Source organism: Talpa europaea (genome assembly GCF_964194135.1).
Source record: "Talpa europaea genome assembly, chromosome: 12".
Lineage (NCBI taxonomy): Eukaryota > Metazoa > Chordata > Mammalia > Eulipotyphla > Talpidae > Talpa > Talpa europaea.
In genome coordinates this window covers 54,553,588-54,614,992 of record NC_140079.1, presented here as the reverse complement: position 1 = coordinate 54,614,992, position 61,405 = coordinate 54,553,588, and the positions used below count along the sequence as shown (strand labels likewise).

General features: G+C 44.2%; 1 protein-coding gene across 1 annotated transcript; it reads right to left on the bottom strand.

Moving 5' to 3' along the window:
- Nucleotides 1–12,440: 12,440 nt before the first annotated feature.
- On the bottom strand, nucleotides 12,441–50,926 carry STX6 (syntaxin 6; the record flags this gene model as incomplete). Its single annotated transcript, XM_084248871.1, has 8 exons — nucleotides 50,653–50,926; nucleotides 34,310–34,491; nucleotides 31,943–32,031; nucleotides 24,647–24,709; nucleotides 21,450–21,575; nucleotides 20,201–20,307; nucleotides 16,341–16,435; nucleotides 12,441–12,517 (listed from the first exon to the last, which is right to left on the bottom strand). Exons 1-8 carry the CDS (start codon nucleotides 50,685–50,687, stop codon nucleotides 12,441–12,443), a joined length of 774 nt encoding a protein of 257 aa, XP_084104997.1. The 5' UTR covers nucleotides 50,688–50,926.
- Nucleotides 50,927–61,405: the final 10,479 nt, after the last annotated feature.

Below are 61,405 nucleotides of genomic sequence, written 5' to 3'. Positions count from 1 at the left end.
GTGGAGGATAGAAGAGGAATGGGGAGGCTCTATCTGGTGGGCAGAAGGGCCAGTGAAACAAGTGCTTGGGCTGCAGGGAGTGAACATGGTATCCCCAGGGCCCCCAAAACATAGGAATGGCCCCATAGCAGGAAATGGTGGTGGCTCCTGTACCCCACTTCCTAACCTTTAGGTCAGGAAACTGGAGAAACTTCATGTTGAAAAGAGCTTCTATTTGTAGAAGCCGCCCTCCCTTCTCCCCCAACCCCTGCCACATACATTTTGTCTGTAGGTGAGGGCAGCCTGCCTTTTCCTCCCTTACTGGGATGAAGGACAGTGGGAATACTTGGCTGGGACAGGCCAAGGAAAGGTCTCTAAGGAGTTGAGCATTTGTGTCTGCCACCCAGGTAACACATCCTTACTCTTTAAACAGTCCTGCACGTATGTCAGCGGATCAGGGCGTACAGACCTGGGGCCTGCTGCAGCCGCTGCCCCCATGGAAGGAGGTTGCTGGGAGATGCTGTGTGAAGCAGACTAGCCTTGCTTTCTTTCCAAGGCCCCCCAAGGTGCCCCTTCGCAGAACACAGTGATGGTGGAGCCCTGGCTTATATGGTTGGGAAGGGATTTAGGATCCTCCAGTCTCCTGTCTGCTCTTCCTAACTACTCCCTCCAGGGAGCTGCTGACAGGGGAGCCAGGTCTAGCCCTGCTACATCCAAACCCTCTAGTTATGAGCCGGAGTCAGGCCATGTGCCAGGTGGGAGCTCAGAGATGTAGAAAGGACAACTCCATCTTGGGCAGAGTCTAGGGGAGACACTGACATCAGCCGTCTAGTCTGGGCCAGTCTGTGCAGCAGAGAAGTGGGTACCTACAATGTGTAGGGAGCAGAGAGTGACCAGTGCTGAGTTGAGGGGGTCTTACAGCTGTAGGAAGGGCAGGAGGGAGCCTGTTCAGGCACAGAAAATCCACAGCACACAGGGAGGCGTAACTTTCTCTGTATCAAACCCTAAGTGTACCTTCCGGGGCAGGTGAGTGAGCTTCCCTGCGTCCAGATCCCGCCTCACAGAAGGGCCTGGCACTGGGGCTGCACGGACAGGAAAATGACACCAACTGTGGCCACGGAGAACTCAACGCCTGAGGGTGACCGGCGGGGTGGGGTGGGGCATGGTCGGGACAGCAGCAAAAGCCGCGGGCGGGCGCTCGCCCAGGGTCTGCGGGGCGCGGCTGTGCGCACCCTCGGGGGCCCGCGAGGCCGCCTCCCGCCGAGCCAGGGTTGCTTCCTTTCCTTCCTGGCGGCGTCGAGGTCAGGGGAGGCGAGAGCGGGTCGGGTCGCCGGGGAGGAGGGATCTGATCCGTCCGGGCTCAGCCCCCGGGGGCGGCGGCCCGCGCCCACCCCGCCCTGGCTCCGGCCGCGAGCCCTGCGCGGAGGCGGGTTTGCTCCGACGCGGTGTCGCTGCACGTCGGGCCCGGGCGGGGCGCCCTGCGGGTCTGGACAGGCGGCGGGCGGCGCCGTCCCCGGAGGTGTCAGCCGCCCTGGCAGGTGGCGGGGACCCGGGGTGAGTTCTCCTTCCAGCTCTGGTCGGCGCCGCCCCTTCCCGCCCCCGCGGGCAGCAGCTGGGGACCGGCGCGCGGGGCCGCAGACCTCAAAGCCCAGGAACTATTTTTGAGGTGCAGGCACAACCCGCTCATGGGGCACAAAATCTATGTTGTGGGTCGAGAGCAGCATTTAAAAAATACCAAATATCAGTGCCTCGCGCAAGGCAAAGGTAGGTTGTGTGTGGGAAACTTTTCTTGGGGGTGGGGGGCGGTGGTGTGGGATTGGGCAGAGTTTAGCTTCCAGCGTTAGAAGGAGGGACGAGGAGCTCCGCGCCAAGGGCTCAAGCCCAGGAGGCTCCGCTTTCCATTCCCCCAGGGCTTCTCGCCTATCTTCATTACCCCCTGTCCCGCCTCCACCTGGCCTGGGCTTAGAAGCTGCTGAAATCCTCCTGCTCCTGGTGGCTGGAAGTGTGCCTGGCCCCTGGGAGGAGGAGCTGTTGCTAAGATGTTGCTTGGGCCCCAAGACATGACTGGAGGTCCTCGTTTTTGCAAATTGGCCTCCCTGGGGGCAATGGGACTTCCTAATGGGTATTTATTGGTAGGACCTTCCCTGTTGGTGCCTGTAGTGCCAGCAAGGCACAGAGCAGGTTTTCTGTGATCTGGGCAGACAGGTAAAGGAGTCCTGGATGGGCCTCCCCGGTGGCGCAGCGGTTGAGCGCTGGGTTGCGAAGCTGCCCGCAGCCTCTGCAGCGCTGGTTCGATCCCCGGCTGCTCCCCGGCCACCAGAGGAGGGTCCCACATGGCGCGCAGACCTCTCCTGCCGCCCGCTGCTCCCCTCAGCAGTGTACTTCGGTCCTTCTGCCTGCTCTGCTCCCCGCTCTGGCTCTGGTGAATTCTCTCACCCTCCCGCGCTTCTGACTGTACCCAGTGCATGTATAAACAAAACAAACGAACAAACAAACAAATAAATAAATAAATAAAACATGCCTCTATAAAAAAAAAATAAATTAAAAAAAAAAATAAAAAAATAAAGGAGTCCTGGAGCCCTCAGTGGCTTTTTCAGGTTTTTAATGATCTTTCTACACCATTTGTAGTGAGACAACCAAGGGCAGGCCAGGCAGGAGGCCTGGGGCTCCCAGACCCTGGGGAATCTTCAACACTTTCCGAGCTCTCTGGTGTTCGTGTTCTCTCCTGGTCCCTCCCCTGGTCTCTACTGCAATCCACCTCTCAGGCCTCTGCTGCCCTTATATGCTCCGTCTCTGGCTCAGGTGTGTCCACTTACACACACACACCATGCTCCAGATGCTGCCATCAGGCACGTGTGTAAGACCACAAGTCAATTACTGATGCTAATGGCGGGAGGGTGGAAAAAACCTGGTATCTCTTCCATTTACCCTACAGTGCCCTGATAGGACCTCCCCTCAACACTGCACATTCACGCACCCACCTATTTGTTTAGTTGGTTTGTGAGTGTCTTTGGGGAATGCTCCTCTCCTTGTCTACCTACAGAGCACCTGGCAGCCTTCAAAAGTATCAGAGGGGCCTGCTCTGGGAAGCATTCCATGTCACCTGCATGCTCACCTTGGCCTCTTCCCCTGAACCAAGGGCTCTTTGTTGTGGCTCTTTTCACACAGAACTGCTGATTTATCCAATGTACTGGCAACAACTGGACTTCCCTAGTCCATCTGCCCAAGCTATTTTACACCCCCAATCCCCATGCTGGTTCTGGAAAGATTCAAAAGGTCCTGCTGTCACTCCATCTCCTCCCCTCCCTCCCTCCTTCCTTGCCATCCTCTGTAAAGTTTCCCTCTTTCTTACAGAGCCAGCGCACCTGCTTAGAAATGGCAATAGCCTTCCTTGGCAGGAGGGTCTGCCCAGCTCTCTCAGGCTGTGAACTTGGCCAGGGTGGAGTGCTGGGCCCCGAGCAAGGGGCTGCTGGGATTAGCCCATGGAGCCAGGCCTTCACAGCTGCCCTGCCAGGCCGGAGTGTATCTGGGCTCCCCTGTGGACTTGGAACTGCCTGCTGAGTCTGCCTTTGTCTTGTCCTTCTGAAATCTGGGCTCAGACCCCGACTCAGTGTGGAGTGGCACATAGGGGTCTGGCCAGGTGCCGGCACTGGGGAGTGGCCTGCCCTGCCTTAAGATACCCTTATCCCCAGGGTGGAGACAGTTACAGCTGTGAAAGAAAAGACAACCCAGTGTGCCAAGGGCTACAATGGAAGCCCCAGGCGGGAGGCCACTTGTGAGCAGAAAGGCCTCCCTGTAGAGCCAGAAACGGGCTCATCAGCCTCCATCCTGCTCTGTGTAAACCCAGCAACAGGAACGTGGGCAGGCCCAGGAGCTCACTGCTCTGCCCAGATGCCACAATGCTGCTTCTCATGCTGGGCTCAAGATCAAGTCTTGAGGCTATTCTGGGTTTGACTCTGCACATTTGGAGTCAAATAAACAAAAACTTCAAATATTTTACCAGCGAGGCTGGCCTAGGGTCCTTGGTCAGTAGATTTCTTGAACTCTCAGAACTCAGATAGGGCTGGGGACATGGTCAAGGCCAAGGCAGCGGTTGCCCAGGCTTTCTCTATCTTTGGCACACAGGAGTTCAGTGCTTCAACCCACTGCTAACTTGTGCCAAGGCTCTTTGACTTCTCTTCTCCCCAGCTTTCCCCTGCCATTTCTGTTAAAAAGACTGCGGACGGCATCTTTTTCAAGGAAGGCTGCACAATGGTCCAGTCGGACCTCGGTTCTAATCCTGCCTCTATCACTTACTAATCGTAGCCTTGGGCTGACCTCTTACCTGCTCCATGCCTGTTTTCAGGTATAAAATTGTGCAAAAATGAAAAATGACGTAAAAAATATATAAAATAAAAAGAACCAAAAAAAAAAAAATGGATCTCCACGGTATTTCCTTCATGGAGTGGTGAGAAATAAATAAAAGGAATGTTTTTTGCCCTCCATCATGACCCCAATGACTTAGTTAAAAGACCTGCCCTCCACATCAGATGCTCATCAAATGTTGGCCAGAAATGTAGCTACTAATTAAGAGTCAAAATTTGAGAAAGTTGCTCCTGGAAGAGGTGATGAGCCTTTTCCAAAGGTTATTGTTTTGCAACATCCCAGGCTGAGTAGATTCATCTTCATTCAGTTCTCCAAGATGAAAAGATCATCTTCAGCGAAGAGCTTTCAGTGGATTTGTACAGGCCTTTTATGCTGAGTCAGGGGACAGACCTGCTTTCGCTCTCAGTATTTCTCTGGCTCTCCCTGTTTAGCCATCATACTGCCTCAGAGAGACGCCACCCTCGCCACCCTCACCTCCCCTCGCCCCTCGGCCAAGGTGTCCCTGTTTACATATGCGCATGCCCTGTGCTCTCTGGACCGAGGTGTCCATAATTACAGGTGTGCGTGCAAGACTCCAGGTGCTGGACATAGATGCTAATGGCAGGAGGACATAAAAAGCCCTATAACTTCATTTACCCTACAGTCAGCCAATCTTAACAAGAACACTTGTGAACAGAGACAGAAGGTGCCTGATGTGTGCTTAAGGGAGGGAGGAAACACCACGGCAGAGTCAGAGAGGTTGGATATGGGGGTCCAGGTTCAAGTCCAAGTAGCTTCTGGAGCCCATCACCCCCTGATAGAGGGGTATTAGTTGGGGATGTCTGTGCTAAACTGCCTGCACCTGTATCAAACAAGAGCCTCCACTAACATTTGGAGTCAGCACCCTGGTAGGAGGATCCCTGTTCCCCAATCACCGCCACCCAGGAGGGGCCAAGATCAAGGTTTACTGATTTGAGTGTATCTCGGATGATGGCAACGTGGAAGAGACTTCCCTTGCTGAGTCTCATTTTAGTGTAAGATCTGCAGTCAGTGGGGACCTTTAGAATGACAGCAAGTTGCTTTTGCTGCAGAGCAGAGCCCCAAGTGGAGTTAAGGTGCTGGTAGAGGCTCAGCATGTACCCTGAGTCCCACTATCCACATTCCCCCAGGGGTGCCAGATCGGGGGACATAGAACCATTTCCTCCTAATCTCTTCATCCTCAAACATTACACATAGCTCTCAAGAGGCACAGCTCCTCCAGTGAGGCTGGATGGCACGCCTACTTGCCTTTACCCCTTCTCAAGGACTCAAAACACTGATGTGCCACCTTCTGGGCTAGCCACTGGGGGCATGTTAAGTGGCTCTGCCTCTCGCTAGTCGTTTGACCTTGAGAGGTTACTTCTACAGATTTAAAGGTACTACATGAGTGTAAGGTGAATGGAAGTTACAGGGTTTTTTCTGCCCTCCTGCTATCAGCATTAATAATCAACACCATGGCCTTACACGTGCACCTGCAGCATGGCATGGACATGCGTGAGAGGGCACACCTGAGCCGGGAGGCTGAGCATGTGAGGGCGGCAGCAGAGGCTGGGAAGTGGCTGAGGACTGAGCAGTGGAGTGCGGTAGAGACCAGCAAAAAGACCAGGAAAGAGTCTGGAGAGCTCAGAGAGCATAAAGATTTGCTACGGGCTAGAAGGTTTGCCAGCCTTCCAGCCCCCAGGCCTCCCTGCCTGGCCTGCTCCTGGTCGCCGCACTACAAATGGTGTAGAAATATCATTAAAAGCCTGAAAAAGCCACTGAGGGCTCCAGGACTCTCCTTTACCCATCTGCCTGGACCCATAGAAAACCTGCTCTGTGCCTTCCTGGCACTACAATGGGGAAACATCACATTTCATGCAGCCATTGTAGTATATGATTTAATAAGTATTTGAACAGTGCCCAGAACACAGAAGTTGCTCAGTTAATATTGAGATGATAATGTAGGCAAATGAATGATGAAGATCCTTGCCCTCCAGGAGCTTGTGTGGTCCCTCCACCTTACCCACAGCCTTGAAAGCCCCCAGTCTTTCAACTATAGATCTGATTCAATGTTTGCCACCACTTTCTGGAGGGAAGATGGGTAAGGACTCAACTCCTTCTGTGTTCCAGTCTCTGCTCCCCCAGATTCCTTGTCCCAGCATAAACTCTGTGCTGTAAAATATTCTGAGTACATGTTATTTGGGGCTTAAGAATTCATATGACTTGCAGTCAGGGAAAGCACAATTTAGAATTGGGATCTTCCAGCAGTCACAGAGTTTTGCTACCTAGGCACATGCATGTTGTTTATTAGTGGGGGTGGAAGCAGGGGAGGGAGCCAAACAAAACAACCAAACAAAAACAAAACAACTCAGGACAAAGTTCATGGTCTCTCCATTTCTCTTTAATACTGAACAGTATTCTTTATACAGCTGTAACATGATTTCAAGAGCAGAAGTAAGAAACATTATTACTGATAGACTTCAGGGTGTAAAAATATCACTTTTAAGGGTGGCTTTTTTTTTTTTTTTACACAGGTATTTTTAAAAAGTTTTCAAGTGTATAGTGTCATCGAAGTTTGTTTAATGTCAAGATTACAGTCATAGCTAGGGAAGGTTGGAATGCACAGGGATGGTTTACTGTGGTCTAAACTTTGTGATGCTGTAGCAATGGTTCTCAAACTGCAGTGGGCATCAGAATCCCCTGGGAGTGTGGTAAACAGGCTCTGGCCTCACTTTCAGGGACTGTTTCAGCTGACGGGGAGGCTGGACAATCTGCATTCCTACAAAGTTCCCAGGAGAAGCTGCTGCTGCAGGTCCCACACACCTGGAGACCCAGCCAGTGGAGGAAGCAAGAGTCTAACTATTTATTACCTGTGCGGAGGCTGTAAACTTCTGGCACCAGGTGCTGGTGCGCTTCTCATTATGAGGGGGTAAGAGGTGGGGGGGGGCAGCACCATCAGGAAAGCATTCAGGCGTCTGATTCTAACCCTCCACTTCACTTTAGTTTGTACCTTCTAGTTATTTAAAGATAAAACACTGGAAGGTCATTTATCATTGGGAGAAAAATGCAATGGCCTAGTCCTGCTGAGTTCTGCCACAATACAGTCTCTTCATGACGCTCATTTCTGATTACCAATCGCCAGGGGAAGCCTATTTCCACTCATAGGGAATCCCTATGATTTACAGCTGCTTTCTTTGGTCCTTCCCGGAGTGGTTTCCAGGCCTGGGTCAGTGAGGATGCAATCACAAGGTGCCTACAAGCAGTTCCAGCTTCTTAGGGGACCCCTGGCTGGCCTCTCCTTACTTTGCACAGACATGACATGGATACTCTAATTTCCCGAGGATTAGGTCATCTGTTTATCTCAAACAGACCTTAACTGTAGGCTCACAATCCTCACTCCTTTAAAACCTACTTTCTGCGGTGCAGGAAAAAACAATGTTAAACTTGGTCCCGCCCCAGGGCTGAGAGCTTGGAGTGGAGTGCTGGGTGCCTCCAGGGCCAGGAGCCAGGGCCTGAGCGCTCTGGTCAGCAAACAGCAAAGCTAGGTGATCTTATTTCTAGCACCTTCCTGGATAACCAAGTAGGTTTCTGAGTTCTCATAACCTTAAAAAATGAAAGAAGACACTTTTCCCCAAGGTTCTGGCTGCAGCTGGCAAAGTGAGTTCATGAGATGTCCACATGAAACCTAAGCAGTCGGACAGGTAAATGGGAGACGCGCTGTCTCAGCAGCTTCCACCTGCACAGCCATGGGCCACATCAGAAGGCTGACAGCACACCATGTTAGCCGATGCCAGAGGGAAAACAACTTTTTCTGTCTTTCTCTCCCCTCCAAGTTATGTTTTTAAAGAGACTAAATATAATAAAGAACCCCAAAATATGTAGATCACAGTAACAGGACCAAGGCACACTAACTGTAGTTTCTGTGTTTGTCCAAAACCAGACTCATCAAATGGCTGAGGTGGGGGACAAGCAGGACAAGTTCCCATCAGCCTACCTTAAGCCATGTCACTGAGGCAGCTTTAAATGCTGTAAGCTCGTCCCACGGACTATGTGGATTCCAAGGGCCTGTCCAGAATGCAAAGCGCTAAATGATCCCTATTCTGTTTCAACTCCGAAACAAGATGTGATCCCAAGTCCTACTGAGTTGACTTAGGGGGGTGCTACCCCAGAAGTACACACTAGTTTGGAGGTGTGGCCCCACCTGGGAGACCAGACTTCATGCTTTAGTCTAGGAGGACCCCAGTAGGGCTGTTCTGTCCTACTCAGAAGTCTCCGGGTGTACGGGACTCGACACCAGACAGCAGATTTGCAGTGGGCACTATCAAGTAAACACGGTGAGAATGGTCTCCACGTAGGTACAACAGACCGAAGCAGGCATTGCAAAAACACCGCCTTATTTTAAGCATAAGCATATTTTGAGGAGGCTGGGAGCTGGGGGAAGGCAGGCAGACATGCCAGTCAGGTGACTAAACTGCCCTCACCCAACAGCAGAGGCCCCGGGGCAGCAAGCGCTGACAGCCTTCCATTGGGGCCCCAGCTTTGCCAGCTGACTGGTCAGAGGAGGTGCAGCAGGGCTGCGGGGCTTTAAGTGTATGGACCTTTTTGGTTTCACCTTCTCTCTGCTCTTGATGAACAAAGAACATTATCTTTAAAAGAAAAAAAAAAAGTATTCCTAAAATACCTGGGAGACATAAGAAATGCCAGTGAGGAAGACAAAAGGAAGAACTGGAGGTGGGGGATTCTGTGCTCTAGAACTTTCGCTTTCCAGACATCCCCAATTGTGTTTACAAATTCATCCATACAAGGCAAAACCCACTACTCCAAAGTCCACAGAGTTAAAAGGCAACTCCTATTTATCATCAGTTTTCAGATCTTCAAATGCTAGGAATTCTCTAGAAAGGTAGCGGGGAATAGTTGTCCCCCTGGTCTGACTGTATAGCCAGGGAAATTACCAGAAGAAAAATCTTGGCTCTGCCACCTTCACTTACAGAAGGTAAAACACTTAACAGAGACAGATTTCTGTTGGAGTTAGACTAGATTTCTCTTCACAGCCCTTAATCTCACGAGGTGAGAAGGCGTGGAAGTTGCCAAGTTGTTGGCTACCAGACCCATCAGTCTGTTTAACTCTGGCTAAAAGCTGAGAATAATGGGCAAGTTCCCAAGCTTCTCCCCCTGTGGCTCTGGCGTGAAGATCCTCGCGTCACACGCATGCTGTGGCTTCCCACCGCCCTGTACCCTGTGTCGGGCCACGGGGCGCACTGTGATCTTCAGTCCACTCAAAGACGAGATCAAAAAGCAGGACTGAAAACTAATGGGATTTTGGTTTTCCACTTGGATTCATCCTCTGGCAAACTCCCTCAATGGTTCATACCCTTGATTACTCCCCAAGTCAGCTGACTTAGTAAAATGTTCTTCCTATAAACATTAATTGCATCGTTATCCATCACTTTCTGCCAGTTCCTTAGAAATGATTAAGATGGGATGAGGCACAGAAGCTGAAGGAAGAAAGAGCCCAACAGCTACAGCATGTGCTTGGAAGCAGCGTGGAGGCTTCACTGCTGCTGCTTCCTGTCCCTCATCCTCCCACACAGGGCCAAGGACCCCCAGATGCCCTCTGGAGCCTAGTAACACAGGATCACACATGAGGGAATATCTGTCCTTCAACTTACAACACTGGCTTGTTCTCTATGCACCCATTTGGTGTCTGAGTGGAAAGCCTTCAAAGGAATACTCATCTTTAAGGACTGCCCAGCTGGGACAAAAGGGCCAGACCTGGGATGAAGCTGGGCTGGGTCTACGCAGGGCAGATGAGGAAGGCTGTCAAAGAACCACTCCTGTGAGGTGAGGCAAGTGCAGAGATCAGAGGGGAAGAATATCACACAGAGCTTGTATTTTGAGTCAATGTCTCCCTAAACATTTCCCTACTCAACTCCATCCTGAGTCTGGGTTCCCAGAGCCACTGTTCAGCAAACACCTTAAATCAGGGAGGTCAAATGCTATATGCAAATAGTTGGTAATTAAGCCTAGGGGCACAAAACTCCTGAAGTGAAGGGAGTATCTCATTCATGACCAGGCGTGTTCCCAACAGGCCCCACTGACTGACACAGGCCGGTTTTGTGGTGTGCAGTAAATACGTAACAGTAGGACACAGCATGCTTTTTACCGGGGGCAATCATGCAGGTCCTTAAGATGCCAGCTGCTTCTTGTGATGTTGAGAGTGTGGCTTACAGTACAGTGACAAGGGCCACATGTAACAAGGCAGATATTTTAATGCAAGTCTAAAGACCATCCCTGTTCTAAGCTTAGAAAAGACTATTTGATCAAGTCTTAAAGCTTTGTAAAGCAAATAATCTAGTACCCTAAATCTGAAGCCCTTTGTAATCACTTTCCCCCCTAATTTGAAAAGAAATAACTTATCTAGTATATCTCAAATAGAGCTGAATGTAAACATGGATGTCAACCACCCTTTTAGTTTTATAAATCTGCTTTTCACTTTCATTGACAGGCAGATTGCATTCTCTACCATGATCCTAAACATGAGAAAAATACCCTTCTTTAAAAAATTGTTACAAATATTTATTAAAAAGTGCAATTCAAAAGTTAGCTGGGCCAGTATATCATTGCAAATGACAAAAAAAAAAAAAAAAAAAAAAAAAAAGGTGGGGGGGAGTCCAGAGCAAAACAAATAAAAGCAAACCAAGAAAAGGGCGGGGAAAGAAGGTTAGTGTGCTGAGGAACGGATCCCAAAAGATGAAGTGAAAGCTAGAACTCGATCCAGATGTTGCTGTTCTTTCCAAGTGCAAAAGGGAGTTGGAGCGGAGAGACTGGCAACTCCCGCAGCCAATCGCAGGCTCTGGCTTCAACCACTACTTAATATTAGGTGATTCATCAGGGAAGTTATAAAAATATCCTATGTACATATATATGCACGCTAGAGGCATTGAAAGTCACCAGAAATTTGAAGTTTAGTGTCTCAGCATTTTCAAGCTACTAAAACTCAATTTAAAGCATCTGTCGTTTCAATTTGGATTGGCTCAGTTATTTGAATAGATGATAAAATCGAGTTGTCTTGGGGGGGGGAACCTCACTCACCTTCCCTTCCGTGCCAATACTCACAGGGTGAGAAAAGTTTGGGTAGGAACCAGCCTTTGTTGCCATTACAGTTTCCAGAGTAAATGTAATTAACGCCCCCAACCGCACCCCCTCCCCCACACCCCACCATGCCACAGGAATAAATGCACTGTCTGGGCTAGCCTGCGATTCGAATCCATTCAAGTGCCTTGGAGCAGCAGCCCTTCAAGGGTCATCCTCAGAGTCCAAGTGGCACCTCCTGGAAGGTGGCGCGGAACAAGCATGGGTTTGGCCAGACTTGGGCTCTGCCCTCTGACCATCCTGCCACCCCATCTCTTAGCTGTGATAACTCAGCACCCCTCAGCCCTTTCTTTCCTCCCCACTTCCATTCAAGCCAGGAACGGTTAGCCACCCCCAAGCCCGGTGCTTTTCATTATTTCCCATGAATTATCCCAAGCATTAAAAAAGTATCTGGAAAAGCAATTTTATCCCAGTGCTTATCCCTGAAAAATAATCACTGCATTTTCTGTCACAAACTGCTTTGGGCCTCTGTCCCCACGAATAACCAACTCGACGGCCGAGGAAAGCCACGGTGAAGCATGAATGGGCCCCGCGTCCGCATCCCCACTAGCTTCTTTCCACGGAGCGGCGGTGCCAGCTGAGCAGGGGAAGGGTCTGAGCAGGAGGAAAGAGCTGCTGAAGATGGATGGGCTGAGCAACAGCAAACACGAGCCGAGTCTGAGTTTCTCTGGACTCCTCGGTGGCCATCCACGGGGCCAGGCCCGCAGGCAAAGCAGTGACGAGCTGTCTGCAGGGCAGGCATCGAGCCAGGAGTGTGCGGTCGGTGACTTCCTCTTCCCACTCGCCGATCCGACTTTGGGACAGAGGCGCCATCTCACTTGTGGGTCACAGAGAGAAAAGTCAGTGCAGGCTGTGTTTCCAGGAGAGGGAGGCAAGGAGCGGGCGCCATTGCACATGCCACTTCTCCTCCCTGGGTTCGCGTGCAGGAGGCACCAGAGTGGCCGGCGTCACAGCACTAAAAAGAGGACTAGCACGACCAGCAGGACCGCAAAGAGGATGGCGATGGCACACCACTGGCGCCGATCTGGAAGGCACGGCAGAGGTTAGGCTCTTAGCAACGTGACAGCCCCCGGGATACATGTACATGAAATTGAAGGCAACACCTTGAAGCCAAAATGGGACAGGACATGCAGATGATGGTGGCAGAGGATCTTGAGCCTGCCCAGGTGCCTAGTAGCCCTAATGCTACTCTGGCCTGCAGTACGCTGCACCCCACCAGTCCCCCAAAAGTGTGCCTTGTAATAAGTATGTACTTTGTGCCTCACATCTTTAATTAAAATCAGCGGCTTAGCTTTCTGCTGGCGGTTAGCGTATCTCTGGAAAAGGTGTGGGCACTGTTTTCACAGATCAAAGCCCGACTGCTTTAATCTCCCACCAAAGTCAAATTGTTTAGTTCAACAATAATTCAGTAAGAGTCATGTGATTTCCTCAATGAGCACTGTGGGAGGATAGAAAAGAGATGAAAACTACTGCAGGTCACTTCAGGAAAGAAATGCAGAGCTGAACAAACAGGCTCTCGTGAGCATGTGCATCGCTAATTTTATACCACACCCAGTCAGGTAAGACTGCTTAATCAGTAACTGTGATAAATCACTAATGCAGCTTATCTGCAAGCGAAAGTGGAATGTCTCTTCTGAAACTTGCTGTCCTACCAGCAATTTCCAACAGGTACAGAGGGTAAAGTGGTTCAAGTGCATCTAAACAGCTGAGCGCAAAGAGTCTTGGAGGGGTAGGAGGGGGACCCACAGGTTCCAGGCCCTAGTCCTGACTACAGTTCCCTAACTCTACAACAGCTGCCTCACAGGGCTGTCCTGAGAACCTAGCAACACGAATATCCCCCCTAAATTTCAGGGCTTTGCGATGCTTGGGGACAGGACAGCCATCACAGGGATGGTTCTTTAACTTGGGTCCATGGAGGAAGAACATGCATGCTTTCTATAGATGAGCCCTGCCTTTCCACAAAGGGTCAGGCTGACATGAATTTTGCAGGCCTATGAAACTATAAATCAATGGCTAGAAGAGTTTATTTCAAATAGAAATACGAAAGCATACTGATGTTATTTGAAAGTTTATTTGAAAAGTTTATTTGAAAGTCTGCAGATTTTACACCATAGCTACTGAGAAGTCGCACTGAAAAATGATCTGAAAATCAGAAAATAGATTGCAAAACTTTCCACAAAGCAATGCACTTCAATTATTTAAGTATCATGAATAGCACAGTCTTAGAATTTGCTGAGAGAATGGCACCAAATGATGGCAGGTAAAGGGAGCACTTCCTTGGTGGTGATGGCCTTGCTCTACTCAGATATACCAGAAACTCACTGAGCAAGTGTGACTATGGAGGAGACCCCAAGTTGATCCACTTCCGAACCAGGACTATTCCAAAGGCCTGGAGAGCAGATGTGGCCCACCCCCTACCACATTTTTAATGTTTTACTATCACTTCGATGGTCAAACATTGCCATCTATTTAAAATGTTTATCATCATTTAAACTGCTCTCATTAAAATGATTAGCTGATACTCTTCCAGAGCAAAGCGATCATGTAACTGCTTCCTAACCTCCCCCAGCCCCAACTCACACATAATTCCTGCTGCCACTCTCAACCTCAGGTTTCCAGGACTGAACCAGCTTTCTATCTCAATCCCCTGCCCTCCTCCCATTACTTTCTCTTCTGCAACAGCATTAAATAGGAGTTTTCATCAAGGGAGAATATCCATCACGAGCTAGCACATCCCAGGAACGCTCTTTTAAAGCCATTTTCCTTTGAAGTGGTAAGCTGCTTCTGTGAAGCATGAACTAGGTAACCCCAGGGAGCTGTTACCCCAGCAGACTTCTCTCCAGAAGGGGCGGGTACCAACCACAAGGGCTTTTGTGACCTCAAGTGAAAAGCCATAAACAGCTTTGCAAGCTCAAGAGCTGCCTCAAAGTCAGAGGGAACAAAGGGAACTCCAATGAGGGTTCCCTCTCCCCAGCCCCATGTGTTTTCCTCCCCTAAAGAGAAAAGATGAACAGCATTTTGGAAAGTGAGAGGAAGAAAATCTTGGTCTTTACTCAATGGAATAAACTCTCTGGTTAGGACAACAAGATTAGTTTCTCTCTGGGTCACTCAGGAAAATAAGTGTATCCTGGCTGATTTCTGCTCATGGAGCAGCTGGCCATGCAGGGCCGAAGCTGTTGCACTAACTGTGTGTTTGCTTCTCACCCGATCAAACTGCTCTGTGTGTGACCCTTTCTTCATGTACAGGTTTGATTAAAATGCAGTCAACTTTCCCCAAAGACATGGAGAAGAACAGAGACAAATCCAAATTGCTTTGTTGTCAAACTGAAGCAGACACTACCAAGCCAGAGGCACTTAGCGATTTTTCTTTAGGGAACGAGCAAAGATTAAAATGAAAACCACAGGCAAACTGTCCAAACTGAAGGGCCTTTCAAGCTAAATGCTGTGTCCTGGCTCTCTTTCTTAGACAAATAAAGCTAAAGTTCTTACTTTGCTCCCCAAACTTTTCTTTTGGGAGAAAGTAGAATAAAGCATCAGCAAGCCTCCGAGCTATTTATACACACTGAATCGCTTATCACAATGCAAGTGCTTACTAAATTATTCATACCCGGAATGCTGGGAAACAAAGACACAGTGCATCTTTGTTCAACTACTCTTCCCCAAACAAAACTGCTGCTGAAGTAGCTACTTGACTTCTGGACTAATACATACACTAGTGAGAGCCTCAGTGTTTAAACTGGTTATATAATACTTCATTAAAACATTTTTTTTTTTTCTCCGCAGAGTGGGAGGGAAAAAAAGGAAAGACAGTAGGGTATCAGAAGACTGAGCAACCCTCTCTCTAAGTATATCAGTGATGAACTGAGCTGGGGCCTGCTCCAGGCAATGAAGAACATGCTAGAAGCATAACAATATTTGCCCCTGGTGAAAAAAGGAAATAAGCCTGGCTATGAGCTTCTTTTTGTTTGGCATCTAACAGGTTCTTTGCTCCTTAAGGTCATCTTCTGCCTGACTAACTACTACTTTTTTTTTTTTTTAAAGCAAACATTTACAAAGTATTCACACACAGGAGACACTATTAAACATCTGTATTAATTATTTCATTTAATCCTCACAATGACCCTAAGAGTCTCCCCCACCTAGTTTGTTTATAGACAGGACTGAGCCCCAGAGAACTGCTAGGCGACTTGATGATGAAAAGCAAATATACATGTATGTTTAAAGCTTGCCTCAAAAGGCTGAATGAATTATCAGGTCCTCTACTATATACATGAGAGGAGGAAACCAAGAGAAGAGTAAGGTGGCAAGAAACACGGGGAGTTCCAATGGGGAAGGGGTGTTCTTGGTCAGGAATGCTAAAATTACTGCAAGGAGCACCAGGTCCTCCCTTCAACAAGTCACCCCCACCAAATAAAGAAAAAAATAGCGATACTAAATCTTCTTTGGTTTAAAATTCCTCGTGGAATAAGGGAGGTGATTTGTAGTAAACACAAAACAGTCACTAGGACACATCTTTCTACAGTGTAACTGACGTGAAAATTGTCACTTCTTCATCCCCATACTGGTGCAAATTTGCTGGAATTTTTTCACTATGGAAGTAACTTAGAACTATTTAAATTAGATTTGTCAAGACATCGTATTTGGAGGTGATGAAATCAGTCCAGGAGAAACAGTAACTGGCTTCTAAATGGTTTAAAATAAGTTCCCTAGTCTTCCTTCTCTGACCCCAAAGCATCAATGACATTGTACCACAGCAAGGGTCTGAATGGATACACCTGGCAGAGAACCCCCACAGGCTGTTTTCTAGAACAAAGCAAGAATCCTTAAGCTTCAAACACCATACATACCACTGGTCATGTGAGATACTTTTGCAAGTTTCTTCATCACATTGTCCAATCGAGACTGGGTGCTCTCCAACTCATGAGAGAAATCATCCAACATGCTAGAAAGAGAAGCAGACACAGAAGTTGCAGGTCAGCGCAAAGTCTCGGCACAAAACTGGTCATGGGGTTAAGTCAGGATGGAGGTCTCAGTTTCAGCAAACTCAAAATGGCAATGTTGGGATTTAAGTCCCCAATCTATCATCCCACATCCTTGGAACAAAATATGTGTTTGATTTCAGAATTTAGGAATTTTTTTTTTTTAAAGTAGTAAGCTATATAGGCTGTATATCAGTCAACATACCAACAGGGTCTGAAGCTGTCCTTCCTGTCCCCACCCCAATTAAACATTCTTATTTCTGCAGAGAAAACAATGAGGAATCACAGTCAGCTGCAGTCAGTATAGGTTTTTCTGTGATATGAGCTTGCTGTAAATTTAAAAAAAATTTCTTTTAATGTTTCAGAGCTTTCCACATTTCAGAATTACAGACAAGGTAGTGTGGATTTCATAGAGTGATACAAATTTAGTGGCAGCACAATGCAGGAGAAAGAAAGCTCTGTGGAATCGGCCAGCCAGTCCTTGCCACCTGCTTACCTCTCGGCCTGACACAAGGCACCTGACAACTGTTCGGGTTGTTTCCTCATCTGTAAAATGAGTCAGCTCTATCAGCCAGCTTCCCGGTCAGGGTCTTGTGAGCCCCACGGTATGTACAGGGCACTTTAGAGCAATATGAATTAAGAAATGACTTTAATCACACAATAATCTCTTTCAAAGCACTCTGCTTCATCATCAAGCTGGAAGTCCTTAGGACTGGCTGACAATCCCAACAGTGCTTGCTTGCTTCACCTCATTTGCACCCAGAGAGAAGCTGGGCCTCCCTCCCTCTGGGAGGCTGATACTATTTGCCTCCAAGGTGCAGCTGGGGAAAAAAAAAAACACACAAAAATACTCATATTCCAACAGTTAACTTTGTATTAAACCTTCCAGGCTTTTTAATTTGATTAACACATGTTGGTGAATATGATGACCCTGAGGATAGAAGGTAATGTACCAATTAGTACCAGAGGTTTTATTAAAAAGCTTTATTACTCTGACAGCACTGATAGCGGCTTGAAATGACAGTCTTGATCTGTGCCCATGTGGGGCACCTGACAGCCTTGCAAGATCCAGGGCAACCGACTCCTCATTAATGATTAAATAAACCCCACACTGACAGCTCCATTAACAAGTCTTTGTCCCTTTCCTCAATTTTCAAATGAAAACATTTTTAGTTCATTTTAGATCCTGGAAGCATCTTGGCCCTGCAGCTGGGAGACCTACCCAGTGAGTGCCAAAGGCTGAAAAACAAGAGCTCCCTCTGTGTCTGGATATGACTTTTCTTACCGAGGACAAAAAGGGTAAGTCACCCACTCTCCAGCCAAGGACAACCACTAACCAAGCTCTAGCCGGGAGCTAGCGAACACAGAACTGTCCAGAGAAATAATGTGAGTCCCATGTGCCATTTTATATTTTCCACAAGCCATGTGAAAGAAAGTAAAAAGAAATAGGTGAAATTAATTGTAATAATCTGTTTTGTTTAGCCCAAGACAGCTAAAGTACTTTCACTTCAAGATGTAATTAATATAAAAAAAATCACTAATAAATTATTCTATCTTTTTTACACTAAGTCTTCAAAATCTGGGATTGTCCTTACACACAGGGCACGTCCCAGTGCAGACTGGCTGCCGCACGTACTCAAAGGCCACACAGGGCTTGTAGCTACTGTACTGGACAGCACAGGCCTAAGTCCAAGAATCTATTTTTAGTCAAAGTCATACACACACACAGTGTAACGAGTCCTAAGAAGGCTTTTAGTAAAACACGGATGTTTCCTGTTCCCTGGGGCACCTGCTTGGCCCTGCCCTATTCTCCCCGGGCCTTCTCTGTTTTCGGAAGGAACCTCAGGGTCTTGCTCTCTCAGTCTTTACGGGCTGAGTCACAGCTACAAGAGGCTGGGTCGCAGCCCTTGCATCCTTCCTACCCCTCCTCCCCTTTCCTGGGTCACAATCTGATGCGATCACATCCAGGGGGGAAACATTGTCCAGAATGCATGCTCCTCCCAGCGGGGATTTGGGGTGTGGATCCACCACTCTGACTTTTCCTCTGCTGGCTGAGGATTTAGCCTCCTTGGTCTCTTCAGTCAGTAAAACCCTTCATCTTCCTACTTTCCAGATCTAAAATGTTACAGTTGTTGCTTCTTATTCCAATAAGAATGATTGGAATAAGAATTATTCCAATAAGAATCACTGCTTCTTATTCCAATAAGAATTATTCCCACATAAATTTCATGTCCTTAAAAAAATCCCTTTGCTGTTGTTCTAGTAAACTCTAGGGAGGGAGCAGACACAAAAGGGTGTACTCCATTCACCACCTCTAGCTAGAAGTCTGTTGGGGTCTCTCCATCCTAGTCAGGCGGCCTCACTAATGGAGCAGCTCGGACTTTCCCATACCCCAAATCTGGAGTTTTAGGTTAAGAATCCATATTAGATAGAAATTAAGCAAGAACACCTACATTCCTGCTATTCCAGCTTCCAGATTTGGACCACCACGGTTCACTATCTGAATTGCAGACAGATGGGCCTTCCACAAACATAAGCCTGACCCACGTGATCACTGCTAACACAACCCTCATGGGTTCCCAAGGACCCTCCAAATAATAAGTTCCTACTCCTTAACATGATGTCTCGGGCCTCCCTGATCCATCCTCTATGTCTCTGTCTTATCTGCTGCAACTGTCCTCTCAATCCCCGCACTCTGACCCTTCACAGCTGCCCTTTATTTCTCCTCCCATCCCCTGGCTGCTACTACTCATCTTCACCTTCTTCTTATCCTCTGGCTTCAACTTCCACGAAGTTGGGTTTCTCACAGTACCACACACTCGTCTGTCACCACCGAGCAGCTAGCATTCATTTACCTAATGTGCCCTCTACCTAGTCAAGGGTCAACTCTGATGGCAGAGACACTGTCCACTCCTCCCTGGGTTACAACTGACAGCCAGCCCCCCCACCCCCGCCCCAGAACACACACCCAGTATGGATGAACATGTAACCCGTGAATGTAACACTGAATACGAGATCAAGATAGGAGAGTGTCTGCAATCTCCTAGTGGATGATCTTATTCTTTTTCTCCAGATAAAATGTGTAAAGTGGTAAAGGTATTATATGGTAGTGTAACTTAGGGGTTCTGGTTTTGGTGTCAAACATCAGAGGGCAAGAAGAGATTATTCTCTAGGAGAAACTGATCAATCCAGTTTTCTCGTGTGCCTTGTTTACTTGTGTGAAGGGATTTTTTTTTTATTATTATTATTAACTGGAGTTAAATTTGTAAATTTTTTCATAAAGGTAAAAAATAAGATACAGAATAAAAAACTTTGCTCGCTGCAGTGGGAGAGTTACAAGATGATGAAGTTAAGTTAGGTCACGTCCGGTCCTCTTCAGTATATAAACCTCCAGAGGTTACACAGCCACATCTGTTTCACATTCCCATTCATGACACTTCAAACGTCTACTCAAGGGGATGTGTACCTGTCTAAAAGCAGTAATAAAAACACTTTTGCCTAAACCCTGTTGAAAATTTTATCTATAGATTTGGTTCAGGTCAGTCTGTAAAACAGAATAAAGCAACAGCTATAATTAAAAAAGCTTTTGGCTTTAGTAGCCATCTAACTGTCAGGCTTTCTAAGGGTCTCACAGGATGATTTTCCGTGCCCAGCCCCCCCAGCTTCCCCGAATATGAGAAGGGCCCCCCCCAGCTTCCCCGAACATGAGAAGGGCGTCTCTAACTCACACTGCCTGCTCCTCCAGCTCCCCTCCGATGCGCTGGGACATGTTCTTCAGCACCCCGATGCTGCCAGAGACCAGCTCCAACTGCTCATCCTGCTGTTCCACGATCAGCTGGTGCCAGAGAAATGGGAAATAAGCAATTAAAATCCATCTTACCTGGTTCTGAGCCCAGCTCTCTAGCAGCTGCTAGCTTCCTTGCCAACTTGGGACAATTCGCATTCAGAAGCAAAGCCCAGAAATCAAAGGACCAGAACGTTGCCTCTGAGAACACGCTGATCAAAAGGCTGGTTTGTCAAGCTCCTGCTATTTCCTGCTAATCCAACTTCTGAGCAGTCAGCAGGGCTTGAAACCACTTAGAGAGATTTACTCCAGTTGGGTGAAGTCTAACATGGGGACGCAGTGGCTGAATGTGCATGGGCAGTGGCCACTGAGACAGGGCGCTCGGGAAGAGGAAGCCCACGCCAGGGCCAAGGTCTCCCTCCACAACAGACGGCCACAGCTTACACACAAGACAGCAGAGGGCAAAGCTCTGCCTGTGGGAAAAATCACACACACAGTCCTTTCCTCCCTCCTCAAGGACAAACCGAGGCCTGTGGCAGTAAGTGACTCAAGGACAACTACTGAATGATATTTACTTTTAATTGTATAAGGCTCCTCACTTTTTATCAAAAAAAAAAAATCATGCTTAGTTAATAGCAATTTAAGTAGACAACTGGTTAAACTGATGTGCTAAAGGAAAAAGAACACATAACTTACATGTATATTTTCATTGGATAGAAAATCCCTGAATCCCTACATATATTATTATTAGTTTCCTTTTATTAACACAACTACACGTCAGAAGAGCACCTTTCCTTCTACTCCTAAACCTGTATCAAAAGAATCATTTTTATGTATACTAGAACTATTTTCAATGAACAATCAAAAAGTGCTTTTTGTTGAACAGAAATTTGAGTATACAAGAGGCTGGGGAAGCAGTAGCGGTCTTTTTAAAAGTCCATGGCCGTCATTAGTTTTAGATGTTCGACCTGTTTTTCCCAGGAGACCTAACCGAGCTTGGTTCTTCTGACACAGCCATGCTCCTTAGGCTCCTTAGCCCTTCCTTCGTGTGCTCGGGCCCAGGCGGGCACAGGTGCCACAGGGTCAGCTGTGGTCCAGCTGCCTCGTTAGCAGGAAAGCACCCTGGCTGGCAGAGGATGGAACGGCGGGGCCCTGCCTCCAGCACCCCGTCCTCAGCCATCATCTTCAGGTACCTGTTGTTGTGCCTGCTGCTCCTCGATGAAATGGGAATTGGCTAGCTGGAGCTCGCGGTCCAGGCGGCTGTATTTATCAGTGGTTCTGGAGTTCCAGTTCTGCCCACCACTGTCTCCCAGCAGGGCCTGTGGGTGTGGGGGTAGGGCAGAGGGTTGGGAGAGACAGTTACCATCGCTGACCAAGTGCTCCCCTACAGTGATATTAAGAGTTCCCATATTACTCATCATCCATCCCTCAGACCTCCACCCCCGCCAGTTCTGAGGCAGTGGTGCAGGCTGGTGTCTGCGTGGTACCATTTAAGGACTGCCAGGAAGGGCCCTCTCCTCTCTAGCTCTCCCAAACGGGCTTTGCCACATTAAAATACAAATATCAATTTTAAACCAACAAATGTCCATCTGCACAGTACATTATTATCTAACACTCCGTCTCTTAAAGGCCAGCTCTTCCTAGCCCCTTGAAGTCTCAGAGACTCAGTTTCTAGTCAAACTAACTCCACAGACTTAGTGTCCTTTTTATGTAAGCATTACACAGGGAAGTTTTTGGTTTCTTGAGGGAAGATGGTTGGAGCTCCCTAGAATGACAAAAAGTTAAGTCACAGCTCCTCACACACAGAATTTAGTCTATGGATAAATCCCAATGTCCTTGAGTTGAACTAAAAGGCTATAGGCTTTCAGCTGGGAACTAGGAACGGCCACTATGGGTGCTGGACTCGCATAATCAGGTCCCACAAAGCAGCATAGGTTTTCCCAGTATGTATCTGAGGAAGTCTATAGTCAGGAAAGGGTAAGCCAGGAATGTCTTCCTCACATGAAGACCCAGGTGGGGATGTGAAAGCCTGTTTCCAGCAGCTCTGACTGCACTCCACAAGGCTTTCTGACTAGCAACAGTACAAAGAAACAGAACAGGCTGGCAACTGTGACTCTGTCCTTGTAGAGTTGCCCAGTTTTCTCACCAGGTGCTTTTGATCTCTGTATCTGTTAGAAGTCTGATTTCTTGGTTCTCAGAAAGCCTTGAAAAGCCCTCCATACCAACAATGACCTCCTGTCTGACTTTCAGAGGTGAATCCAGTCACACAGTCAGACTTCAGGGGCTCATGATGCAGAGCACAGGCTCTGAGGTGGTTATAAGTGGACCGGGACTTCGGAGAGCTTCAGAGCCCAGGGCCTCAGTCCAGTCAAGGGGCCAGAGGGTGACTGTCTCTTCTGTACACTAAAGATTTTGTGGGTGACTCTGTCCCAACCTGGTTTAGAGATTTCAGAGATCTGCTCATGCAGATCCATACTCCCAAAAGCTTTATGGAGGTAGTGACAGCTGGGGACAAGTGGCAAGACTTTCAGGGTCAGAAACAGGCTACAATGCATCCTTAGGCTCTGAACCGAGAACTGGGCTTCACCAGGGCCTCTGGGCTCATGGGGCCTCCAGGCTGATTTGTTTTGGCTTATACCATGGCCTATACTTAGCTGGCAGTAAGTTAAACTCTTGGGTCACCTAAGCTTTATTGTAAAGTTACTTAGAATTCATCAGTCTGACCTCCTGGGAGACTGGGTTTTGTTTGTTTGTTTGCTTATTTTTAAAGTTTTTAAAAAATGTATTTATTTTCCACATAGAATAACTGGGGTGCAGGCCAGAAATGTGTATTTGTGTGTGTGTGTGTGTGTGTGTATGAGACACAGAGAGAGAGAGAGAGAGAGAGAGAGAGAGAGAGAGAGAGAGAGAGAGAAAATTCCCAGAGAGAGTGGGGAGCAGAACAGGCAGATCTATTAAATACACTGCTGAGTGGAGCAGTGGGAGAGACAGGAGGTCTGCTGCCCCATGTGTGGATTGGTTCCCCGGCTGGGGATCGAACTCGGGCCTTTGCAGTGGTCATGCTGAGACCTAACCCCTAGGCCACCAGGGAGCTCCTGGGAAACTGTTTTAACTGGAAAGAGGATAAAGCGGGGCACTGGGAGCAGCCTGACCACTACAGTGCATGAAATACTTGCTCTTTACTGCTTGTGATTTCTTGTGCTTTACCAGAGTCCTGCTGTCAGGAATATTAATGGGACCACAGAGCTCACATCCTGTCCATTGGGCTGCACGACTTTGTACTATGTAGATGCAGTTATCAATATTGTTGGGTAAGTTCACAAAGATACATGAGATGATCAGCTGCTATAGCTACTGAAGTTTCAAGGACTAGTCTCATACAGCTTTTATTTTTGATGGGTCAACATCTGCTTTGGTATCTGAGATTAGGGTTCATCATTTGTTTATAATAAATAATAAGAACTGGGCCTCCACTCAAAAGAGGATGAAAGATTTAACCAACATTAAGGTAATTTAAACACAGTGAAGGCTCTCAAAATTTATGTGTGTGTGTGTGTGTGTATCTCAAACAAACAGGTTATTTATTTATTTTTAGATTTATTTTTATTTATTTATGCATACAAGAAGTGGGGTATAGGCTGGAGGTGTGGAGGGTGAGAGGATTCACCAGAGACAAAGTGGGGAGCAGAACAGTCAGATCCACTGAAATACACTGCTGAGGGGAGCAGCAGTCGAGACAGGAGAGGTCTGCTGTACCATGTGGGTCAGCCCCCTGGCCAGGGACTGAGCTCAGGCCACAGTGGCTGGCAATAGCTTGATAGTGTTGAGACTTTAACCCTTGCGCCACCAGGGAAGCCCAGGCAGGTTTATTTTAAAAAGGGAAGGGACATAAAGGACACTTGCACAGACATAGGTAGGAAGAAAGAGCTGCCCCTGAAAGGGATAGGATTATTAAAATAGAGGCCTGCATAGTCACAGGCAGGCAGGAGAGCTGCTGCCCAAATTTAAATATTTCAATCATTAAATGGCTAATGAATTCTATGGGTAGGCAATATAAGAGCAACTAGAGATTAAAAAGAAAAAAAAAAGACCACAACAGTCTTCTTTCCTCATTCTCAGGAAGCATGGGGTCTGGTAGAGAAAAGGACAACTAAGTAATTATAGCCCCAGAGAGCCTGCTCACAGGATGGGCTCACCAGGAATAAAGTGGATGGCTGTGTGGTGAGGGCGTCTGAGCATGAACCCAGATGGGCCAGTGTCATTTCAGGCTCCTTCAGCCCAAGTAGGTCTTCTGCTAGAATGCATGATCCACAGAAGGCAGCATCTTTTAATTCAAACATCTAATCATGTATTTCTTTGACTTATACTGTCAATTCTCATGCATACTCACCTGTCTATTTTTCCTTTCAGCTAATGCCTGCACAGATGAAGTGGACATCTGATCCTTCATATCCTATCGAGGCAAGCAGAGACCAGAAAACAAATGAAAAAATACTTGAAAAACATCAGGGTTCACGTTTACACACTAGCAACACACACACAATTTATTATTCATTACAAAAGTAGCATTCTTTGGCTTTTATTTGCAGACTTAACGGTAAAGGGGAAAAAAATAAAGAGAGCGCTGTCCTTTTAAAAAGAGATAACCTGGATAATCAATCTAAAATAGGAGGGAAAAAGAAAGGAAACTAGGATTCCTGGGTACCTACCAGTGACCAGAAACACTATGAGACTCAAACTCACATTATCACTGAATTTTCACAACGATCCTGTGAAGCTAGTACTGACCGTGGGAGTCTCTCTCTCTCTTTTTTTTTTTAATTAATTTATTTATTTATACAAGCACTGGGTACAGTCAGAAGCACGGGAGGGTGAGAGAATTCACCAGAGCCAGAGCGGGGAACAGAACAGGCAGACTGACGAAATACACTGCTAAGAAGAGCAGCGGGCGTGGCAGGAGAGGTCTGCGTGCCATGTGGGACCCTGGGGCTGCGGGCAGCTTCACAACCCAGTGCTCAACCGCTGCGCCACCGGGGAGGCCCAGGAGTCTCATTTTTTGCTTGAGAAGGAGCCCTAGAAAGGCTAAGTCACCTACTCAAGGTCACAAGCCAGTAAATGACCAAATGGGATACAAGCACAGACATCTATATGCAAGGGCGAGCATCTGTTTGTATAATACATGTAAAAACTATGCACATCAGGATAAAGTATAGTTATCACTAAATATCAGAGAATACTTTGGTGCTGGGAAAGCTCTAGAATGCTTCTGGGTGCTGCTGACATGAATATGAGCAGTTAATATATTCATTAGACTATATCCTTAGAATACATGCACTTTTCTGTACTGATGTACTTTAAAAATATTTTTTAAAAAATAGAACACCTGTACCCCTATGTTTACAGCAGCACTATTTACAATAGGTAAAACCTGGAAACAACCCAAATGCCCAAAAATAGATGACTGGATCAAGAAGATGTGGTATATATACACAATGGAATATTATTCAGCAATCAAAAAAGATAAACTCATGCCATTCGCAGCAACATGGATGGAGCTAGTAGGAATTATGCTCAGTGAAATAAGCCAGAAGGAAAAAAAAATATCACATGGTCTCACTTATAGCAGGAATATAGGGGAACAAAATAAGACATCAGTATAAAAAAATAATAACAGTACAAAACAAAACACAACAAAGCAAAAACAGACAATTATAAATCAGAGACATACTGCAGGGGAGGAGGAGGGAGAGGGTTCAGAAGGAGGGAGGGAGGAGCACAGGGGACTGAGGTGATGGTGCATGGGTGCACTGGTCATGGAAACTCTGTAGGGACTACACCGGAGGGGGTGGGGGGAAGCAAATATTGTTTAAAAATAAACAATGATGTAAAATATTTAAAAAAAAAAATAAACAGTTTAATTAAAAAAAAACACTACAGTTCCCAAACAATGAATGGAAGGCAAAGTGGACTAACCCTTTGGAAATAAATTTGGTGCTTTGTATCAAGAGCCTCAATATATTCACTGTCTTAACCCAGTAAATCCACTAAGAGAAATTTATTTTGCGGAAGTAATATAAAATATATGCCCCAACAGATAAGCAAGGATGCACACAGCAGTGCTATGTAAAGAAAAGAAAGATAAGCAGCAGGCCCAAACACGAGAATAGAAACTGACAATAAACCCACACCATGTAGTGTTACACACTAGACATTGTGTTTAGGCAACGTGTTCATCCAAGAAACAATTCACAGAAAAACACAAATGATCAAACACGAAAAGATACACTGACCCACATTAATCAAACAAGTACAAGCTAAGAGAGATTTTCCCCAATGAGATTGAGAAAAATGAAAAAGACTGGTAACACTTAGTGCTGGTGAGACGGAACCATGAAATACAGAATCCAATACTGTGATTAGAAGTATAATTGATAAGGACTTTTGGTAGGTGACTTTGAAAATATTAACCAATATTTAAAGTGTGTATTTTTAGTGGATTCTTCACTACTTAAGCAAATTATCTAGATTATGCTTACAAGATGGTCACTGAAGTAAGGTTGGCAATCATCAAAATTTAATGACCACCTAATTATCTGTAAGTAGGGTTAATGATTAAACAAATCCTAACAGAGTTAGATTAAGAACATGGTCTTTCATGTCAAAGACCTGGGATCAAGACATGGCTATGTTTAATGACTGGGCAAATTTAGGCATATTACTGAAATCACTCCAAGAGGGGCCTATCTTTTCTGCATAGATAATACAAAGAGTGAATAACAGTTGTCAACAACAAAGTAAACAGTCAGAATCAAACTATTATCATCATATAAATGCATTAACCATCAAAAAAGGATGACTTAAATCTGCCCTGTCCAACATAGTAGCTACCAGCCAACCAACTCCTCCAGAAATGGAGTCAGGACAATCCAGCAAGTAAACATTTTACTTGACTTAATTTTAATTGAGATTTAAAGTCAGTTACTCCAAGACTTTTAAGTATGTCTGGAAAATGTTGGGACTGCAAATCTACTTTTCTGACTCTACGTTTTATAAACTTTAAACACTGATCAAATATCTCCATGAAAATTTCACATCTGAGTTGAGATATGCTTAAGCATAAGACACATCAGATTTAGTACAGAAAAGTTAAGAATTTCTAAAATCTCATTAATATTTTTATATTGATTACACGTTTAATTTACCTGTCTTACTTTTTTATTACTACAAAGTAAAAATAATTACATTTCTATTGGACAGTGCTGTTTTCGATGTGTTAGAATTGATATCAGCCTATAATCATGATATATTTTTCATAGAAAAAAATTACAGAATAACATTATGCCATTTCTTTCAAGAGTACATTTCAATGTCCATAAAATGGCTAGAAAAAAATAACTGTTGACAGTGGTAATTTCCAGTGAGTGAATAATGGGCATGTTATTTTTCTTATACATTGAAATTATTTATGTTTTAAAAATAGCAAGTATGTATTGCTTTTAATTTTAAAAAATAAAATAAACACTCATGAGTACACAGTAATAGTATGATGACAATGTGAAAAGACAATGGTTACACATGGGGAAAAAAACATGACAAAGCTTTTGGTCAGTGTATCATTCCTATTTTTCCTCTTGTAAAATTTTTCTTTCTTTAATGAACAGGCATTTCTTTAATGAGCAGGCATTACTTTAACGAAATATAAATTTTAAAATTCTAAATTTTTCTTTTTATAACTCACACATAAGAGAGCTACAAAACCACTATTAATACTGAAGTTCTTCAATTAGATGCAACTACAGTTCATGATAAAGAGTTCCTGATGGTACGTTCTGGATCATGCATACCTTTTAATACAATTAAATTAATGTGATGTGCTGACTTTCTGAATACATTTAAAAGGATAAATAGTCCTTTCAATGCAGAGGTAAAGAACAGACATTGCTCTAGCACAGAGTCAAAGCCAAGTGAACTACAAAGCACACTTGGGTGTTCACTGTGCAATAAAAGTTCCAAATTTTAAAGTTTTATGTGTAATAGAAAACAGGTGGGGTGAGTGTGCACCTGACAGTCGGGGGATTTTTCAACAGCTGTGTGGTGCACCTCCCGTATGTGATCATGCCATGGGAAGGGGCTGTGGCTTTTGCTTTTCAGATGGCATTTTTTTCGCTACAGGTTAAAAGTCTCTAGGTCCCATATAACAAATCACTTTTCATATTAGGATCTGAATTTTAAACTATGTCACTAGACAGTTTGAAGCATTTTCTAACATCTTGTCACGTCAAAAACATAATTACGCATCTTTGTGCTAACATGTGCAATTTAAAAGCAGCAATCAAGAAGCAGTACCAATAAAATATGGTTTATCTGACAAAAGAACAAATATCCTGGTTGTTTAGGGTCCCTTCTCATTTCTCAGTCTTCCAAGCTGAATGAATGGGACCCTGTGAATCCCATAGGGTGTCCATTCAGAGGTCTCATAAATTATGACCTGCATCCACACTGGACACCTGCCCCTTTTTAACTGAAGTCATTTCTGTCGACTTATATAACTGACTATAAATAATTCTTGGGTTGGAGGGCCTCCCTGGTGGCGCAGCGGTTGAGCGCTGGGTTGTGAAGCTGCCCGCAGGCTCTGCAGCGCCGGTTCGTTCCCCGGCTGCTCCCCGGCCACCGGAGGTGGGTCCCACATGGCTCGCAGACCTCTCCTGCCGCCCGCTGCTCCCCTCAGCAGTGTACTTCGGTCCTTCTGCCTGCTCTGCTCCCCGCTCTGGCTCTGGTGAATTCTCTCACCCTCCCTCGCTTCTGACTGTACCCAGTGCTTGTATAAATAAATAAATAAATAAATCTTTAAAAAATAATAATTCTTGGGTTGGAACAGGTTGGAATTTGGAGGGAAGGAACCTCTAGTATTGATAGCCTTTGAAAGTTAGTCATTTAATTCATCAAAAAAAATTGAAGTCCAGAGAGGCTACATGATGTGTCACAACAAAAATTTATTAAGCTCACAACTGAGCCTAGAACTAAGGCCTCATCTTCCTTTCTTCATTGTTGTTCTTACTGCAAGACCTTTCATTGTTTAAGTAAACCAAAGTCACTTCTGGAATACATCACCCTAACACAAACATTTCACACGCAGCATCTCTGATGTATAGGTGACTATAAATATAAAAATGATTACCTCAAAAATATCAAAACTATTTATACAACATGAACATGTTGTTTTCTTTGGTAGAAACTGTCAGCAAAATTTAGTAAGAGTTACACAAACTTATTAAAAAGTGCTTGGAAAAGTATATACAACAAGGCTCTTTAAATAAGGGAGGCTCACTAAATGTAAAATCAGTGGGTATCAATAAAGACACACAGGAGATTTCTTTCTTCAGTTAGACCAAAAACAGGAAAGAAAAACAAAAGTATGATATATGGTATATCACTTACTCCCTGAGTAAGAAGAAAGCACATTAGCATAGAGTTGTAGATCAAAATGTATTCTTTTTGGAGCAACATTACTTGAATACCTACTGATGTCACATAAACTTGTGATATATAAATTCCTACTCTGAGTTTAATCTCATTTCCCAAATCTGCTCTCTTCCTGATTCCTCTCTTCAGTCTCCCTTACCTAGAACCCAGAGGTATCTGTATATAAATACTGTCTGGCTGAATGAAATAATATTGAACTAACACAGGTACTTTTTTTTTAAATTAAAATTATCATTATTACTTCCTTCTCTTTTATAGAATTGCCATTAGCATTTACTGAAATCAGGCACTGCCAGCAGACACTAGAAAGTAAGAACAGGTTTTCTTTTTTTCTTTTTTTTTTTAAATGACCTTTTTTATTTTTATTTTTTTAAGATTTATTTATTTATTTATACAAGCACTGGGTACAGTCAGAAGCACGGGAGGGTGAGAGAATTCACCAGAGCCAGAGGGGAGAGCAGAGCAGGCAGAAGGACCGAAGTACACTGCTGAGGGGAGCAGTGGGCGGCAGGAGAGGTCTGCGCGCCATGTGGGACCCTCCTCTGGTGGCCGGGGAGCGGCCGGGGATCGAACTGGCACTGCAGAGGCTGCAGGCAGCTTCGCAACCCAGCGCTCAACCGCTGCACCACCGGGGAGGCCCAAGAACAGGTTTTCAAAAGAGGGTGATAAACAATGAATAAAAAAATCCTAAAATAATCAGTTGGATCATATAACTGAATATGGTTTACCTCTCAACTCTAGAAGGACTACAACATTCTAAAGGATGGACTTGATTTAAAATACTTCTTTCAAAGAATGTACTTTACAAAGCTTTTCAGATATTAGAAAATTAACTTTTTGGATTCTATTTCCAATTAGACCAACTAACAGTTTTCAATACATTACTGTGTGTAATTTATAAGCATTACCTTGCAAAAATAGTAAGTATAATGTTTAAGATCAAGAATATATGTTTTATTACAAGGCACCATTCTTCAGAAAAGGAGTGTTCTTCAGGAAAGGATCCTTTGAAAAAGAATCAATTACAAAAACAACAACAACAACAAAAAAAAAAAACCCCTACAAATTACTTAGAAGATACATAATTGAGGAATTATTAATCTTACCAAAAATGTGTCACCTAGCAATATCAGAGTAATATTATGAACTGGCTAGAAATTAAGAGTGTCCAATCCAAATGCTCATGCTATAGATGGGCTCCTGGGGTCCAAAAAGGTTACTGCCCATTAAAATGTGCATTTATTTATAAACAATTCCGATCTATGTATATGGAAAGGCAACCAGCAAATAAAACAAGGAACAAGGAATATTTAAATTTCTGCGATAATCTATCATTTGAAATAATTTCAAAAGGAAATCACACGATACAAAGTCTTTGGCAAACACACACTAAGGTTCCTGCCTAAGATGACTCTTAAAAAGCCATATGTTAGCACTGGTATGATCCCAAGTCTTTTTATTCAAGGAAGCTGCTTTCTAGTACATATGTTAGAGACAGCTGGTTCTCTTACATCTAGTTATGCTAATCAAATGGCTTAGCTATATAGTTTCAAAACACAAAATATATACTAATGATAAAGGTTTTACTTAGATACTTTCACTTAGGTTTTTTCGAAACAGGTATTACCTATGCAATTTAAGAATAAAGATCTGTTCACTTGGATTGGTTTTTTTACACTCTGGTAGATGGTTGCTAGCTCTGCATACTCCCGAAAGGCTGTCAAGCAGTTGTATATGGAAATGTCAGTAACATGGGTTGCAAGAGTTCCAGAAGCAATTCAGATGGTGGAAGAGGCCGCCATCCAAACCTAGCAAGTCACTCTTCAACAATGCAAATTGATTACCGATCAATCAGGAAACCAAACGGTTTCTGTAACAGTTAAGTTTCCCTTTTGTCCAGAAACACAGTGTACAAAGAAATAAGGGAGAAAAAAGTCAACTGGTTTGAAGGAAAAAGTAGTATGGATAAATAGGACAATATCATTAAAGTAACTGCCCAAAGTTCATAGTCTCATATTTGCTTTAACAATACTAAAAACAGATTTCTATTTTTTTAATCAGAGAAATTATATATGGAAAACTGGCATTTAATTCATACTAAAAAGTGACCTGAGAGTTGACATATTAGTTTACAATGAAGCAAAGAATTCTAAGAAACTTGGCTATTTTTACGAAATAACACAATAAAAATCATGTTCCTTACCCTGACAACTTGCCGAGTACTGGTGATGAAGGCTTTTCTTATACCGAGCTCGGTTGCATCAAGGTTGAATTTTCTAGGATTTGCTTCAACTATGCGTGGGTCAAAAAGTCAAGGTAAAGTAACCACATCATTACCAGCCTATCATCACCAGCCTAACAACCTACATTGTGCTAAACCAGTCTGGTAGGCAACCAAGAAAATGTTGCCCAAGCTTTCTGAAAACACGGTCAACTTGACAATTAATGATTCTCGAACTTTCTCTGCTGCAGTTACATGAGGATCCTTATGACCCAAAGAGGAGACCTGCCAGGTTACATTACGAACAGCTCTATCTGGCTATCAGACAGCTACTGAACTATGGCCAAGGCTGTGTGGGGCTGTTTCACATGCCTGTTGGCACTTAGTATCTCTTCCTTTTCATCTCTAGGTCACTGTCCCCAAGCATACTTACAGGAAGCTACTTTTTCTCTTGAGATAAGAGAGGAGAGAATGGAGAGAAATTGTAAGATAAAGAGGACAAGAATTGTTAATGGCTTTTCTTCATTCATTCAGCAAATATTTATTGAGTGCTATGTAGTGGACATTTTATTAATTACTGAAAGTAGATTGATAAGCAAAACAGAGTACCAACCCTGATGGAATTTATGGCAGAGGTGGGGAGTAATAGAGGAAAACAGGGGAAGGGAAATGGGGAGGGAGACAGACATTTTCTTTTTCTTTTTTTTAAAGATTTATTTATTTTTATACAAGAACTGGGGGACAGGCCAGAGGCACAGGAGGGTGAGAAGATTCACCAGAGACAGAGGTGGCAGCAGAACAGGCAGACGGACAGAAATACACTGCTGAGGGGAGCAGCGGGAGAGACAGGAGAGGTCTGCTGCCCCTTGTGGGTATCTCCCTGGCCAGCTGGGAATCGAACCCACATTGCAGAGGCTGCGGACAGGTTCACAGCGCTGTGCTTAACCTGCTGTGCCACAGGGGAGGCCCCTCCACCAAGCCTTTTTCATTTGCCACAACAAACCACTTCCACTGATGCCACAAAGCTAACTCTGCTTCTTAAGAAATGAAGGCTTCTGCAGGGAAGCTTCCCTGATGACCCCATCCTGGTCCTGTCACCAGACACTCACTCACTAGGTTCTCTGTACTTTTATCTCTTAGTCCGTAAGCACGTATTTGTGTTATTATTTGATTAATGTCTGTCTCCCTCCCCGTTTCCCTTCCCCTGTTTTCCTCTATTACTCCCCACCTCTGCCATAAATTCCATCAGGGTTGGTACTCTGTTTTGCTTATCAATCTACTCTCAGTAATTAATAAAATGTCCACTACATAGCACTCAATAAATATTTGCTGAATGAATGAAGAAAAGCCATTAACAATTCTTGTCCTCTTTATCTTACAATTTCTCTCCATTCTCTCCTCTCTTATCTCAAGAGAAAAAGTAGCTTCCTGTAAGTATGCTTTTGACCCCACCCCTCACATATTTTGTCCCACTAACTTTAGAAAACATACTTGACTTTTAATTATTTAAAAGGTCACCAGGACATTATGATTAGTAGAAATTATCCACACATCAACTGCTTGAGAACCTGTGCTGACTAAGGAGTGAGCCTGACAAAAGCTGGTTTCCTTGATGTTTTATCATATTTAGAACAAAAAAAAACAGAACTCGGAACCTGGAACTGGCCTATCTTCCATCTAGTTTTGGTTAAATGGGATTTCCAGTTCACAAAAGGCCATATAATTCAGCTCTTACAGTTCTCTGGCTCATCGGTCGAATCAGTGGGTTGGCAAATAGCAAGACTTAGCATAAAGATCTGGAGTTGCAGGATACAAGCTGCTTTTCAATGCACATTGGCATTGTAACATTACTTCAGAAAAAAACAGCCTATTATTGGATCTTCTTTTGATCGCTAATGAATAGTGTATAACACTGGCCTATCTATACCTCTTATGCAATAATATCTGTGGCACTTCTACAAAAGCTTACTATGTCTTAGGCACTATTTTAAATTGTTTACCTGTTTAACTTCCCATAATCCTACTAAGTAGGTAGTGCTGTTATCCTAAATTCCAACTAGGGAGAAAACTGAAGCAGAGTCATGTGCCCAAAGTCACAGTCTCTAGGACAGCCAAGACTTGAACCCTGGCAGTCCAACTCAGAGCCTGAGTTCATAACCACTGTGCTACATGGCTGGATCTGTCAGGCACCACAGAAGAGTTTGGTTACTTTAGCTTGCTGGGAATTATTTTAAATGTGTCATGGTACAAAGAAGAACAGTATCAATCAATTATTGTTTGATGTAGCTGTGTCACCTGGATAAAAACTTGTCTGTCTGTCTGTGTACCCCCAAGTAGTACAAACACCACAGAAAAGGATATTGATGGTTTCGTCAAGGTCCTCAAGATCCCACTCTATGCTTCGGAGGTTGTTTCTCAGCTCGTTGGTGGTCCAGTCGATTTCTTCCCTTGTTGCTGTGGAAGGATCCTGGAGGAGCTCTGTCCATCTCTGGAACAGTCCCTGGGCAGTGTTGACTGCTTTCTGTACCTCTCTGAAGTCAAGGGGAAGGGGAGAAATCAGACATCATATTCCGTGAACAAGTTACTGCAGGACCTAGAAGTCAACATTCACCATCACACCATTCTCAGCGATTACCACTCCCAAAAGTACTTTTAAGTTTTTATAGAAGGCTCTACAAGGACAAATGTCAAAGTCCAAAACTTCAAAAAGTCTGAGCATTATGTTCTCATTGATGTTCAGGAAAAATCTGCCGTTATTTAAGCAGTTATAAAATCAAGTTTGTTTGAAAAGGGCAAAATTTAATTTTTCTCCATATAGCCTATATATGAAAGTAGTGTAAGCAGCAATCCTACCGATTAACCAAAGGGCCATTTACATCTCCATATGCTTCTATTTGGTGCAACAGTAATTTATACCAAGATGGAAAAGTACTAAAGCTGCTTCTCTTTTCTTGGGCTGGAGTACAAAAAATGGGGAGGAAGAGTTACTTATACATAGCTAGTCTTTTTTATTAAGATTTATTTATTTATGCATACAAGAACTGGAGTGTAAGCCAGAGGTGGGGGGGGGGTGAGAGGATTCACCAGACAGAGTGGGGAACAGAACAGTCAGATCTACTGAAATACACTGCTGAAGGGAGCAGCAGGTGAGACAGGAGAGGTCTGCTGTGCCATGTGTGTAGCTCCCTGGCTGGGGAATCAAACTCATGCTGCAATGGCTGGTGATAACTTGATAGCTCTGCCTTTAACTGCTGCGCCACCAGGAAGATCGTCCTACATAGCTAGTCTTTTAGAGGTTAAGTATTTTAATCTGAGACATTAAAAAAAAACCTCATTTGATTTCCAAATATTATTAGCTTTAATTGTATCTACTTTCCTGGATTTAAGCAATGCTATATATAAGATTAGTGTGTTCTTGTTTAGAGAGTAAGGCCAGGCCATTGAGTGCTTTGATTTAGGTTTTAAAAACCCCCTCTCTCCACCTCCACTATGCCAATATACACAATTTAAGTGTTATAATCTAACACCATTACAAATAAAGATCAAAAAAGAAATCATTTTATAATCATATGGAATCTTATTTACAACCAATATAAACTTTATGCTCCTAATCTAAGAGATCTGTTTTGAACCTTCCATGATTACTTATAACCAATTCTTTTGGATGTCTAATCAGGTGATTGTTGTCTGTGGCTTTAAGATACAAATTGCATGCAACCTATTCCCTCTGACACTGCAAATACCAGAAGAGAAAGCACTAGGAAAATGTAAGAAGGTGACTTATAATATGTCAGCCTAAAAGATTAGTGTTAAATAGAAAACATAGTTATTGGGCCCAGAATGAATAAATCATTAAGCTACATGAAACTACCAGAGTTGCTCATACCCCACTGATGAGTAAGGTAAGTCCTCTCATTGTTCTCCTTCTGTCAGCAGCTAGTCTTTTCAGTGTTAACAAGAAAACTCTAGTCATGAAAACAAGGGGAATAAGTGAGAGGGTTGTAAATCCACTATCTTTGCTCTTTGGAGATTTCTGGAGGATTTGGCAGTGAAAGAAGTACACTTCTCATAAAACGAGGAACTTGGTCAAATGTCATCTATGATAATAGAAGACAGTTGAAGAGATATCTATAATGATGCCCCATTTTAAGAATATAAAATTGATCAATTATGTACAGTAAATATGAATTCCTTCTTGGGAATTAGAAGTCTCACCTAAGAAGCCTCAGACTAGGGCATGACACTTTCTCCACCACCAGACACAGGTAGGATGTAGGAATAAAATTCTCTGAGGTTACAAACTTTTTTGACCTCAAGCTTTTTTGCACTCTTCAGCATTACAGACACCAAAGGACCTAGACTAAGCGAGCTATATCTATTGCCATTTACCATATTACAAATTCAAACAAACATTTAAAAAATACCTATCCATTAATTTAAAAATTACAATAAACTTACTATGTGTTTGTAAAACAATTTCTAAAATGAAAAAGAATTAATGAAAAGAGACTTAACAGATCTGCAAATCTCTAAGATGTGGGTAAATAGGAAACAGCTCAATTTTATATCTGCCTCTATATCTAGTTTATGGGCATGTTTTGGTTCAAGTATATGATAAAAATCCAATCTCATACTGACAGTTGTAAAAGTCAGTATTTGAACAGTCTTTTCAGATAATTGTGGATATTCTTTTTTGACACTATACTAAAACTGGAAAGTGGCAGCTTGTCAGCTGCAATGTAGAAACCTTTAAACTCTCCTACATTTCAACCTATTGCTCTATTTTGTATTCTGAATGGATCTTTTACCCGCATATCACTTTACAACATCATGTATTGATCATTTAGAAAGTATGAGTTTAATGAGTCTCAAAAACTGACTCATTTGACTATATAATAGCCAAAATCACATAGTGATATTAGTAATCTCAGCAAAAAAAAAAAGTAAGTAAAATGATCGTTGAAAGCTTTCCAAATTTCTGGTTTGAAAAAAGGCTCTCATTTTATCATCTGCAAAGATACTGTCAGCTGTTTCCCATGAAGTGACAGGCTCACCTCACTCATTTTGAAAAAATATCTCAAGTATTTTTTAGATAATTTTGAGATCTGAGAACATATGCAAGTCTCAATAATCAGTCATTCAAGTAAAAATGAAATTTTGTGTAGAGGAAAAAACAAGTTATTTTAGTCTGCAACTCAATCACAGAAGTGCTTGTCTTAGAGACTAACCTTCTTATTTCACAATACAGCATGTGATATTAAAATGTGTAATTAAAAGGCAGTGAGAAAACAGTTCAAACTACATATCATCAATGACTTGTGTGTAAGACAGATAAAAATTAACAAGAAAACAAACCCAATTAAAAGGTGGGCAAAGGACTTGAAGGGTGACTTCACCAAAAAGACATACATACAGGTGACATCTGAGGACTGGAAAAGATACTCAGTATCATCAGCCATTAGGAAAATGCAATTTAAATTCACAGTGAGATACCACTGCATTCTCAGAATGGTTTTAAGAAAAAGAAAAAAAAAAAAAACCTGACAATGCAAGCGCTGACCAGATGATGGAGTAACTGGAACTCTTACGCATCCCTGCTTGGAATGCAAAAAGGCATGGAAAACAGTTCGGAAAACAGCTCAGCTGTTTCTTTTTTTTTTTTTTTTAAGATTTATTTTTATTTATTTATGAATACAAGAAGTGGGGTATAGGCCAGAAGTGCAGGGGGTGAGAGGATTCACCAGAAACAGAGTGGGGAGCAGAACAGGCAGACCTACTGAAACACACTGTTGAGGGGAGCAGTGGGAGAGACAGGAGAGGTCTGCTGTGCCATGTGGGTTAGCTCCCTGGCTGGGGATCGAACTCATGCTAAAGTGGCTGGCAATAGCTTGATAGCGCTGAGACTTTAACCCCTATGCCACCAGGAAGGCCCGACCACCACCCTTCCACACCACTGGTGAAAAAGCCAGCACACAAAGATATCAAGTAACATCTGAGTATTACTATGAAAAGTATTATAAACTGTGGGACTCATCTGTGAAAGAATGTTGAGAACCCCTTGGGATTCGCTAGTGACACTTTTGGAGCCATAAGTCTTTTTAAGACTTTGATTCCCAAATTTGAGGGAGAATAGGGTACAAAGGTGGATTTGATTCCAGCAGTGTGGACTGAAATGAAGGAATCCTTAAGCCTGCAAGAACTTAAGCATATCCTGAAGGACAAATGAAAGAAATGGCAGGAATTAGAAAAATGCTAACAAAGCAATCCCAGGACAACATTCAGCACCCCACAGGTTCTGGCCCGAGACTTGGCTTGTTCCACTCACAATCTTTTGCTTTTAAGAGGCTTCATCTTTAGTCATTAAGTAGCACATTTAGTCATTCAGAAGACAAAATAGTTATCATTTTACAATTTTTAGGACAAATGTTTCAAAAGACCACGAAGGAGAAAACTGACCACACTTGTTCAGATCTTGAAGGAAAAGTCCAATCTTGCAGTTTATCGAACAATTCTATCTTAGCAGTTAAAGCAGTCTGTTGAAGTTTAAAACCTTGCCAAAGTTTCTCATTCCAATATAATTTCAGCATAGCGTTAATAAGAAAAAGAAGGCATGATTGGAGAGAAAACAATGTGTGTCACAAGTCCTATTTTTAAGGTAACCAGAATTTCCTAAGAATTACTGAATTTTGAATAGTTTCAAGAACCATCAGGACACACCTCTTAATGTGTGCAACAACCCACTCAATTCAGAGCTATTTGTAAAAATCTGGACCTAAATATTTAGAATCACTTGGCATTTCAAGTAAATCAATTCACAGAACAGAGGGGTATATAATTATGTCATCTGGTTGAGATTTGTCAGGGTTTTTAGTATGAGGAAGAGAAAAGCCAATCTAGCTTTCTTCACACTGCTTTCTCAGGGAAGGCAAGGGAGCGGTTTCTGTAGGCACCGACTGGTGAGCGCTGCCCACACACGTGGGCCCTGCAGTGCCTGCAGCCCACTTATCCCAATTGAGGTGCTACCCAAAGGAAGCAGCTGCAGCTGCTGACTCCACAGGCACAGCAAGCCCTAGACCACCACGACTGCCTGGATTTCCAGAAAGGTCAAAATCACAAGATGTTGCTTTTTTCCAATAGAGTCGATTAATCGGAATGATTAAAGTCTGACACCCAGAACTTTCCATGAGGGCTAGGTATTCCTCCTTCCACTTGTGGAGCTCTGCAGTTTAGCAAAGTTCTTGATAAACAACAATCTGCTCACCGTCGGCTTTGGGAACCATATCTGGCACTAGTTCATTGAAAACTTGCTAATTACTTTCCAATGAGTTAGAGCTTTAGCTCCTGATCCAGAGAACCCTTTTCATTCCTTCAAGGAGAGAGATGGAACATATCTCCACTAGTCATGCAGATTTCCTATTCCCACATCTGTTGCAAAGTTCATTTTGCCTCACACATTTCATGAGTCACAACACTAGAAATACGAGGATAAGACCTTTCCCCTCACTGTCCACCGAATGGCCCATCAAAATCAAGGGCGCTGTCATCTCCTCATGGACTGAATTCCCAATGAACACCAAACTGAAAGTCCCACCCAGCAACCCACACCAGTGCCCACGGAATTATGTGGAATGCACAGCTGCTTTCCAAGTAAACAACCTTCAAAGATAAAAACACAGTTTACATCTTTGAAGAATGTATCTTTCGGGCAAAATTAGATCACTCAAGCTTTCAAAGTCAGATTCTTCCATTCCCTGTAAAGACTAATGGCACAACTAACTCCATTCCCATGGCAAGGCTAATTTAGTTTGGTTCTAGATTAGTTCTAATCTAGTTCTCGTCACTGCTAACTTCTTGTTATTGCTAGTTGAGCTTTTCCCCATATGATTTTCTAGTCTATTCCACCAAGTGCTCACCATCCCAAACGATCTTCAAAGCCACAGGCAAAACATCCACATGCTCATAAAATCATCAAGTTTTCTTATCTCAGTAAAATGGGCAGAAGGACTATCTCAGCTACCGGGAGTTCGTATCTGATATTATCTAGTCACCCCAACAGATCGCAAGATAATTATAGCTGCAACCTTCATCATCTTTTTTATTACTCCTTTCTTTTTCGACCATGCTGATAGATTCTGAATTGGCATCTGCTTGAGTTACTGTGGTTGTCTAACAGCTTCGAGTGTAAAACAAAGCTTCGAGTGTAAAACAATCATTTCTTATGTTCACAGAGCCTGTGGGTCAGGAATTCATGTTGGCCATGAAAGGATGGCTTGTCCACTGCTCCACAATCTCTGGGACTTCAGAAAAGGTGTCCTTGGGGACACCTCTGCAGGTATCCCATCTCTACAGTCTCTCCATCTGATCCCTCAGCACAGTGGCTTCAGCAGAGCTGAACTTCACAAATAGTAGCTCAGGGCACCCGAGGCTTGTGTCCCCAGACGGAAAGATGCAGGTGGAAGCTGTACTGGTTCTGTGACATTTGGCTCAGGACCCAAGTGGTGTCATTTTCGCCTCCTTCTGTGGGTCGAGGTGGTTACACAGGTCCGCCCAGGTTCAAGAGAAAGGAACAAGGACTACAGTTTGAGAGAAGGACATCAGTTTCACGATTTCAGATAAGCAAATGTACAGGATACAAAATGGGGCAGTCCTCTTTGGAAAAATACAATCTGCCAAAACAACTGCACCCAGGGCAAGTACCCATTCTGCACGTCTCTTCACTGAGGACACGTTGCATCAATAGCCTCATTGGCCTGTAAAGGCAGACAGTTCCCACTCTTGTGATGAAACGTGAAAAGCCCAGGTTGTGCAAGCCTCTGCAACCACATGCTCGCCGGTCCCCGACTACAGACCCTGTCCCACTACGGCTCCCTGGGGCAAGGCAAGGCAGTTCATTTTACTGCTTGACTTCCACACTCACATCTTTAGTACATAAGGGGAAAAAACACCTCCCACCCTCGTTACTTGACCTTACCAACATTTCTAAATTCAACTTCAGAGTGATATCTTTAGCAATTACTCTTATGGAAAAAAGGCATCTTAGTTGTTTCCGATCGTTATGTGCAATGTTTTATCTCGAACTATCACTGTTTCCACAGCTCCCTTGGGCCAGCACCATTGCCAATGATGACACTGTGGGTCAGAGTCACGAGTGATGTGAATGTGTCATTTTTAGTGTACTTGACGTGAGAGCCAATCACTCTATTTTCTTGAAACTCTCACTCCCTTTGCTTTTGGAACTCTGCTTTCTAGTTTTCTACCTATTTCTCTTTCCTCTTCCTCCACTTGGTCCCAATATTTCTTGGCTCTCTTTCTACATCTTTTACCTGCTCATCAACATTCACACTTCAAATCCTAACTACTCACCCAGGATTGATTCCTATGTTCTTATCTGCCACCGGGATCAATCCAGATGTCTAAAACTACATTCAAAACACTCTCCCTCCAGAAAATGCAAGTACAAACAAAAAGGTAAACAAAACAAAATCTACTTCCTTCTGGAACTTCCCCATTGAGTCAACAGTGCCACTCTTTTTTAAGATTTGAAACTTGTCTAGACAAGCGTCATCTTGGACTCTTCCTCTTCTCACCTTGCACAACCTCTGCTGAAGCCCAATCACTGGATTTTAGATCTGGAAGGCATTTTCAACATGCCTAATCTGCAATCATTAAATAAAAGAACTGGGGCTCAGATATCTGGGCTGCTTGCTCGAGTTCTTCTGATGCAGAATGTGCTCCTTTCACAACCAAAACCTCTTCAATCTCACCTTTGCTAAGCCTTTAGACAAATCTGTTTTCTTTGTGAAATCAGAAGACTTGGTTTGAGTCCCTCAAAGTTGTCTGAACGTAGGCAAGTGAATAGTAACTGTAGTCAAACCTGCCTGGTGATTAGGAATTGACAAAAGGTAAGAGATCAAATTTAAATTCATTAGCTGGGCCCTCCCTGGTGGCACAAAGGGTTAAGACACAGCACTATGAAGCTATCAGCAGCCACTGCAGCTCTAGTTCTATCCCCGGAGGTGACCCACATGGCGCAGCAGACCTCTCCTGTCTTGCCTGCTGCTCCTCTTAGCAGTGTATTTTGGTCAATCTGCTTGTTCTGTTTTCCACTCTATCTCTCACCCCTCACACCTCTGGCCTGTACCCCAGTTCTTGAATGCATAAATTAATCTTTATAAATAAATAAATAAATAAGCTGGGTATTCCACACCTTCCTTGCTTTCCCCTCCCCCCAAACTGGTCAAATTCCTTTTTTAAAAGATTTATTTATTTATGCATACAAGAACTGGGGGACAGGCCAGAGGTGCAGAGGGTAAGAGGATTCACCAGAGACAGAGTGGGGAACAGAACAGGGAGACTGACAGAAATCCACTGCTGAGGGAAGCAGCGGGCAAGACAGGAGAGGTCTGCTAGCCATGTGGGTCACCTCCCAGGGTGGGGATTGAACTAGTGCTGTAGAGGCTGCAGATAGCTTCACAGTGCTATGCTTAACCCCTTGCGCCACCAGGGAGGCCCCAAACTGGTCAACTTTAATATCTAAGCTGATTTCTTAATAAAACAAACTCTGTTTCAGTTGGCAGGTCTTCCCATTCTCCCTTTCCTCATTCCTGGCTCTAGATTTCTGTTTGTTTCTTCCCCAGTCAGGGAAAGTCCCAACACCTCTGTAAATAAATAGCAGACGTTTCCTTTAAGGCCTAGATTGAGAGACTACTTGCTTCACTTGGGTGTCCTTGACCAGCATTCCCACTGTGGGTCTTTCCTTTTTTCAATCTGCAGAACATGCCAATTCTATCACAAAATCTTACACAAAGTGCAATGTCTTTCACCTACTCTTACACATATCTGTATGGTGTACTCCAAACTAGACCATAATTTCAGAAGCCAGATATTTTCAAGAAATAAAAGCCAGGCATTTTCAAGAAATAAATTCAATAAATTAATAACAAATGTTAACAAAGTTATTTTTACAATGAACATCTGACACTGATTTTTAAAAAGTAGACAATGAGATTTGACTTACATTCCATTATACTGGGCTAAAATCACTCTGCAAAATAGGATTAATTTTTTTCACACTGACTACACCGATAACGGAATTTTCTGAACATTGTGAACAAAATACATGATGCTTGGGGCCTCCCTGGTGGTGCAAGGGGTTAAGTACAGCACTAGGAAGCTGTCCGCAGCTACGGCAGCATGAGTTGGTTTCCCGGCCAGGAAGGTGACCCACATGGCGCAGCAGACCTCTCCTGTCTCTCCCACTGCAACCCTCGGCAGTGTATTTTAGTAGATCTGCCTGTTCTGCTCCCTACTCTGTCTCTGGTGAATCCTCTCACTCCCCCAGCATCGCTGGCCTGTACCCCAGCTCTTGTATGCATAAGTAAATAAATCTTTTAAAAGATGCATGACGCTTGCTTTCAAAGAGCTCATCATCTAGTGTTTAAAAGGCTGGAGATGGTTACAGAAAAATGTCACATAGCAATACCATCTTGCTCATCTGCTTATTTAAGGCATTATTTCAACCCTGATCCTCAGTCAAGAACCTGCATATAATAAAACTATGCTTGTTCAGGCATACAAAGTCCAAACCAGCAAAATATTAAAGAGAGGGAACACTCAGGAGAGTGCTACAGGAGAGGCTCACTTAGTATCAATATACTCTCATATTCCAACATGCTCAATTTTATGCTTTTCTTGTGGTCTCTTCTACCACAAGTTGCAAATTCTAAAAGCTGGTAACAACAGAAAGAAAAAACTACAGAACAAAAACTCTAAACGGGTTCATGCATCAAAGAAGGATGGCGGAACATAAAGATTAAAACACGATTCAAATATGGCACTTTTCATTTAGCAAATTAGTAAAGATGTTTTAAATCAAGAATCTCAGTACTAGCAAGAGATAGAGAGAAACGGACCCCTCAAACACTTGGGGTGGGAGGAAGTAGAGTGGAAAAAGATTTGTTTTCTGGAAGCAATTTGGTAATATCCATCAGTAACTCTGAAAATGTGCATGCCTCTGAATCAGCAATTCTGCTACAGGAATACAGGCCATGGAAGCAGCAGCACAGGCTTGAGACAAGCAGGCTTGTCACAGTATTAATTGCAATAGTGAAAAATTAGGAACATCACAATTGTCATCCCAGGTGATAAGTTATATTACATTTATATGACAGAACAAGATGAAGCTGCTAAAAGCCCTAAATAATGAAGACATTTTAAGGATATAAGGAACTATGCTCCCAGTTTTTAAAATGATTATTACTACATATATATGTATTACACAGACACACACATAACCTGGCCTTTCTACTTACAAGCTAATAAACCTGAAGGTTTTTTTTTAACTCAAAGTTTCATTTTTCTTATTTATAAAACAAAAATAATGGCAGGGCTTCCCTAGTGGCATAAGGGGTTAAGTCTCAGCACTATCAAGCTATAGTGCCAGCCACTGCAGCATGAGTTCGATCCCCAGCCAGGGGCCACATGGCGCAGCAGACCTCTCCTGTTTTGCCTGCTGTTCCCCTCAGTGTTGTATTTCAGCAGATCTGCCTGTTCTGCTCCCTACTCTGTCTCTGGTGATCCTCTCATCATTCCCCCCCACCTCTGGCCTACACCCCAGTTCTTGTATATATAAATAAATAAACCTTTAAAGAAATGAAAATGATGGGGCCTCCCCTGGTGGCACAGCGGTTGAGCGCTGGTTGCGAGGCTGCCCACAGCCTCTGCAGCACCAGTTCGATCCCCGGCCACCGGGGAGGGTCCCACAAAAAAAAAAAAAAAAAAAGGGAAAATGATAGACCAATATCTACTGCATAAGGATTAAAAGAAAAATCCCTGTAGGAGGTCTGCACAGCCCTGATATATGATAACTAACAGACAGTTACACAAAACTTTTAATAGAAACAAGTGTCAAAAGATGTCAAAATTTTAACACGGAGGCATTCAATAAATTTTAATTTTTATATCTTTATTTTCTAAGTGTTTAGTTAGTTTTTGATTAGTTTAACATTACTTTAAATGTCACTCAAAAAAACAGTAAGACTTGGTCTTTTTTCTGTTTGGATGGAGGTATAAACAGACATTTAAACAGCAGTGTTAGCTGAACACTTAACATGTGCCTAAAATTGTGCCAGGTAACATACAAGCACTAACTCATTTAATCCTTGTAACTGAGGAAATTGCTAAAGCAATTTTGTGCATAAAGAAACAAGTTCAGAGAGGAATAATGAAGTTGCCAAAAGTTACATCATATAATTGATAAAGTAAGCTTCCAAACTTGGTTCAGCATGATTATCAAAGCTCAGTTCTTTCCACCAGACCTTGCTGCATCCTAAAGTTACATAAAAGAAAAATTACATTTCCTTTCCCTTTGCCCCTTTTTATTCTTGCCGAACTTATTACCACCTGACATACCACATATTTATTGGTCTGTCATAAGCACATAAGCTCCATCAGAGGGAAGCTGTTTGTTCACTGCTGTAGCCTCAGCTCCAATGCACAGAAAACAGACACCAAATATTTTAGAACGCAGGATTCTAGCAGAGCCATGATCTGCTCCTGTCTCTGTGGACACATCACCTACAGGGATGAGACTGGCAGCCAGCAGGCTTGCTGAAGAAGTTGCTTACAGGAATCCAGGTAGGAAAGAGGACATACACTAGGGTAGAGAAATCAAAACTACAGAGGAAGAAAAAGATTCCAGAGACATCCAAGGGATGGCACTGAATGCTCACAACGCACAATTAGACATGGGACTGCAGGCGAATGTGGAGACAAGAGGGAAGTAGGCTAAGAGGAGGATGGGTGAGGCATCTGTGGGGACAGGCAAGGATAAGAAAAGAGGGGGAAGACAGCTACCCCAGAGGTGGGGCGTGTGGGCTCATTAATAGAAAGTATGGAGTGACCATGGTGGGGGCTGAGCGCAGATAAACAGGGAGTACCTGACACAATGGGACTAACCAAGCTACCCAGTGAGAACACACAAGAGGATCCACTGACATGGCTACAGGCAACTTAAGCACGTGTGAAAGGACGGAGGCAGCCCAGAGGTGAGGCAGTAGAGCTTCTGGGACCAAGTTCTGGAGGGTAAATACCACTGCCTGACAAGGTAGGGCCACATCTGCCCTAAGAGCCCAGCTGTGCAGTTGTGATGTCCTGTGCTGAGATTCTGCTCTGATCGAAACACTGACAACATCTGACCTCACAAAATGAACCTCAAACATTGGTGGCTTTGAGGCACCAATCAGTACAAGTTTAAATTAAAACAGCTTTCTAACTGGTCTCCTCTTCAGTCTTTCTTCACAAGGATGCTGTAGGGTCAATGGTTTTCAGGCTTTTCTGCCCTCCTGCCATTGGGATGGCCCTACCTGATGGGGCATCTGCATTTTGTTACAATGCTGTAAGTTATGTTGTTTACTTCTGTGGGCCAAGACAAGGAGTATAGAGATATTCGCAGGGAGAAGCAGAGGCAGGAGAGAGAAGTGGAGAAACAATGCCAGAGAAGCCCAGAGTGAAGACTTGCCGGGATCTTGGAGGCCTGCTGGTCTCCTGGCCCCCCAGCACCCCTGCCTGCCGTGTACCTGGTTGCAGCACTACACGTAAAAGCTCAATCAAGTCTGAGAAAGCCACCAAGGACTCCAGGACTCTCTTTTACCTGTCTGCCGGATCATAGAAACCCTGCTCTGGGCCATCCTGGTGCTACAGATGCTTTCAATACCAAATCAGTATTCCTAAAACCCTAATTTCTTATCATTTACAGGTTTTACATCTCCAAAATCCCAAGATGAGACTCTCCTTGAACCTATTTTGTCTGTACTATATAACGCGCTAACAGTCTGAGTGGAAACAGACTGTTCAAATGTGAAGCTACATACACCTATGTAGCTGTATGAACCTCAACAAGTGATTACCCCTTTGTCCTTCTTCAGTTCCTCCCCAAAACGTGACTGGTACCCACATCATAGAGCAGTTATTATTTTTTTTAAAGATTTATTTATTTATTTGTTTATTTATTTACACAAGAACCAGAGTACAGGCCAGATTCACGGGAGGATGAGAGGATTCATCAGAGACAGAGCAGGAAACAGAACAGGCAGACTGACGAAATACAGTGCTGAGGGGAGTAGCATTTATTTATTTATTTATTTATTTATTTATTTATTTATTTATTTATTTATTTACACAAGAACCAGAGTACAGGCCAGATTCACGGGAGGATGAGAGGATTCATTAGAGACAGAGCAGGAAACAGAACAGGCAGACTGACGAAATACAGTGCTGAGGGGAGTAGCAGACACAACAGGAGAGGTCTGCCATGCTATGTGGGATGCTCACCAATGTCAGGGATCGAACCAGCGCTGCAGAGCTGCGGACAGCTTCACAGCACGGCGCTCAACTGCCTGCACCTCCAGAGGAGGCCCTATAGAGCAGTTCTTATAAAGTGAGTATTAATGTACAGTGCTTACTCAGCACATACTGTCCGGCATAGGACTTGCAGTCTTTCAATGTTAGCTGTCTCTATTATTATTACTTCCCCAAATAAACCTCCTCCACCACATGGGCTACTCTCCTTCATGCTTTCCAAACACACAGTGCCCATCTCAGGGCCTTGGCTGTTGATGTTCCCAGCCACCAAACACCACTCCTTCGCCACTGCCACCACTGAACAGTATTCATTCAACATTTATGCCATGTGTTCAAGGTGCTGGGCTGGAAATACAGGAAAAGCAAACAGTCCCAACCCTCAGAGCTCATAATCTCCTAATGAAAGACAGCAAAGAAGCCAGAGGAAGAGGTGCAATAATGTGTTTCAGGTGCCAAGTGAAGCACTTCCTGGAGACAGTGGAGATGCTTACACAGAACCTTGCAAGCTGTGCAGGGAATCAGGCAGCGTGAACATGTGAAACAAGGGAATCTGGTCCTTCCCTCATCCTGGCATTACCACCTGTGGAGCCAAGGGAGGGCAGAGGCAGCGGAAGGGAGAGGAAGGCTGGATCGTGGAGGTCATGAAATGTGTGGACTTTATTCTGTAGGCAACAGGCAGCCACTAGATAATGGCCCCTGTTTCGGTTCTAGAAAAGCTCGTCCTATGCTACACATTCTGGAAGCCACAGGTAACTTACTGATTGCTTCAAATAGGGCTAGTGAGACTGGGGAACTAAATGTTTTAATCTAATTTAAATCTAAAAACTGATATGCAGCTCAGTTACCAGAATTTGTCTGTGTTTGGAGCTATTTTGAGTGTATGGATATACTTTTTCAACTATAATAAATACATATCAAATATTTCAGATGAAAATTTAGTGTTCAAATTGAGATGTGTTGTACAATACACAATAAATTTTGAAGACTTAGTACAAAAAAAGGTAAACTATTTCAATAATCCTTATATTAATCATAATCTGAAATAATATTTTTTCATTTATCAGGTTAAAGGACATTAAAATAGATTTCACCTATTTCTTTTTACTTTTTAATGTGGCTACTGGGAAATATAAAGTGGTATAGATGGCTTACATTCTGCCTTTACTGGATAGCACTAATCCAAGAGAACCAAGGGCAGACAAAAGACTAGAAGCAGGAATACCAAATAAGAAACTCTTTGATAAAACTCCAAATGAGACACAGGCCTGTATTATCTGAATTCTATCTTCTTCAAAACTAATTCAAGATCTATTACTGCCGCCAAGAGCTTTTCCAATCATAACCATCTCACTGAGTTGCTATTCTCTGAACTACTAGGCACTTAATCTTCTATAGCATTCACTGTGACATGTAATCATTTACCACCTGTCATTTATACTTAATTTTGGGATGAGCTGTTTCTCAGATTAGACTATCAGCTTCTAGGCTAAGAGCCACAATTCAGGCGTCTTTAAATTTTTCCACACTGTGTGATGCATCTCCAGTAAGTTTAATAAATGAGGCACATGCCTCCCCCAAATATGCCATCTTACAGTCTGCAGACACCCGCATGGCTGATTTTACTTTTTCACAGCAGAAGACACCTTTGGACATGAGCTAAAATCGTGTAAAAGGTAAAAGTCAACCAAATCTCCAAGGCAATCTTCCCATAAAGTATATCTAATCAGTGAGCAAACACTGAAAGTCTGAGCTGGATACTATCAGGGAAAAAAATGTCAAGATGGCAGAGCAATGTAGGGTGTGCATACATTTCATTAAAAATCAAACACACAAGTCACATCAATAAATAATCTTCATCTAAAAAAACAGTCAAACCATTTCTGATTATCTCTGGTCTCCATGGCTAGAGATAATCTCTGCAGCCTAAGTATTAAGAACTTTTATTTAAAGGGAAAACACACAGTTTTAACATTTACAAAGTAACCCCTAAATCAACCCTTCCAATAAATAACACGTTTTCCAGCTAGAGAGTCACATATTACTAAAAACTTACAACTCAGTATTTTCCTATCTAAATTAAAGATGAAGAAAAGCCACTAGAAAAATGTTAAGTATATAAATGTATTTTACCTTATCATGGATAATAAACTATTTTACTTAAAGTACCATTCAAATTTTCTAAGAACCCTTAAAACAAAACCAACACCCAAGCAAACACTTTCACCACTACAAAAATAAGAAGCTAACAGCAACTAGATGAAAGCAAGTGTTGCACTCACTTTCAATCCTACTCTTCTGGGAACTTTGTTACTGTCGATTTTTTTGTTTGATATTTAAAACATAAAGCCGATACGTTATTAGAAATACGTTTGACATCAGAACCCATCTTTCTTGCACTTGCTTAGCTGATAAATGCAAAGTTGATAAACAAAGTGGAATGAAAGTGTCTATCTCCAAACAATCGAACAAGCAAAGATGGAGTCAGGACAGCTCGCAGGGAAAAATAAGTTAAAGCAGTTCTAGTCTGAAAGGCAGAGTAAGAAGAAATGGGGGAAACCTGTCAAATTGCCTGGATGAAACCAGAGGTTAAAAGAAAGCACTCACTTCCTTTAGCTCTGTGGGAAAATCGCGGTTGCGAATAGAAAGCTGAGCAAAGTTTAGTTTGGCCGATTTCATTTTGTTTCCCTTCCAACATCATCAACTGGGTAGGACCGACTGCTTTCCTCTTCTCCCACTGCTCATGAACTCCCCCACTGCACTGAGCAGCCTTCCGGAGCCTCGGCTCCCCAGCCTCACCGGGCCACACCGCCCCCGCCTCCCGGCCTGCAAACGTGCTCAGACGCCTCTGGACATGTTGTGGTCTCTCCAGTCTGCGGGCTAGCGCTCCCAACTCAATGGACAATGGGAGCGCACCCCCGTCAACGCCGACTACAAAGCTCAGAGGGTCATTTCCCTTTTCCTGCCTAGATGTTGTTTTCCCTACTTGGAAGGGGCCTCGTGCTCCACCACAGCCCCAGGGTGCGCCAGGACACAGGTCGCCCTCACCACCTGCGGAGCCGCTGAGTCCCTCGATCTCCAAGTAAGTTGTACCGCAGCGCCCAGGCCCAGAAGACGGCCTTCTCCTCCCCAGGGGATCGGCTGGAGGCACGCGCTTCCCAGTCCAGGTAGGACGGGGAGGGGATGTCTCGGACGCCAGGTCGTGGACCTCAAGGTGCCCACTCCACTGTCCCCTCCCCACCTCCACTGGCCTCCCCTCCTCCTACAGCGAGGGACGGGAGATGGGGCAGGCAGCACGCACCTCCTCCTCCAGGGGAACCCTCAGCGACACTCACCCTTTCACCACAAAGAAGGGGTCCTCCATGGACATGGCGTCCCGGCCCCCGGCCGCTTCACCCCTGCTCCGCTCGCAGGGCGCTCGCGCCCTCCCGGCCTTCCTACGCCCACCCCACTGGCCTCCCGCCGCCGCCTCGGCCGGGGTACCCCAGAGCAGCGGCTACGCGCAAGCCGGGGCGCACTGGATCGCGGACGACCCAGCTCTTCGTAGACCCGCAGACCTAGTCCTGACTCCCGCGCCGGCCCCCGCGACGGCCTCCTCCCCCGGCTCCTCCCGGCGCGTCCGGCCGGCCTAACCCCGCCCCCGGGACCCAAGGCTGCTGCCAACCACGATCGCGGCCCGCCGAACCACTTCCGCACCCGAGATCACGTGGCCAGGGTCAGGCCCCGCCTCCTCGTGGGTGGGGCCTAGCGCCGCGTCGCGCGACCCTGGAGGCGGGGCTCAGCGTCGCGGGGGCGGGGCTTCTCCCTCCTCCCTGGGCTTCGAGGGTGGAGCTGCGAGTTGAGTCGCAGCAGGCTTTTGGTTTACAGGATACGCCTTTGCACCCGGTTTGCACAATTCTTTTACCTTTCCTCTACTTTTTTTTTTTTAAGATTTATTTATTTATGCACACAAGAGCTGGGGTACAGGCCAGAGATGCAGAGGGGTGAGAGGATTCACCAGAGACAGATGGGGAGCAGAACAGGCAGACTGACGAAGTGCACTGCTGAGGGGAGCAGCAGGTGAGACTGGAGAAGTCTGCTGCACCATGTGGGTTGCTTAAAAAAAAAGATTTATTTATTTATGCATATAAGAACTGGGGTACAGGCTAGAGGTGTGGCGGGTAAGAGGATTCACAAGAGCAGAACAGGCAGATGTACTGAAAGACGCTGCTGAGGGGAGCAGCAGGCGAGACAGGAGAGGTCTGCTGCGCCGTGTGGGTAACCCCCTGGCCAGGGATTGAACCCGTGCCGCAGAGGCTAGGGTGAGCTACATAGGTTGCGTGTTAACCTCTTGGGCCACCAGGGAGGCCCTGCTTTCCTCTACTTTTAATAGTTGATTTCCATATGTGATTTATGACTCCGTCTCGTTCTGGACTTCAAAAAAGTGTGCTGTTATACGTTAATTGAGTGTGTTAGTGTTGTATCTGGCAAGGTGCAAAAGGTTTCATACACATCTGTCAGTATTCTTGGGGGAAAGTAGTAGTATTCCCCATTTAGTAGGTGACGAAAGTTCAGCGGTTTTGTGATTCCCTATCATCATATGGTCTAGAGAGGGCAGAGCCACGGATACCGTGTACTTTCCACCACAATGGCTTGTATTTTCTTTTGCTGTACATTCTGCAAGTGACTATGTGAGGTAAATTTTGCATTCAGCATTTGGTGCTTCGCAGGAAAAACCACCTTTGTGGGGGCAAAGGAGAAGCCACATATGGCAACTTGCTGTCAGCTTTGGCTCAGGAGCACTTCCAGAAGGCGATTTGGTCAGAACAGTTAGCCAGCTCATAGGCTAGAGCTGCTGTGTGGTTTGTGGACTTTAATTGCTGATAATAATTGAGCACTTGCTCTGTGTCCTGTGTGTCAGGCACCACGCTAAATGTTATCTCCGTTGCTCGCATAAGGAAGTAATGACTGTTACTATTCCCATTTTTATAATTCTGAGATTCCTGGAAGTTAAGTGACTTGCCCAGCTCTTTTCTGGAGATGAAAGAGTCCTCAAAGCCAGACAAGCTCTGTTTGAACTTGTTTCTACTACTCATTTCCTCATCTATAAAATGTGAATATTAGCTCATGGGTTCTGGTGAAGGTTAAGTAAAAATGCATTTAAACCCCATGACCTGGGCCTCCCTGGTGGTGCAAAAAGTTAAGCACAGCACTGTGAAGTGATCTGCAGCCTCTGCAGCATAAGTTCAATCCCCAGCCCTGCCGGCCAGGGAGCAACCCATATGGCGCAGCAGACCTTTCTTGACTTACCGGCTGCTCCCCTCAGCAGTGTACTTCGGTCAGTCTGCCTGTTCTGTTCCCCACTGTCGCTGGTAAATCCTCTCACCCTCTGCATCTCTGGCCTGTACCCCAGCTCTTGTATGAATAAATAAATATATCTTTTTTTTAAAGATTTATTTATTTTTATACAAGAGCTGGGGTACAGGCCAGAGGCGCGGGAGGGTGAGAGGACTCACCAGAGACAGAGCGGGGAACAGAACAGGCAGACTGACCGAAGTACACTGCTGAGGGGAGCAGGGGGCAACTCAGGAGAGGTCTGCGGTGCCATGTGGGTCTCTCCCTGGCCAGCCGGGAATCGAACCGGCATTGCAGAGGCTACGGACAGCTTCACAGCGCTGTGCTCAACCCACTGCGCCACCAGGGAGGCCCAATAAATAAATCTTTTTAAAAAAGGAACCAATGACCTGAGTGGAGGAAGAGTGAATGCAGGGAAAGCAGTGAGGAAGCTGCTGTACTCATCTGGCCTGAAGGGATGTGGTCATCTGGCCTGAAAGTGTTAGGGGGAAAAGGATGTCCCAAAGCAAATTCCATATAGGCTTTGTGGACTCCACCCCCACCCCAGGTTAAAGCCAAAGACACTGGGAACTCCAAATCCCATCACCACCAAAGGGAAGGTGGCTGGGACCTGAGGGTGGGGTTAAGCAGCCAGGTGGATACAAAAGGCAGACACGTGGGCTTTGGGGGCGCTCCATTTTTGGGCTCTCCGCCAGCTCGCAGCGTCTGGCCAGCTCTGAGAGTGACTTTGGGGTTTCCAGGTCGTCGGATTGTAACAGGGTGGTCCCCAGGAAAGGGGGAGGTTCCCTGCCCCACCCAAGGGAGGGTGGAGCTGAGCAGGAAGAGGAGAAGCTGCAGAAGAGACTGAGGAAGGAAGCAGGATGGAGCCAGGAGACCTGGAGGAGGCGCGTGGAGCCTAGAAACATGTGAAGAAACTGCGCTTGTCTTTTGGTGGTGGACTGGGTGACACAGATGTGGGTGAGACCCGTGGGGAGGTGACAATGGCAGCTTTTATCTGGATGTTGATTTTGCTCTTTTCCTTCCGGGCTTGTCCGGTTGTTTGTGACCCTTTTCTGTGGGTCCCCACTGGAAGATGCTTTAGACTTGTAGTAGGCTTTGGGGCCTTGTTCTGGGCCGATCCCATATGGATGGAGTTTTACCCACGAGGGGATGGGTAACTTTGGGTGCTTCATTTAGAAACTAGACTCTTTGCCTTACCTGTATTGTTTCCTAGTTTTATTAAAGTTCCTTCCCATTAAAGTCTCCTGTGTTTTGTGTTGATGCGGAGGATGGCAGAACCCATTTAGAATAGGCAGGTTTGCGGGGTTTGGGCTGCCCCTCTCCCTGTCCTATTGTAACAGGGTGGTCCCAGGAAAGGGGGAGGTTCCCTGCCCCACCCAAGGGAGGGTGGAGCTGAGCAGGAAGAGGAGAAGCTGCAGGAGAGACTGAGGAAGGAAGCAGGATGGAGCCAGGAGACCTGGAGGAGGCGCATGGAGCCTAGAGACACGTAAAGAAACTGTGCTTGTCTTTTGGTCGTGGACTGGGTGACACAGATGTGGGTGAGACCCGTGGAGAGGTGACCATGGCAGTTTTTATTTTGATGTTGATTTTGCTCTTTTCCTTCCGGGCTTGTCCGGTTGTTTGTGACCCTTTTCTGTGGGTCCCCACTGGAAGATGTTTTAGACTTGTGGCAGGCTTTGGGGCCTTGCTCTGGGCCGATTCCATATGGATGGAGTTTTACCCACGAGGGGACGGGTAACTTTGGGTGCTTCACTTAGAAACTAGACTTTTTGCCTTACCTGTATTGTTTCCTAGTTTTATTAAAGTTTCTTTCCATTAAAGTCTCCTATGTTTTGTGTTGATGCGGCGGATGGCAGAACCCACTTAGAATAGACAGGTTTGCGGGGTTTGGGCTGCCCCTCTTCCTGTCCTATAACAGATTTGGCGCCCTACGTTGGGCGCCAAGCTGTTATAGAGCAGCCCCAATATTAAACGGGTTTCTGGCTGTGGGTCCTCACCCGCGCGCTTTAAAGGGACTTATGAATACTCTACTACAGACACACACAAAAGGGTTAATAAAAGGTTTATTTACAAAAGGAAAGGAAATAAGGAAAATGTACAACTCAGGGAAAAAATAGGGAAATAAAGTCTTTAATGCGTCCTACCCGATCCGACGACCTAAAAACCCAAAGTCACTCCCAGAGCTGGCCGGACGCTCCGAGCTGGCCGAGAGCCCAAAAATGGAGAGCCCCCCAAAGCCCACATGTCTGCCTTTTGTATCCACCTGGCTGCTTAACCCCACCCTCAGGTCCCAGCCACCTTCCCTTTGGTGGTGATGGGATTTGGAGTTCCCAGTGTCTTTGGCTTTGACCTGGGGTGGGGGTGGAGTCCACAAAGCCTGTATGGAATTTGCTTTGGGACCGCCTTTTCCCCCTAACACTATAACAGATTTGGCATCCAACGTGATTTAGGATAGAGCCATCCGTGGTTAGTCAGCCCCATGGGGAAATTGGGCTTCCCTATGGCACTGGCTACCATAAGCGCAAATGTGATTTTTGGTTTCTCCGGTGTGTTTGTTTCATATGTCGATTTGCTGTTGGAAAAACTGGCTTGGGCTTTGTGAAGATCTGTGTGTCTGTATGTAATTTGTTTGTAGTGACTTGCTAAGACATTTGATTTTGTGGAAATTGTTCTGTGCCAGTTTTACTCAAAAGATTAGGCAGTATGTATGTAGGACCATGTGGCCAGATCAAAGATGGCGTCTGAGGCCACTTGGTGTGCTCTTCTTGTTGCTAGGACTTTGGAACTTTTTTTCTTTCTTTTTGTAATCTCTGCTGTCTCATTAGCATTTCTAAAGGCAATAATGGTTCTTCTTTAATATGTTGCTTTGTCTTTGACTACTTCCTGCCCTGTGTCCAACGTTTTGCAAGCCAACTGTGGAGCAGTGGTGTTTTAATTAGCAAATGTATGCCTGGGTGTTAAGGAAAGAGTAGCCCTAAGCAGTAACTGCTAGCCTTGATGGATTCTTGGAGATAACTTGAATTTTTGCAAAGTCTGGATCAGAAAAATTAACAAGATTTTGTCTGAGTCTGAAAGGATTTGCTACTGTGAATTTTGTCTACACAATTTGTTTTGGGCATGTTTGCCATTTTGAATACTGAATTTGTTCAATTGCTGGTGTAAGACAAGATTCTAAGTTTCTGCTTCCTACTGAGGAAGGTCTGTTATGGAAAGCACTCTTTAGGGTGCATCATGTAACTGTACCAGGTTTTCATACCTGTGTTGTTGTTGTCCCTCCCTAGTGTGGGGGAGGTGTAATCTGTGCTTAGATGTTTAATGTGCTCTTTCAGCTTCTGTCCCAGAGTGGCTAACAGAAGTAAGGAGATGACTCCTTTTAATTGAAAGTTAATTACTGATATTTTGATTTTGCTTTTTCAGGTTCTATTCCAGGAAACCCAAGGAGTGCCTGCTTGGTGGCTAACAAGAGATGACTCCTTTTGCTTAAAAGTTAATTTTTATTCTTTCAGTTGCTGTACAGAATACCCCAGGATTGATTTCTAATAAAAAGTCTTCAACACTGAAAACCCTAAGGTGATAAACAAGGTCATGTAACTCTTGTGATTAACAAAACTTTTCCTTCCTATTTCCAAAGTCTTAGGTTTGTAGGATAACAACTGGAAATTTTTCTGCCAGCAACACTCCACATTTTTTTGGACTTTGACATTTTTTTTCTGAGCCTATGGAGTAAAACTGCAGTTACCTAACATATTCCACGTGGCATAACTAAAAATAAAAACTGTCTTTGTCTATATGTTGTATGTCTGTATGTCCTTGTGTCTGTCTTGGCCTAGAGAGGTTGAAAAATTGGTATACATGGTGCCCATAGACATTGAAAAAAAAAAAAAAAGAGTCTCCAGTTATGAGAAAAACTAAAAGTTATGGTTTGATTGTCAACATTGTGATTTTTCTGATATTTATGGCAAAGCTTCCCAGAAATCTAAATTCAAGTACAAATTTGGTGGCCTGTCATTTGACTGATGCAAGGAAATTTTGTGGAACCTCAGTAGAGCTCCTGAGATACTCCACGAAGTTTCTCCTTTTCCTCCTGGGAAAGCATTACATGAATTTGTTCTATTTGGCTTTTACCTAATGAAGTAAAACTGGAAGGGAAGCATTGCCACTTGGGAAAATGGTAAAACTTTGGTATGTACAATATGTTAACAGTAGTATCGGGTATGTATGTAAATTGTCAATGGTGATTGTCACCTTGTAATATTGTATAATTCAATTGTTTCACATCTATAGAAATTGTTTCTGGAAATATAGGGAGAAAAGGTCTCAACAGATTCCTATTGATGGAACTGTTGAGAGTAAAAAAAAAAAAAAAAAAAAAAAAACTTTCCTACAAAGGACTCAATAGACCTGGAAATACACCTGACATTTACTAAGGTTTCTTTGACATACTGGAACTTTTTTTTATGCATTTCTGTCCTGACTCCACGAAGTTTTTTTTGTTTTGTTTTGTTTTGTTTTGTTTTGTTTTGAGTAACCAGGATCTGCAGAAAGGTTGTAATTTTTTTCCAGCAAAACTAACTTGTCACATTTTCTCTCCCCTTGATACCAACACAGCATACAAATAGTGGTAGTAATTTTTGCTACTTATCTTAGAGTCTGTTTTTGCATAACTTCCATAGGGATTTTGTCTGTTTTAACAAAAAAATTGGACGCAAGTTTGATTGTGTGGCTTTGTGTGGAGTTCTTCCAAAAAGTTGAAACAGAGCTGAACCAAGAAGAGGAGAACCTGTTTGCCTTGTTTGTAGGGTTCCAGAAACCTCCAAAGAAGGTGAGGAAGCTTGCCTCCATTGGCAGGACTGGACAACCCGGCCAACGAAAATTTCCTGGTACCCTCGAGAAGAGGAAAGCCCAGGTGGAGTCTGATGAGACCAACTTTATACCTGAAACATACATCGACTGGATGCCACCGGTTCGCTCTGATCCTGTATGGAATATTTCAACAAAGCCAGCTAAACAAATTGCTGTTAGTTATTTCTACCCTGTGATTTTATGCAAAAATAGGAAAAATGGTTTAAAAGTAGATTTAGTTTGCAAACTTTTGCTTTGCTGTTAAAAGTTTGGGATCAAGGTTGAGAAAATTTGTGGTTTTTTTACATCAGTTGAACCATTTTAAGATTTTTTTTTCCTGTAATTTTTACATATCTGCTGTCTTGTTTTGGCTAACACCTCCAGATTTTTTTTTTTTTTTTTTGGCTTAAACTGATGAACTATTTTTCCTGGAGTGGAGGACTTTTGCTTTCCACAATGGACAAATACCTGGAGAGACTGGTTTTCTTTCACACTGGAACCTGACAAAATGTTCATCTGAGACTGCATCCCAACCTCCATATATTCGATCTTCATCACCATGGAATTGGTGGCAACAAGTGAAAGGGGGGAATTGTTAGGGGGAAAAGGATGTCCCAAAGCAAATTCCATATAGGCTTTGTGGACTCCACCCCCACCCCAGGTCAAAGCCAAAGACACTGGGAACTCCAAATCCCATCACCACCAAAGGGAAGGTGGCTGGGACCTGAGGGTGGGGTTAAGCAGCCAGGTGGATACAAAAGGCAGACACGTGGGCTTTGGGGGCGCTCTCCATTTTGGGCTCTCGGCCAGCTTGCAGCGTCTGGTCAGCTCTGAGAGGGACTTTGGGTTTCCAGGTCGTCGGATCGGGTAGGACGCATTAAAGACTTTATTTCCCTATTTTCTCCCTGAGTTGTACCTTTTCCTTATTTTCTTTTTCTCTTGTTAATAAACCTTTTATTAACCCTTTTGTGTGTGTCTGTAGTAGAGTATTCGTAAGTCTCTTTAAAGCGCGCGGGTGAGGACCCACAGCCAGGAACCCGTTTAATATCGGGGCTGCTCTATAACAGGATCGGGTAGGACGCATTAAAGACTTTATTTCCCTATTTTCTCCCTGAGTTGTACATTTTCCTTATTTCTTTTTCTCTTGTAAATAAACCTTTTATTAACCCTTTTGCGTGTGTCTGTAGTAGAGTATTCATAAGTCCCTTTAAAGCGCGCGGGTGAGGACCCACAGCCAGGAACCCGTTTAATATCGGGGTTGCTCTATAACAAAAGGACAACAAGTAGAGCTGGGTGACAGCAATTGTGAATGGAGAGGAAGAATGAAATCTGATACATGTTTTCAAGGGAAAAAACAGAAACACCTAGACCTGACCAGAGAGTGACTCAGGTTAGGGAGGAGAGAGGTGAAAGTCAGATGCCAGGCTTTCTGAGACCCTGGAGGAGCAAGGGAGGGCAGTTATGGAGAAAGGAAGCTATTGGAAGAAAAATGTTTAATTTGGTTATGAACATACTGAGATGGGAAGTGAAATGGTGTCATCACTCATTCATTCATTCATTCAACAAACACATGGAGATTGAGGGACAGTCTCCATTATTAATCTCTAACTGTCCTCAACTGAGACATGGATGCTCTAATGACATCTTCCTCCCAGAGTGTCATGAAGAGTAGACGACTGGATGTGTGACACAGGCTTGAATGGTGTCTGGCATGAGCTGTGCTCTTACTATGTCTAGATACTGAAGACCCAGAGAGGAACATGTATGGTCCTTGCCTTCAAGGAACTCAGACCTGTGGGAGAGACAGTTATCCACAATGAGACAAAGGCATAGGTTGCCATAGAAACACAGACACAAGATTCCAGTTTATTTATATGTGTATGTGTGTTGAGGTGGGAGTGGGAGTTCTAAACAGTGACTAAAGGCAGCCAAGAGACAGCATGGTGGCAGCAGGGGTTAAGACTGGAGTAGGGATCAGATTATTGGGGTCCTTCATTGTGTTGTTACAACTGTGGACATTCCCAGGTAGAACCTGTCAGCTGAGGGAACTGTCACCATCAGACTGGCCTTTGAGATAGATGCTGCAGTGACTAGCTGGGAGGTCATTGTCCAATAAAGGGATGAGGGTGTCCTGAGCCAGGCTCACGGCAATTAGAGTGAAAAGGAGAAATACTTTTGAGGACAAAACCAGTGGACTTGGTGACTGATGAGTTCAGAAGGTTAGGAAGTTGGTGAGAGCATGTTGACTAGTGTTGACTAAAATGACTAGTGTTGACATGTTTTAGTGTTGACTAAAATAACCATTGCTGTGATGAGAAAAGGTTAATAAAGGTGCTTTCTTTTCAGAGTCAAAAGTAAGAAATGGCCCAGGTAGCAGGGCCAGAAAGAGTTCTGGTCAATTGCCTCCACTGGGCTACTGCTTATACACCAGAGTCAAAAGTGGGCTGCTTACAATAGAGCACATTAATTATTCTCTAACAAAAGATTTGTTTTAGAAGTAGTTATCTGGTAATTTTCTGACCTCCTTAGGTAAAGATAAGAAGTAGGGGGTGAATTGTATGCATTTAGAGGGTTGTTATCTCTGTGGTCAGATGCAATCTGTGAGAAATGCAAGAGCTGGGTCATAAAATCTTTATCTTAAAGAATATCTTTTGTGGGTGTGAGGATCTACACTTGATCTTAGTCAAAGGGCCGAGGATCTGTTCAAACATTCCATTGTTGTTAATCCTTCCAGCGGGTAACATAGTGTGGGGGTTTGGAATTAGGGTGTGCGGGGCAGCCTACAGGGCATCTTCACAGCCAAACTGCTCTGTTTTAGCTGACTCTGACCTCTGTAGATTTTTTCTGTGCTCAGGACTGCTGATTTCTGCTTGCAGGGTGCTGGCTTGCAGGGTGCTGGAGTTAGAAGTGGATGATTGTAACTTCCAATCACTGAGGAAAAAGAACACAGGAAGAGGATTAGATTCAGGGTGGTATTTAAGTTAGTGCCTGGCATATTGGTTTTCCCAAACAAACTAAACTCCTGGGGGAAAGGGAGACTAAGTTAATATCTTTATTATTTCAATGCCTAGCATAGCCTCTTATTATCTGTGCCATGAACTTATTAATTAAATCACAAATGAGCAGTCAGAGCTTATAAGCAGAAATATATAGAGGACAGAGGCTTGGGGAATATCTATAATTAGGGCTTTGGGAAAAATACGAATAATGGAGATAGTGGAGAGTTGAGTTATGAAATATGGCGGGGTGGGGGGGATATGGGGGTGTCCTTTAACATGTTACCCTCTTTCACTTTCTCTCAAACCAAATTAGACCTTCACCTTTACTGCCCTAGGGCAAGGGAATGATAGCTAAAATGCAAGAAGAAACAAAGAAAGCGACTTTCTATCTTTTTTATTTTTAGTTTCACAGCCCCAGGTCCTGGATAAGCAATATCTCAGGAAGAATACTCAACAAAATTCCATCTCCTCCCATCCTCCTATCTTCCCTCTCAGAATGAAGAATTAAAAATTCTCATGGAATAAAAAATCAAAACAAAGTTGTCAGGGAGGAGCGTATTGACTGGAAAGGGAAATTTGGGACAGTGGAAATAGAAATGTTCTTTTTTTTGTATTTTTTTGTATTTTTTTGTATTTTTTATTTTTTATTTTACTTATACAAGCACTGGGTACAGTCAGAAGTGCGGGAGGGTGAGAGAATTCACCAGAGCCAGAGAGGAGAGCAGAACAGGCAGACTGACGAAGTATACTGCTGAGGGAAGCAGCGGGCGGCAGGAGAGGTCTGCATGCCATGTGGGACCCTCGCCCGGTGGCCGGGGATCGAACCAGCGCTGCAGAGGCTGCGGGCAGCTTCGCAACCCAGCGCTCAACCGCTGCACCATTGGGGAGGCCCTAGAAATGTTCTTTATCGTGA